Source organism: Hemiscyllium ocellatum, chromosome 1 (assembly GCF_020745735.1).
Source record: "Hemiscyllium ocellatum isolate sHemOce1 chromosome 1, sHemOce1.pat.X.cur, whole genome shotgun sequence".
NCBI lineage: Eukaryota > Metazoa > Chordata > Chondrichthyes > Orectolobiformes > Hemiscylliidae > Hemiscyllium > Hemiscyllium ocellatum.
In genome coordinates, this window is record NC_083401.1 from 3140615 (window position 1) to 3212703 (window position 72089).

Below are 72089 nucleotides of genomic sequence, written 5' to 3' on the forward strand. Positions count from 1 at the left end.
GCTCACTGAGCTCCATGCTACACAACCCCACGGCTCATTGAGCCCCAGGATACACAACCCCACTGCTCACTCAGCTCCCGGCTACACAACCCCACTGCTCACTCAGCTCCAGGCTACACAACCCCACTGCTCACTGAGATCCAGACTACCCAACCCCACTGCTCACTCAGCTCCAGACTACACAACCCCACTGCTCACTCAGCTCCAGGCTACACAACACCACTGCTCACTGAGATCCAGGCTACACAACCCCACTGCTCAATCAGCTCCAGGCGACACAACCCCAGTGCTCACTCAGCTCCAGGCTACACAACCCCACTGCTCACTCAGCTCCAGGCTACACAACACCACTGCTCAGTGAGATCCAGGCTACGCAACCCCACTGGTCACTCAGCTCCAGTCTACACAACCCCACTGCTCAGTCAGCTCCAGGCTACACAACCCCACTGCTCACTGAGCTCCAGGCTACACAACCCCACTGCTCACTGAGCTCCAGGGAGTACAACACCACTGCTCACTGAGCTGCAGGCGACACAACCCCACTGCTGACTGAGCTCCAGGCTGCACAACCCCACTGCTCACTGAGCTCCAGGCTACACAACCCTACTGCTCACTGAGCTCCAGGCTACACAACCCCACTGCTCACTCAGCTCCAGGCTACACAACCCCACTGCTCACTCAGCTCCAGGCTACACAACCCCACTTCTCACTGAGCTCCAGGCTACACAAACCCACAGCTCACTGAGCTCCAGGCTACACAACCCCACTGCTCACTCAGCTCCAGGCGACACAACCCCACTGCTCACTGAGCTGCAGGTTCACAACCCCACTGCTCACTCAGCTCCAGGCTACACAACCACAATGCTCACTGAGATCCAGGCTACATAACCCCCCTGCTCACTCAGCTCCAGGCTACACAACCCCACTGCTCACTGAGCTCCAGGCTACACAATACCACTGCTCACTGAGCTCCAGACTACACAACCCCACTGCTCACTCAGCTCCAGACTACACAACCCCACTGCTCACTCAGCTCCAGGCTACATAATCCCACTGCTCACTGAGCTCCAGGCTACACAAACCCAATGCTCAGTCAGCTCCAGGGGGTACAACACCACTTCTCACTCAGGTCCAGGCTACACAACCCCACTGCTCACTGAACTCCAGTGCGTACATCCCCACTGCTCACTGAACTCCAGGCTACACAACCCCACTGCTCACTCAGCTCCAGGCGACACAACCCCACTGCTCACTGAGCTCCAGGGTAAACAACCCCACTGCTCACTCAGCTCCAGGGTACACAACCCCACTGCTCACTGAGCTCCAGGCTACACAACCCCACTGCTCACTTAGCTCCAGGGTACACAACCCCACTGCTCACTCAGCTCCAGGCTACACAACCCCACTGCTCACTGAGCTCCAGAGTACACAATCCCACTGCTCACTCAGCTCCAGGTTACACAACCCAACTGCTCACTTAGCTCCAGTCTACACAACCGCACTTCTAACTGAGCTCTAGGCTACACAAACCACTGCACAATCAGCTCCAGGCTACACAACCGCACTGCTCACTGAGCTCCAGGCTACACAACCCCACTGCTCACTCAGCTCCAGGCTACACAACCCCACTGCTCACTGAACTCCAGTGCGTACATCCCCACTGCTCACTGAGCTCCAGGCTACACAAACACAAAGCTCACTCAGCTCCAGGGTGTACAACCACACTTCTCACTCAGCTCCAGGCTACACAACCCCACTGCTCACTCAGCTCCAGGCTACACAACCCCACTGCTCACTGAACTCCAGTGCGTACATCCCCACTGCTCACTGAGCTCCAGGCTACACAACCCCACTGCTCAATGAGGTCCAGGGTAAACAACCCCACTGCTCACTCAGCTCCAGGGTACACAACCCCACTGCTCACTGAGCTCCAGGCTACACAACCCCAGTGCTCATTTAGCTCCAGGGTACACAACCCCACTGCTCACTCAGCTCCAGGCTACACAACCCCACTGCTCACTTAGCTCCAGGGTACACAACGCCACTGCTCACTCAGCTCCAGAGTACACAACCCCACTGCTCACTCAGCTCCAGGTTACACAACCCCACTGCTCACTTAGCTCCAGTCTACACAACCGCACTTCTAACTGAGCTCGAGGCTACACAAACCACTGCACAATCAGCTCCAGGCTACACAACCGCACTGCTCACTGAGCTCCAGGCTACACAACCCCACTGCTCACTCAGCTCCAGGCTACACATCCCCACTGCTCACTGAGCTCCAGGCTACACAAACACAATGCTCACTCAGCTCCAGGGTGTACAACCCCACTTCTCACTCAGCTCCAGGCTACACAACCCCACTGCTCACTCAGGTCCTGGCTACACAACACCACTGCTCACTGAGATCCAGGCTACACAACCCCACTGCTCAATCAGCTCCAGGCTACACAACCCCACTGCTCACTCAGCTCCAGGCTACACAACACCACTGCTCACTGAGCTCCAGGCTACACAACCCCACTGCTCACTCAGCTCCAGGCTACACAACCCCACTGCTCACTGAGCTCCAGGGTGTACAACACCACTGCTCACTGAGCTCCAGGCTACACAACCCCACTGCTCACTCAGCTCCCGGCTACACAACCCCACTGCTCACTCAGCTCCAGGCTACACAACCCCACTGCTCACTGAGATCCAGACTACACAACCCCACTGCTCACTCAGCTCCAGACTACACAACCCCACTGCTCACTCAGCTCCAGGCTACACAACACCACTGCTCACTGAGATCCAGGCTACACAACCCCACTGCTCAATCAGCTCCAGGCGACACAACCCCAGTGCTCACTGAGCTCCAGGCTACACAACCCCACTGCTCACTCAGCTCCAGGCGACACAACACCACTGCTCAGTGAGCCCCAGGCTACGCAACCCCACTGGTCACTCAGCTCCAGTCTACACAACCCCACTGCTCACTAAGCCACAGGCTACACAAACCCAATGCTCACTCAACTCCAGGTTACACAACCCCACTGCTCACTGAGGTCAGGCTACACAGTCCCACTGCTCACACAGCTCCAGGCTACACAACCCCACTGCTCACTGAGCTCCAGGCTGCACAACCCCACTGCTCACTGAGCTCCAGGCTACACAATCCCACTGCTCACTGAGCTCCAGGCTACACAACCCCACTGCTCACTCAGCTCCAGGCTACACAACCCCACTGCTCACTCAGCTACAGGCTACACAACCCCACTGCTCACTGAGCTCCATGCTACACAACCCCACTGCTCATTGAGCCCCAGGATACACAACCCCACTGCTCACTCAGCTCCCGGCTACACAACCCCACTGCTCACTCAGCTCCAGGCTACACAACCCCACTGCTCACTGAGATCCAGACTACCCAACCCCACTGCTCACTCAGCTCCAGACTACACAGCCCCACTGCTCACTCAGCTCCAGGCTACACAACACCACTGCTCACTGAGATCCAGGCTACACAACCCCACTGCTCAATCAGCTCCAGGCGACACAACCCCAGTGCTCAGTCAGCTCCAGGCTACACAACCCCACTGCTCACTCAGCTCCAGGCTACACAACACCACTGCTCAGTGAGATCCAGGCTACGCAACCCCACTGCTCACTCAGCTCCAGGCTACACAACCCCACTGCTCACTCAACTCCAGGCTACACAACCCCACTTCTCACTGAGCTCCAGGCTACACAAACCCACTGCTCACTGAGCTCCAGGCTACACAACCCCACTGCTCACTGAGCTCCAGGGTGTACAACACCACTGCTCACAGAGCTGCAGGCGACGCAACCCCACTGCTCACTGAGCTCCAGGCTGCACAACCCCACTGCTCACTGAGCTCCAGGCTACACAACCCTACTGCTCACTGAGCTCCAGGCTACACAACCCCACTGCTCACTCAGCTCCAGGCTACACAACCCCACTGCTCACTCAACTCCAGGCTACACAACCCCACTTCTCACTGAGCTCCAGGCTACACAAACCCACAGCTCACTGAGCTCCAGGCTACACAACCCCACTGCTCACTCAGCTCCAGGCGACACAACCCCACTGCTCACTGAGCTGCAGGTTCACAACCCCACTGCTCACTCAGCTCCAGGCTACACAACCACAATGCTCACTGAGATCCAGGCTACATAACCCCCCTGCTCACTCAGCTCCAGGCTACACAACCCCACTGCTCACTGAGCTCCAGGCTACACAATACCACTGCTCACTGAGCTCCAGACTACACAACCCCACTGCTCACTCAGCTCCAGACTACACAACCCCACTGCTCACTCAGCTCCAGGCTACACATACCCACTGCTCACTGAGCTCCAGGCTACACAAACCCAATGCTCACTCAGCTCCAGGGTGTACAACACCACTTCTCACTCAGCTCCAGGCTACACAACCCCACTGCTCACTGAACTCCAGTGCGTACATCCCCACTGCTCACTGAACTCCAGGCGACACAACCCCACTGCTCACTGAGCTCCAGGGTAAACAACCCCACTGCTCACTCAGCTCCAGGGTACACAACCCCACTGCTCACTGAGCTCCAGGTTACACAACCCCACTGCTCACTTAGCTCCAGGGTACACAACCCCACTGCTCACTCAGCTCCAGGCTACACAACCCCACTGCTCACTGAGCTCCAGAGTACACAACCCCACTGCTCACTCAGCTCCAGGTTACACAACCCCACTGCTCACTTAGCTCCAGTCTACACAACCGCACTTCTAACTGAGCTCTAGGCTACACAAACCACTGCACAATCAGCTCCAGGCTACACAACCGCACTGCTCACTGAGCTCCAGGCTACACAACCCCACTGCTCACTCAGCTCCAGGCTACACAACCCCACTGCTCACTGAACTCCAGTGCGTACATCCCCACTGCTCACTGAGCTCCAGGCTACACAAAAACAATGCTCACTCAGCTCCAGGGTGTACAACCCCACTTCTCACTCAGCTCCAGGCTACACAACCCCAATGCTCACTCAGCTCCAGGCTACACAACCCCACTGCTCACTGAACTCCAGTGCGTACATCCCCACTGCTCACTGAGCTCCAGGCTACACAACCCCACTGCTCAATGAGGTCCAGGGTAAACAACCCCACTGCTCACTCAGCTCCAGGGTACACAACCCCACTGCTCACTGAGCTCCAGGCTACACAACCCCAGTGCTCATTTAGCTCCAGGGTACACAACCCCACTGCTCACTCAGCTCCAGGCTACACAACCCCACTGCTCACTGAGCTCCAGGGTACACAAACCCACTGCTCACTGAGCTCCAGGCTACACAACCCCACTGCTCACTGAGCTCCAGGCTACATAACCCCACTCCTCACTGAGCTCCAGGCTACACAACCTCACTGCTCAATGAGCTCAAGGCTACACAACCGCACTGCTCACAGAGCTCCAGGCTACACAACCCCACTGCTCATTGAGCTCCAGTTTACACAACCCCACTGCTCACTCAGCCACAGGCTACACAAACCCAATGCTCACTCAGCTCCAGGCTACACAACCCCACTGCTCACCGAGGGCAGGCTACACAGCCCCACTGCTCACACAGCTCCAGGCTACACAACCCCACTGCTCACTCAGCTCCAGGCTGCACAACCCCACTGCTCACTGAGGTCCAGGCTACACAATCCCACTGCTCACTGAGCTCCAGGCTACACAACCCCACTGCTCACTCAGCTCCAGGCTACACAACCCCACTGCTCACTCAGCTCCAGGCTACACAACCCCACTGCTCACTGAGCTCCAGACTACACAACCCCACTGCTCACTCAGCTCCAGGCTACACAACACCACTGCTCACTGAGCTCCAGGCTAAACAACCCCACTGCTCACTCAGCTCCAGGCTACACAACCCCACTGCTCACTGAGCTCCAGGCTACACAACCCCACTGCTCACTCAGCTCCAGGCTACACAACCCCACTGCTCACTGAGCTCCAGGGTAAACAACCCCACTGCTCACTCAGCTCCAGGGTACACAACCCCACTGCTCACTGAGCTCCAGGCTACACAACCCCACTGCTCACTTAGCTCCAGGGTACACAACCCCACTGCTCACTAAGCTCCAGGCTACACAACCCCACTGCTCACTGAGCTCCAGAGTACACAACCCCACTGCTCACTGAGCTCCAAGCTACACAACCCCACTGCTCACTGAGCTCCAGGCTACACAAACCCACTGCTCACTGAGCTCCAGGCTACACAACCCCACTGCTCACTGAGCTCCAGGCTACACAACCCCACTGCTCACTCAGCTCCAGGCTACACAATCCCACTGCTCACTGAGCTCCAGGCTACACAAAGCCAATGCTCACTCAGCTCCAGGGTGTACAACCCCACTTCTCACTCAGCTCCAGGCTACACAACCCCACTGCTCACTCAGCTCCAGGCTACACAATCCCACTGCTCACTGAAATCCAGTGCGTACATCCCCACTGCTCAGTGAGCTCCAGGCTACACAACCCCACTGCTCAATGAGCCCCAGGATACACAACCCCACTGCTCACTCAGCTCCCGGCTACACAACCCCACTGCTCACTCAGCTCCAGGCTACACAACCCCACTGCTCACTGAGATCCAGACTACCCAACCCCACTGCTCACTCAGCTCCAGACTACACAACCCCACTGCTCACTCAGCTCCAGGCTACACAACACCACTGCTCACTGAGCTCCAGGCTACACAACCCCACTGCTCAATCAGCTCCAGGCGACACAACCCCAGTGCTCACTCAGCTCCAGGCTACACAACCCCACTGCTCACTCAGCTCCAGGCTACACAACACCACTGCTCAGTGAGATCCAGGCTACGCAACCCCACTGGTCACTCAGCTCCAGTCTACACAACCCCACTGCTCAGTCAGCTCCAGGCTACACAACCCCACTGCTCACTCAGCTCCAGGCTACACAACACCACTGCTCACTGAGCTCCAGGCTACACAACCCCACTGCTCACTCAGCTCCAGTCTACACAACCCCACTGCTCACTCAGCTCCAGGCTACACAACCCCACTGCTCACTGAGCTCCAGGCTACACAACCCCACTGCTCACTGAGCTCCAGAGTACACAACCCCACTGCTCACTCAGCTCCAGGTTACACAACCCCACTGCTCACTTAGCTCCAGTCTACACAACCGCACTTCTAACTGAGCTCCAGGCTACACAAACCACTGCACAATCAGCTCCAGGCTACACAACCGCACTGCTCACTGAGCTCCAGGCTACACAACCCCACTGCTCACTCAGCTCCAGGCTACACAACCCCACTGCTCACTGAACTCCAGTGCGTACATCCCCACTGCTCACTGAGCTCCAGGCTACACAAAAACAATGCTCACTCAGCTCCAGGGTGTACAACCCCACTTCTCACTCAGCTCCAGGCTACACAACCCCAATGCTCACTCAGCTCCAGGCTACACAACCCCACTGCTCACTGAACTCCAGTGCGTACATCCCCACTGCTCACTGAGCTCCAGGCTACACAACCCCACTGCTCACTGAGCTCCAGGGTAAACAACCCCACTGCTCACTCAGCTCCAGGGTACACAACCCCACTGCTCACTGAGCTCCAGGCTACACAACCCCACTGCTCATTTAGCTCCAGGGTACACAACCCCACTGCTCACTCAGCTCCAGGCTACACAACCCCACTGCTCACTGAGCTCCAGGGTACACAAACCCACTGCTCACTGAGCTCCAGGCTACACAACCCCACTGCTCACTGAGCTCCAGGCTACATAACCCCACTCCTCACTGAGCTCCAGGCTACACAACCTCACTGCTCAATGAGCTCAAGGCTACACAACCGCACTGCTCACAGAGCTCCAGGCTACACAACCCCACTGCTCATTGAGCTCCAGTTTACACAACCCCACTGCTCACTCAGCCACAGGCTACACAAACCCAATGCTCACTCAGCTCCAGGCTACACAACCCCACTGCTCACCGAGGGCAGGCTACACAGCCCCACTGCTCACACAGCTCCAGGCTACACAACCCCACTGCTCACTCAGCTCCAGGCTGCACAACCCCACTGCTCACTGAGCTCCAGGCTACACAATCCCACTGCTCACTGAGCTCCAGGCTACACAACCCCACTGCTCACTCAGCTCCAGGCTACACAACCCCACTGCTCACTCAGCTCCAGGCTACACAACCCCACTGCTCACTGAGCTCCAGACTACACAACCCCACTGCTCACTCAGCTCCAGGCTACACAACACCACTGCTCACTGAGCTCCAGACTAAACAACCCCACTGCTCACTCAGCTCCAGGCAACACAACCCCACTGCTCACGGAGCTCCAGGCTACACAACCCCACTGCTCACTCAGCTCCAGGCTACACAACCCCACTGCTCACTGAGCTCCAGGGTAAACAACCCCACTGCTCACTCAGCTCCAGGGTACACAACCCCACTGCTCACTGAGCTCCAGGCTACACAACCCCACCGCTCACTTAGCTCCAGGGTACACAACCCCACTGCTCACTAAGCTCCAGGCTACACAACCCCACTTCTCACTGAGCTCCAGAGTACACAACCCCACTGCTCACTGAGCTCCAAGCTACACAACCCCACTGCTCACTGAGCTCCAGGCTACACAAACTCACTGCTCACTGAGCTCCAGGCTACACAACCCCACTGCTCACTGAGCTCCAGGCTACACAACCCCACTGCTCACTCAGCTCCAGGCTACACAATCCCACTGCTCACTGAGCTCCAGGCTACACAAAGCCAATGCTCACTCAGCTCCAGGGTGTACAACCCCACTTCTCACTCAGCTCCAGGCTGCACAACCCCACTGCTCACTCAGCTCGAGGCTACACAATCCCACTGCTCACTGAAATCCAGTGCGTACATCCCCACTGCTCAGTGAGCTCCAGGCTACACAACCCCACTGCTCAATGAGCCCCAGGATACACAACCCCACTGCTCACTCAGCTCCCGGCTACACAACCCCACTGCTCACTCAGCTCCAGGCTACACAACCCCACTGCTCACTGAGATCCAGACTACCCAACCCCACTGCTCACTCAGCTCCAGACTACACAACCCCACTGCTCACTCAGCTCCAGGCTACACAACACCACTGCTCACTGGGATCCAGGCTACACAACCCCACTGCTCAATCAGCTCCAGGCGACACAACCCCAGTGCTCACTCAGCTCCAGGCTACACAACCCCACTGCTCACTCAGCTCCAGGCTACACAACACCACTGCTCACTGAGCTCCAGGCTACGCAACCCCACTGGTCACTCAGCTCCAGTCTACACAACCCCACTGCTCAGTCAGCTCCAGGCTACACAACCCCACTGCTCACTGAGCTCCAGGCTACACAACACCACTGCTCACTGAGCTCCAGGGTGTACAACACCACTGCTCACTGAGCTGCAGGCGACACAACCCCACTGCTCACTGAGCTCCAGGCTGCACAACCCCCTGCTCACTGAGCTCCAGGCTACACAACCCTACTGCTCACTGAGCTCCAGGCTACACAACCCCACTGCTCACTCAGCTCCAGGCTACACAACCCCACTGCTCACTCAGCTCCAGGCTACACAACCCCACTTCTCACTGAGCTCCAGGCTACACATACCCACAGCTCACTGAGCTCCAGGCTACACAACCCCACAGCTCACTGAGCTCCAGGCGACACAACCCCACTGCTCACTGAGCTGCAGGTTCACAACCCCACTGCTCACTCTCCTCCAGGCTACACAACCCCAATGCTCACTGAGATCCAGGCTACATAACCCCCCTGCTCACTCAGCTCCAGGCTACACAACCCCACTGCTCACTGAGCTCCAGGCTACGCAATACCACTGCTCACTGAGCTCCAGACTACACAACCCCACTGCTCACTCAGCTGCAGACTACACAACCCCACTGCTCACTCAGCTCCAGGCTACATAATCCCACTGCTCACTGAGCTCTAGGCTACACAACGCCACTGCTCACTCAGCTCCAGGCTACACGTACCCACTGCTCACTGAGCTCCAGGCTACACAAACCCAATGCTCACTCAGCTCCAGGGTGTACAACACCACTTCTCACTCAGCTCCAGGCTACACAAGCCCACTGCTCACTGAACTCCAGTGCGTACATCCCCACTGCTCACTGAACTCCAGGCTACACAACCCCACTGCTCACTCAGCTCCAGGCGACACAACCCCACTGCTCACTGAGCTCCAGGGTAAACAACCCCACTGCTCACTCAGCTCCAGGGTACACAACCCCACAGCTCACTGAGCTCCAGGCTACACAACCCCACTGCTCACTTAGCTCCAGGGTACACAACCCCACTGCTCACTCAGCTCGAGGCTACACAACCCCACTGCTCACTGAGCTCCAGAGTACACAACCCCACTGCTCACTCAGCTCCAGGTTACACAACCCCACTGCTCACTTAGCTCCAGTCTACACAACCGCACTTCTAACTGAGCTCGAGGCTACACAAACCACAGCACAATCAGCTCCAGGCTACACAACCGCACTGCTCACTGAGCTCCAGGCTACACAACCCCACTGCTCACTCAGGTCCTGGCTACACAACACCACTGCTCACTGAGATCCAGGCTACACAACCCCACTGCTCAATCAGCTCCAGGCTACACAACCCCACTGCTCACTCAGCTCCAGGCTACACAACACCACTGCTCACTGAGCTCCAGGCTACACAACCCCACTGCTCACTCAGCTCCAGGCTACACAACCCCACAGCTCACTGAGCTCCAGGGTGTACAACACCACTGCTCACTGAGCTCCAGGCTACACAACCCCACTGCTCACTCAGCTCCAGGCTACACAACCCCACTGCTCACTCAGCTCCAGGCTACACAACCCCACTGCTCACTGAGATCCAGACTACACAACCCCAATGCTCACTCAGCTCCAGACTACACAACCCCACTGCTCACTCATCTCCAGGCTACACAACACCACTGCTCACTGAGATCCAGGCTACACAACCCCACTGCTCAATCAGCTCCAGGCGACACAACCCCAGTGCTCACTGAGCTCCAGGCTACACAACCCCACTGCTCACTCAGCTCCAGGCTACACAACACCACTGCTCAGTGAGCTCCAGGCTACGCAACCCCACTGGTCACTCAGCTCCAGTCTACACAACCCCACTGCTCACTAAGCCACAGGCTACACAAACCCAATGCTCACTCAACTCCAGGTTACACAACCCCACTGCTCACTGAGGTCAGGCTACACAGTCCCACTGCTCACACAGCTCCAGGCTACACAACCCCACTGCTCACTGAGCTCCAGGCTGCACAACCCCACTGCTCACTGAGCTCCAGGCTACACAATCCCACTGCTCACTGAGCTCCAGGCTACACAACCCCACTGCTCACTCAGCTCCAGGCTACACAACCCCACTGCTCACTCAGCTACAGTCTACACAACCCCACAGCTCACTGAGCTCCATGCTACACAACCCCACGGCTCATTGAGCCCCAGGATACACAACCCCACTGCTCACTCAGCTCCCGGCTACACAACCCCACTGCTCACTCAGCTCCAGGCTACACAACCCCACTGCTCACTGAGATCCAGACTACCCAACCCCACTGCTCACTCAGCTCCAGACTACACAACCCCACTGCTCACTCAGCTCCAGGCTACACAACACCACTGCTCACTGAGATCCAGGCTACACAACCCCACTGCTCAATCAGCTCCAGGCGACACAACCCCAGTGCTCACTCAGCTCCAGGCTACACAACCCCACTGCTCACTCAGCTCCAGGCTACACAACACCACTGCTCAGTGAGATCCAGGCTACGCAACCCCACTGGTCACTCAGCTCCAGTCTACACAACCCCACTGCTCAGTCAGCTCCAGGCTACACAACCCCACTGCTCACTGAGCTCCAGGCTACACAACCCCACTGCTCACTGAGCTCCAGGGAGTACAACACCACTGCTCACTGAGCTGCAGGCGACACAACCCCACTGCTGACTGAGCTCCAGGCTGCACAACCCCACTGCTCACTGAGCTCCAGGCTACACAACCCTACTGCTCACTGAGCTCCAGGCTACACAACCCCACTGCTCACTCAGCTCCAGGCTACACAACCCCACTGCTCACTCAGCTCCAGGCTACACAACCCCACTTCTCACTGAGCTCCAGGCTACACAAACCCACAGCTCACTGAGCTCCAGGCTACACAACCCCACTGCTCACTCAGCTCCAGGCGACACAACCCCACTGCTCACTGAGCTGCAGGTTCACAACCCCACTGCTCACTCAGCTCCAGGCTACACAACCACAATGCTCACTGAGATCCAGGCTACATAACCCCCCTGCTCACTCAGCTCCAGGCTACACAACCCCACTGCTCACTGAGCTCCAGGCTACACAATACCACTGCTCACTGAGCTCCAGACTACACAACCCCACTGCTCACTCAGCTCCAGACTACACAACCCCACTGCTCACTCAGCTCCAGGCTACATAATCCCACTGCTCACTGAGCTCCAGGCTACACAAACCCAATGCTCAGTCAGCTCCAGGGTGTACAACACCACTTCTCACTCAGGTCCAGGCTACACAACCCCACTGCTCACTGAACTCCAGTGCGTACATCCCCACTGCTCACTGAACTCCAGGCTACACAACCCCACTGCTCACTCAGCTCCAGGCGACACAACCCCACTGCTCACTGAGCTCCAGGGTAAACAACCCCACTGCTCACTCAGCTCCAGGGTACACAACCCCACTGCTCACTGAGCTCCAGGCTACACAACCCCACTGCTCACTTAGCTCCAGGGTACACAACCCCACTGCTCACTCAGCTCCAGGCTACACAACCCCACTGCTCACTGAGCTCCAGAGTACACAATCCCACTGCTCACTCAGCTCCAGGTTACACAACCCAACTGCTCACTTAGCTCCAGTCTACACAACCGCACTTCTAACTGAGCTCTAGGCTACACAAACCACTGCACAATCAGCTCCAGGCTACACAACCGCACTGCTCACTGAGCTCCAGGCTACACAACCCCACTGCTCACTCAGCTCCAGGCTACACAACCCCACTGCTCACTGAACTCCAGTGCGTACATCCCCACTGCTCACTGAGCTCCAGGCTACACAAACACAAAGCTCACTCAGCTCCAGGGTGTACAACCCCACTTCTCACTCAGCTCCAGGCTACACAACCCCACTGCTCACTCAGCTCCAGGCTACACAACCCCACTGCTCACTGAACTCCAGTGCGTACATCCCCACTGCTCACTGAGCTCCAGGCTACACAACCCCACTGCTCAATGAGGTCCAGGGTAAACAACCCCACTGCTCACTCAGCTCCAGGGTACACAACCCCACTGCTCACTGAGCTCCAGGCTACACAACCCCAGTGCTCATTTAGCTCCAGGGTACACAACCCCACTGCTCACTCAGCTCCAGGCTACACAACCCCACTGCTCACTTAGCTCCAGGGTACACAACGCCACTGCTCACTCAGCTCCAGGCTACACAACCCCACTGCTCACTGAGCTCCAGAGTACACAACCCCACTGCTCACTCAGCTCCAGGTTACACAACCCCACTGCTCACTTAGCTCCAATCTACACAACCGCACTTCTAACTGAGCTCGAGGCTACACAAACCACTGCACAATCAGCTCCAGGCTACACAACCGCACTGCTCACTGAGCTCCAGGCTACACAACCCCACTGCTCACTCAGCTCCAGGCTACACATCCCCACTGCTCACTGAGCTCCAGGCTACACAAACACAATGCTCACTCAGCTCCAGGGTGTACAACCCCACTTCTCACTCAGCTCCAGGCTACACAACCCCACTGCTCACTCAGGTCCTGGCTACACAACACCACTGCTCACTGAGATCCAGGCTACACAACCCCACTGCTCAATCAGCTCCAGGCTACACAACCCCACTGCTCACTCAGCTCCAGGCTACACAACACCACTGCTCACTGAGCTCCAGGCTACACAACCCCACTGCTCACTCAGCTCCAGGCTACACAACCCCACTGCTCACTGAGCTCCAGGGTGTACAACACCACTGCTCACTGAGCTCCAGGCTACACAACCCCACTGCTCACTCAGCTCCCGGCTACACAACCCCACTGCTCACTCAGCTCCAGGCTACACAACCCCACTGCTCACTGAGATCCAGACTACACAACCCCACTGCTCACTCAGCTCCAGACTACACAACCCCACTGCTCACTCAGCTCCAGGCTACACAACACCACTGCTCACTGAGATCCAGGCTACACAACCCCACTGCTCAATCAGCTCCAGGCGACACAACCCCAGTGCTCACTGAGCTCCAGGCTACACAACCCCACTGCTCACTCAGCTCCAGGCGACACAACACCACTGCTCAGTGAGCTCCAGGCTACGCAACCCCACTGGTCACTCAGCTCCAGTCTACACAACCCCACTGCTCACTAAGCCACAGGCTACACAAACCCAATGCTCACTCAACTCCAGGTTACACAACCCCACTGCTCACTGAGGTCAGGCTACACAGTCCCACTGCTCACACAGCTCCAGGCTACACAACCCCACTGCTCACTGAGCTCCAGGCTGCACAACCCCACTGCTCACTGAGCTCCAGGCTACACAATCCCACTGCTCACTGAGCTCCAGGCTACACAACCCCACTGCTCACTCAGCTCCAGGCTACACAACCCCACTGCTCACTCAGCTACAGGCTACACAACCCCACTGCTCACTGAGCTCCATGCTACACAACCCCACTGCTCATTGAGCCCCAGGATACACAACCCCACTGCTCACTCAGCTCCCGGCTACACAACCCCACTGCTCACTCAGCTCCAGGCTACACAACCCCACTGCTCACTGAGATCCAGACTACCCAACCCCACTGCTCACTCAGCTCCAGACTACACAGCCCCACTGCTCACTCAGCTCCAGGCTACACAACACCACTGCTCACTGAGATCCAGGCTACACAACCCCACTGCTCAATCAGCTCCAGGCGACACAACCCCAGTGCTCAGTCAGCTCCAGGCTACACAACCCCACTGCTCACTCAGCTCCAGGCTACACAACACCACTGCTCAGTGAGATCCAGGCTACGCAACCCCACTGGTCACTCAGCTCCAGTCTACACAACCCCACTGCTCAGTCAGCTCCAGGCTACACAACCCCACTGCTCACTGAGCTCCAGGCTACACAACCCCACTGCTCACTGAGCTCCAGGGTGTACAACACCACTGCTCACAGAGCTGCAGGCGACGCAACCCCACTGCTCACTGAGCTCCAGGCTGCACAACCCCACTGCTCACTGAGCTCCAGGCTACACAACCCTACTGCTCACTGAGCTCCAGGCTACACAACCCCACTGCTCACTCAGCTCCAGGCTACACAACCCCACTGCTCACTCAACTCCAGGCTACACAACCCCACTTCTCACTGAGCTCCAGGCTACACAAACCCACAGCTCACTGAGCTCCAGGCTACACAACCCCACTGCTCACTCAGCTCCAGGCGACACAACCCCACTGCTCACTGAGCTGCAGGTTCACAACCCCACTGCTCACTCAGCTCCAGGCTACACAACCACAATGCTCACTGAGATCCAGGCTACATAACCCCCCTGCTCACTCAGCTCCAGGCTACACAACCCCACTGCTCACTGAGCTCCAGGCTACACAATACCACTGCTCACTGAGCTCCAGACTACACAACCCCACTGCTCACTCAGCTCCAGACTACACAACCCCACTGCTCACTCAGCTCCAGGCTACACATACCCACTGCTCACTGAGCTCCAGGCTACACAAACCCAATGCTCACTCAGCTCCAGGGTGTACAACACCACTTCTCACTCAGCTCCAGGCTACACAACCCCACTGCTCACTGAACTCCAGTGCGTACATCCCCACTGCTCACTGAACTCCAGGCGACACAACCCCACTGCTCACTGAGCTCCAGGGTAAACAACCCCACTGCTCACTCAGCTCCAGGGTACACAACCCCACTGCTCACTGAGCTCCAGGTTACACAACCCCACTGCTCACTTAGCTCCAGGGTACACAACCCCACTGCTCACTCAGCTCCAGGCTACACAACACCACTGCTCACTGAGATCCAGGCTACACAACCCCACTGCTCAATCAGCTCCAGGCGACACAACCTCAGTGCTCACTCAGCTCCAGGCTACACAACCCCACTGCTCACTCAGCTCCAGGCTACACAACACCACTGCTCACTGAGCTCCAGGCTACGCAACCCCACTGTTCACTCAGCTCCAGTCTACACAACCCCACTGCTCACTCAGCTCCAGGCTACACAACCCCACTGCTCACTGAGCTCCAGGGTGTACAACACCACTGCTCACTGAGCTACAGGATACACAACCCCACTGCTCACTGAGCTCCAGGCTACACAACCCCACTGCTCACTGAGCTCCAGGCTACACAACCCTACTGCTCACTGAGCTCCAGGCTACACAACCCCACTGCTCACTCAGCTCCAGGCTACACAACCTCACTGCTCACTGAGCTCCAGGCTACACAACCCCACTGCTCACTGAGCTCCAGACTACACAACCCCACTGCTCACTCAGCTAAAGGGTACACAACCCCACTGCTCACTGAGCTCCAGGCTACACAACCTCACTGCTCACTGAGCTCGAGGCTACACAACCGCACTGCTCACAGAGCTCCAGGCTACACAACCCCACTGCTCACTGAGCTCCAGGGTACACAACCCCACTGCTCACTCAGCTAAAGGGTACACAACCCCACTGATCACTGAGCTCTAAGCTACACAACCTCACTGCTCACTGAGCTCGGGGCTACACAACCGCTCTGCTCACAGAGCTCCAGGCTACACAACCCCACTGCTCACTGAGCTCCAGGCTACACAACCCCACTGCTCACTGAGCTTCTGGCTACACAACCTCACTGCTCACTGAGCTCAAGGCTACACAACCGCACTGCTCACAGAGCTCCAGGCTACACAACCCCACTGCTCATTGAGCTCCAGTTTGCACAACCCCCCTGCTCACTAAGCCACAGTCTACACAAACCCAATGCTCAATCAGCTCCAGGCTACACAACCCCAGTGCTCACTGAGGTCAGGCTACACAGCCCCACTGCTCACACAGCTCCAGGCTACACAACCCCACTGCTCACTGAGCTCCAGGCTGCACAACCCCACTGCTGACTGAGCTCCAGGCTACACAAACCCACTGCTCACTCAGCTCCAGGCTACACAACCCCACTGCTCACTCAGCTCCAGGCTACACAACCCCACTGCTCACTCAGCTCCAGGCTAAACAACCCACTGCTCACTGAGCCCCAGGATACACAAACCCACTGCTCACTCAGCTCCAGGCTACACAACCCCACTGCTCACTCAGCTCCAGGCTACACAACCCCACTGCTCACTGAGCTCCAGGCTACACAACCCCACTGCTCACTCAGCTCCAGGCTACACAACACCACTGCTCACTGAGATCCAGGCTACACAACCCCACTGGTCACTCAGCTCCAGGCTACACAACTCCACTGCTCACTGAGCTCCAGGCTACACAACCCCACTGCTCACTGAGCCCCAGGATACACAACCCCACTGCTCACTGAGATCCAGGCTACACAACCCCACTGCTCAATCAGCTCCAGGCGACACAACCCCAGTGCTCACTCAGCTCCAAGCTACACAACCCCACTGCTCACTCAGCTCCAGGCTGCACAACCCCACTGCTCATTGAGCTCCAGGCTACACAATGCCATTGCTCACTGACCTCCAGGCTACACAACCCCACTGCTCACTCAGCTCCAGGCTACACAACCCCACAGCTCACTCAGCTCCAGGCTACACAACCCCACTGCTCACTCAGCTCCAGGCTACACAAGCCCACTGCTCACTCAGCTCCAGGCTTCGCAACCCCACTGCTCACTGAGCTCCAGACTACATAACACCACTGCTCTCTCAGCTCCAGACTACACAACCCCACTGCTCACTCAGCTCCAGGCTACACAACACCACTGCTCACTGAGATCCAGGCTACACAACCCCACTGCTCAATCAGCTCCAGGCGACACAACCTCAGTGCTCACTCAGCTCCAGGCTACACAACCCCACTGCTCACTCAGCTCCAGGCTACACAACACCACTGCTCACTGAGCTCCAGGCTACGCAACCCCACTGTTCACTCAGCTCCAGGCTACACAACCCCACTGCTCACTGAGCTCCAGGGTGTACAACACCACTGCTCACTGAGCTCCAGGATACACAACCCCACTGCTCACTGAGCTCCAGGCTACACAACCCCACTGCCCACTGAGCTCCAGGCTACACAACCCTACTGCTCACTGAGCTCCAGGCTACACAACCCCACTGCTCACTCAGCTCCAGGCTACACAAACCCACTGCTCAGTCAGCTCCAGGCTACACAACCCCACTTCTAACTGAGCTCCAGGCTACACAACCCCACATCTCACTGAGCTCCAGGCTACACAACCCCACAGCTCACTGAGCTCCAGGCGACACAACCCCAATGCTCACTGAGCTGCAGGTTCACTACCCCACTGCTCACTCAGCTCCAGGCTACACAACCCCAATGCTCAATGAGATCCAGGGTACATAACCCCACTGCTCACTCAGCTCCAGGCTACACAACCCCACTGCTCACTCAGCTCCAGGCTACACAATCCCACTGCTCACTGAGCTCCAGACTACACAACCCCACTGCTCACTCAGCTCCAGGCTACACAACCCCACTGCTCACTCAGCTCCAGGCTACATAATCCCACTGCTCACTGAGCTCTAGGCTACACAACCCCGCTGCTCACTCAGCTCCAGGCTACACATCCCCACTGCTCACTGAGCTCCAGGCTACACAAACCCAATGCTCACTCAGCTCCAGGGTGTACAACCCCACTTCTCACTCAGCTCCAGGCTGCACAACCCCACTGCTCACTCAGCTCCAGGTGACACAACCCCACCGCTCACTGAGCTCCAGGCTACACAACCCCACTGCTCACTTAGCACCAGGGTACACAACCCCACTGCTCACTCAGCTCCAGGCTACACAACCCCACTGCTCACTGAGCTCCAGAGTACACAACCCCACTGCTCACTCAGCTCCAGGGTACACAACCCCACTGCTCACTTAGCTCCATTCTACACAACCGCACTTCTAACTGAGCTCTAGGCTGCACAAACCACTGCACACTCAGCTCCAGGCTACACAACCCCACTGCTCACTGAGCACCAGGCTACAGAACCCCACTGCTCACTGAGCTCCAGGCTACACAATCCCACTGCTCACTGAGCTCCAGGCTACACAACCGCACTGCTCACAGAGCTCCAGGCTACACAACCCCACTGCTCATTGAGCTCCAGGTTACACAACCCCACTGCTCACTAAGCCACAGGCTACACAAACCCAATGCTCACTCAGCTCCAGGCTACACAACCCCACTGCTCACGGAGGTCAGGCTACATAGCCCCACTGCTGACACAGCTCCAGGCTACACAACCGCACTGCTCACTGAGCTCCAGGCTGCACAACCCCACTGCTCACTTAGCTCCAGGCTACACAATCCCACTGCTCACTGAGTTCCAGGCTACACAACCCCACTGCTCACTCAGCTCCAGGCTACACAACCCCACTGCTCACTCAGCTACAGGCTACACAACCTCACTGCTCACTCAGCTCCAGGCTACACAACCCCACTGCTCACTCAGCTAAAGGGTACACAACCGCACTGCTCACAGAGCTTCAGGCTACACAACCCCACTGCTCTCTGAGCTCCAGGCTACACAACCCCACTGCTCACTCAGCTCCAGGCTACACAACCCCACTGCTCTCTGAGCTCAAGGCTACAAAACCGCACTGCTCACAGAGCTCCAGGCTACACAACCTCACTGCTCACTGAGCTCCAGGCTACACAACCGCACTGCTCACAGAGCTCCAGGCTACACAACCCCACTGCTCATTGAGCTCAAGTTTACACAACCCCACTGCTCACTGAGCTCCAGGCTACACAATCCCACTGCTCACTGAGCTCCAGGCTACACAACCCCACTGATCACTCAGCTCCAGGCTACACAACCCCACTGCTCACGGAGGTCAGGCTACACAGCCCCACTGCTCACACAGCTCCAGGCTACACACCCCCACTGCTCACTGAGCTCCAGGCTGCACAACCCCTCTGCTCACTGAGCTCCAGGCTACACAATCCCACTGCTCACTCAGCACCAGGCTACACAACCCCACTGCTCACTCAGCTCCAGGCTACACAACCCCACTGCTCACTCAGCTCCAGGCTACACAACCCCACTGCTCACTGAGAGCCAGGATACACAACCCCACTGCTCACTCAGCTCCAGGCTACACAACCCCATTGCTCACTAAGCTCCAGACAACACAACCCCACTGCTCACTCAGATCCAGGCTACACAACCCCACTGCTCAATCCGCTCCAGGCGACTCAACCCCAGTGCTCACTCAGCTCCAGGCTACACAACCCCACTGCTCACTGAGATCCAGGCTACAAAACCCCACTGCTCAATCAGCTCCAGGCGACACAACCCCAGTGCTCACTCAGCTCCAGGCTACACAACTCCACTGCTCACTCAGCTCCAGGCTACATAATCCCACTGCTCACTCAGCTCCAGGCTACACAACCCCACTTCTCACTGAGCTCCAGGCTACACAACCCCACAGCTCACTGAACTCCAGGCTACACAACCCCACTGCTCACTGAGCTCCAGGCTTCACAACACCACTGCTCACTGAGATCCAGGCTACACAACCCCACTGCTCAATCAGCTCCAGGCGACACAACCCCAGTGCTCACTCAGCTCCAGGCTACACAACCCCACTGCTCACTCAGCTCCAGGCTACACAACACCACATCTCACTGAGCTCCAGGCTACACAACCCCACTGGTCACTCAGCTCCAGTCTACACAACCCCACTGCTCACTCAGCTCCAGGCTACACAACCCCACTGCTCACTCAGCTCCAGGCTACACAACCCCACTGGTCACGGAGCTCCAGGGTACACAACCCCACGCCTCACTCAGCTAAAGGGTACACAACCCCACTGCTCACTGAGCTCCAGGCTACACAACCTCACTGCTCACTGAGCTCGAGGCTACACAACCGCACTGCTCACAGAGCTTCAGGCTACACAACCACACTGTTCACTGAGCTCCAGGCTACACAACCCCACTGCTCACTGAGCTCCAGGCTACACAACCTCACTGCTCACTGAGCTCAAGGCTACACAACCGCACTGCTCACAGAGCTCCAGGCTACACAACCCCACTGCTCATTGAGCTCCAGTTTACACAACCCCACTGCTCACTAAGCCACAGGCTACACAAACCCAATGCTCACTCAGCTCCAGGCTACACAACCCCACTGCTCATTGAGCTCCAGTTTACACAACCCCACTGCTCACTAAGCCACAGGCTACACAAACCCAATGCTCACTCAGCTCCAGGCTTCACAACACCACTGCTCACTGAGATCCAGGCTACACCACCCCACTGCTCAATCAGCTCCAGGCGACACAAACCCAGTGCTCACTCAGCTCCAGGCTACACAACCCCACTGCTCACTCAGCTCCAGGCTACACAACCCCACTTCTCACTGAGCTCCAGGCTACACAACCCCACTGCTCACTGAGATCCAGGCTACACAACCCCACTGCTCAATCAGCTCCAGGCGACACAAGCCCAGTGCTCACTCAGCTCCAGGCTACACAACCCCACTGCTCACTGAGCTCCAGGCTACACAACCCCACTGGTCACTCAGCTCCAGTCTACACAACCCCACTGCTCACTCAGCTCCAGGCTACACAACCCCACTGCTCACTGAGCTCCAGGGTGTACAACACCACTGCTCACTGAGCTCCAGGCTGCACAACCCCACGGCTCACTGAGCTCCAGGCTACACAACCCTACTGCTCACTGAGCTCCAGGCTACACAACCCCACTGCTCACTCAGCTCCAGGCTACACAAACCCACTGCTCACTGAGCTCCAGGCTATACAACCCAACTGCTCACTCAGCTCCAGGCTATACAATCCCACTGCTCACTCAGCTCCAGGCTACATAATCCCACTGCTCACTGAGCTCCAGGCTACACAACCCCACTGCTCACTCAGCTCCAGGCTACACATCCCCACTGCTCACTGAGCTCCAGGCTACACAAACCCAATGCTCACTCAGCTCCAGGGTGTACAACCCCACTGCTCACTCAGCTCCAGGCTACACAACCCCCCTGATCACTCAGCTCCAGGCTACACAACCCCACTGCTCACTGAACTCCAGTGCGTACATCCCCACTGCTCACTGAGCTCCAGGCTACACAACCCCACTGCTCACTGAGCTCCAGGGTAAACAACCCCACTGCTCACTCAGCTCCAGGGTACACAACCCCACTGCTCACTGAGCTCCAGGCTACACAACCCCACTGCTCACTTAGCTCCAGGGTACACAACCCCACTGCACACTCAACTCCAGTCTACACAACCCCACTGCTCACTGAGCTCCAGGGTACACAACCCCACTTCTCACTCAGCTAAAGGGTACACAACCCCACTGCTCACTGAGCTCCAGGCTACACAACCTCACTGCTGACTGAGCTCGAGGCTACACAACCGCACTGCTCACAGAGCTCCAGGCTACACAACCCCACTGCTCACTGAGCTCCAGGCTACACAACCCCACTGCTCACTGAGCTCCAGGCTACACAACCTCACTGCTCACTGAGCTCCATGCTACACAACCCCACTGCTCACTGAGCTCCAGACGACACAACCCCACTGCTCACTCAGCTCCAGGCTACACAACCCCACTGCTCACTCAGCTCCAGGCTACATAATCCCACTGCTCACTGAGCTCCAGGCTACACAACCCCAGTGTTCACTCAGCTCCAGGGTGTACAACCCCACTTCTCACTCAGCTCCAGGCTACACAACCCCACTGCTCACTCAGCTCCAGGCTACACAACCCCACTGCTCACTGAACTCCAGTGCGTACATCCCCAGTGCTGACTGAGCTCCAGGCTACACAACCCCACTGCTCAATGAGCTCCAGGGTAAACAACCCCGCTGCTCACTCAGCTCCAGGGTACAGAACCCCACTGCTCACTGAGCTCCAGGCTACACAACCCCACTGCTCACTCAGCTCCAGGGTACACAACCCCACTGCTCACTCAGCTCCAGGCTACACAACCCCACTGCTTACTGAGCTCCAGGGTACACAACCCCACTGCTCACTCAGCTAAAGAGTACACAACCCCACTGCTCACTGAGCTCCAGGCTACACAACCTCACTGCTCACTGAGCTCGAGGTTACACAACCGCACTACTCACAGAGCTTCAGGCTACACAACCCCACTGCTCACTGAGCTCCAGGCTACACAACCCCACTGGTCACTCAGCTCCAGTCTACACAACCCCACTGCTCACTCAGCTCCAGGCTACACAACCCCACTGCTCACTGAGCTCCAGGGTGTACAACACCACTGCTCACTGAGCTCCAGGCTGCACAACCCCACGGCTCACTGAGCTCCAGGCTACACAACCCTACTGCTCACTGAGCTCCAGGCTACACAACCCCACTGCTCACTCAGCTCCAGGCTACACAAACCCACTGCTCACTGAGCTCCAGGCTATACAACCCAACTGCTCACTCAGCTCCAGGCTATACAACCCCACTGCTCACTCAGCTCCAGGCTACATAATCCCACTGCTCACTGAGCTCCAGGCTACACAACCCCACTGCTCACTCAGCTCCAGGCTACACATCCCCACTGCTCACTGAGCTCCAGGCTACACAAACCCAATGCTCACTCAGCTCCAGGGTGTACAACCCCACTGCTCACTCAGCTCCAGGCTACACAACCCCCCTGATCACTCAGCTCCAGGCTACACAACCCCACTGCTCACTGAACTCCAGTGCGTACATCCCCACTGCTCACTGAGCTCCAGGCTACACAACCCCACTGCTCACTGAGCTCCAGGGTAAACAACCCCACTGCTCACTCAGCTCCAGGGCACACAACCCCACTGCTCACTGAGCTCCAGGCTACACAACCCCACTGCTCACTTAGCTCCAGGGTACACAACCCCACTGCACACTCAACTCCAGTCTACACAACCCCACTGCTCACTGAGCTCCAGGGTACACAACCCCACTTCTCACTCAGCTAAAGGGTACACAACCCCACTGCTCACTGAGCTCCAGGCTACACAACCTCACTGCTGACTGAGCTCGAGGCTACACAACCGCACTGCTCACAGAGCTCCAGGCTACACAACCCCACTGCTCACTGAGCTCCAGGCTACACAACCCCACTGCTCACTGAGCTCCAGGCTACACAACCTCACTGCTCACTGAGCTCCATGCTACACAACCCCACTGCTCACTGAGCTCCAGACGACACAACCCCACTGCTCACTCAGCTCCAGGCTACACAACCCCACTGCTCACTCAGCTCCAGGCTACATAATCCCACTGCTCACTGAGCTCCAGGCTACACAACCCCAGTGTTCACTCAGCTCCAGGGTGTACAACCCCACTTCTCACTCAGCTCCAGGCTACACAACCCCACTGCTCACTCAGCTCCAGGCTACACAACCCCACTGCTCACTGAACTCCAGTGCGTACATCCCCAGTGCTGACTGAGCTCCAGGCTACACAACCCCACTGCTCAATGAGCTCCAGGGTAAACAACCCCGCTGCTCACTCAGCTCCAGGGTACAGAACCCCACTGCTCACTGAGCTCCAGGCTACACAACCCCACTGCTCACTCAGCTCCAGGGTACACAACCCCACTGCTCACTCAGCTCCAGGCTACACAACCCCACTGCTTACTGAGCTCCAGGGTACACAACCCCACTGCTCACTCAGCTAAAGAGTACACAACCCCACTGCTCACTGAGCTCCAGGCTACACAACCTCACTGCTCACTGAGCTCGAGGTTACACAACCGCACTACTCACAGAGCTTCAGGCTACACAACCCCACTGCTCACTGAGCTCCAGGCTACACAACCGCACTGCTCACAGAGCTCCAGGCTACACAACCCCACTGCTCACTTAGCTCCAGGGTACACAACCCTACTGCTCACTCAGCTCCAGGCTACACAACCCCACTGCTCACTGAGCTCCAGGGTACACAACCCCACTGGTCACTCAGCTCCAGTCTACACAACCTCACTGCTCTCTCAGCTCCAGGCTACACAACCCCACTGCTCACTGAGCTCCAGGGTGTACAACACCACTGCTCACTGAGCTCCAGGCTACACAACCCTACTGCTCACTGAGCTCCAGACTACACAACCCCACTGCTCACTGAGCTCCAGGCTACACAACCTCACTGCTCACTGAGCTCCATGCTACACAACCCCACTGCTCACTGAGCTCCAGACGACACAACCCCACTGCTCACTCAGCTCCAGGCTACACAACCCCACTGCTCACTGAACTCCAGTGCGTACATCCCCAGTGCTGACTGAGCTCCAGGCTACACAACCCCACTGCTCAATGAGCTCCAGGGTAAACAACCCCGCTGCTCACTCAGCTCCAGGGTACAGAACCCCACTGCTCACTGAGCTCCAGGCTACACAACCCCACTGCTCACTCAGCTCCAGGGTACACAACCCCACTGCTCACTCAGCTCCAGGCTACACAACCCCACTGCTTACTGAGCTCCAGGGTACACAACCCCACTGCTCACTCAGCTAAAGAGTACACAACCCCACTGCTCACTGAGCTCCAGGCTACACAACCTCACTGCTCACTGAGCTCGAGGTTACACAACCGCACTACTCACAGAGCTTCAGGCTACACAACCCCACTGCTCACTTAGCTCCAGGGTACACAACCCCACTGTTCACTCAGCTCCAGGCTACACAACCCCACTGCTCATTGAGCTCCAGGCTACACAACCCCACTGCTCACTCAGCTCCAGGCTACACAACCTCACTGGTCACTGAGCTCCAGGCTACACAACCCCACTGGTCACTGAGCTCCAGACTACACAACCCCACTGCTCACTCAGCTCCAGGCTACAGAACCCCACTGTTCACTGAGCTCCAGGCTACACAACCCCAGTGCTCACTCAGCTCCAGGGTGTACAACCCCACTTCTCATTCAGCTCCAGGCGACACAACCCCACTGCTCACTCAGCTCCAGGCTACACAACCCCACTGCTCACTGAACTCCAGTGCGTACATCCCCACTGCTCACTGAGCTCCAGGCTACACAACCCCACTGCTCAATGAGCTCCAGGGTAAACAACCCCACTGCTCACTCAGCTCCAGGGTACAAAACCCCACTGCTCACTGAGCTCCAGGCTACACAACCCCACTGCTCACTTAGCTCCAGGGTACACAACCCTACTGCTCACTCAGGTCCAGGCTACACAACCCCACTGCTCACTGAGCTCCAGGGTACACAACCCCACTGGTCACTCAGCTCCAGTCTACACAACCTCACTGCTCTCTCAGCTCCAGGCTACACAACCCAACTGCTCACTGAGCTCCAGGGTGTACAACACCACTGCTCACTGAGCTCCAGGCTACACAACCCTACTGCTCACTGAGCTCCAGGCTACACAACCCCACTGCTCACTGAGCTCCAGGCTACAAAACCCCACTGCTCTCTGAGCCCCAGGCTACACAATCCCACTGCTCACTGAGCTCCAGGCTACACAACCCCACTGCTCACTCAGCTCCAAGGTACACAACCCCACTGCTCACTGAGCTCCAGGCTACACAACCCCACTGCTCACTTAGCTCCAGGGTACACAACCCGACTGCTCACTCAGCTCCAGGCTACACAACCCCACTGCTCACTGAGCTCCAGGGTACACAACCCCACTGGTCACTCAGCTCCAGTCTACACAACCTCACTGCTCTCTCAGCTCCAGGCTACACAACCCAACTGCTCACTGAGCTCCAGGGTGTACAACACCACTGCTCACTGAGCTCCAGGCTACACAACCCTACTGCTCACTGAGCTCCAGGCTACACAACCCCACTGCTCACTCAGCTCCAAGGTACACAACCCCACTGCTCACTCAGCTCCAGGCTACACAACCCCAGTGCTCACTTATCTCCAGTCTACACAACCCCACTCCTCACTCAGCTCCAGGCTACACAACACCACTGCTCACTCAGCTCCAGGGTGTACAACCCACTACTCACTCAGCTCCAGGCTACACAACCCCACTGCTCACTGAACTCCAGGCTACTCAACCCCACTGCTCACTGAGCTCCAGGCTACACAACCCCACTGCTCACTGAGCTCCAGGCTACACAACCCTACTGCTCACTGAGCTCCAGGCTACACAACCCCACTGCTCACTCAGCTCCAGGCTACACAACCCCACTGCTCACTCAGCTCCAGGCTACACAACCCCACTGCTCACTGAGTTCCAGGCTACACAACCCCACTGCTCACTGAGCTCCAGACTACACAACCCCACTGCTCACTGAGCTGCAGGCTACACAATCACACTGCTCACTGAGCTCCAGGCTACACAACCCCACAGCTCTCTGAGCTCCAAGGTACACAACCCCACTGCTCACTCAGCTCCAGGCTACACAACCCCAGTGCTCACTTATCTCCAGTCTACACAACCCCACTTCTCACTCAGCTCCAGGCTACACAACACCACTGCTCACTCAGCTCCAGGCTGTACAACCCCACTACTCACTCAGCTCCAGGCTACACAACCCCACTGCTCACTTAACTCCAGGCTACACAACCCCACTGCTCACTGAGCTGCAGGCTACACAACCACACTGCTCACTGAGCTCCAGGCTACACAACCCCACAGCTCACTGAGCTCCAGGGTGGACAACCCCACTGCTCACTCAGCTCCAGGCTAGACAACCCCAATGCTCACTGAGCTCCAGGTTGTACAACCCCACTGTTCACTGAGATCCAGGCTACACAACCCCACTGCTCACTCAGCTCCAGGCTACACAACCCCACTGCTCACTCAGCTCCAGGGTACACAACCCCACTGCTCACTCAGCTCCAGGCTACACAACCCCACTGCTCACTCAGCTCCAGGCTACACAACCCCACTGCTCACTGAGCTCCAGGCTATACAACCCCACTGCTCACTCAGCTCCAGGCTACACAACCCCACTGCTCACTCAGCTCCAGGCTACACAACACCACTGCTCACTAAGCTCCAGGCTACACAACCGCACTGCTCACTGAGCTCCAGACTACAAAACCCCACTGCTCACTGAGCTCCAGGCTACACAACCCCAATGCTCACTGAGCTCCAGGCAACACAACCCCACTGCTCAATGAGCTCCAGGCTACACAACCCCAATGCTCACTGAGCTCCAGGGTGTACAACACCACTGCTCACTCAGCTCCAGGCTACACAACCCCACTGCTCACTGAACTCCAGGCTACACAACCCCACTGCTCACTGAGCTGCAGGCTACACAACCACACTGCTCACTGAGCTCCAGGCTACACAACCTCACAGCTCACTGAGCTCCAGGGTGGAAAACCCCACTGCTCACTCAGCTCCAGGCTACACAACCCCAATGCCACTGAGCTCCAGGGTGTTCAAACCCACTGCTCACTGAGCTCCAGGCGACACAACCACACAGCTCACTGAGCTCCAGGCTATACAACCCCAGTGTTCGCTGAGCTCCAGGCTACACATCCCCACTGCTCACTGAGCTCCAGGCTACACAAACCCAATGCTCACTCAGCTCCAGGGTGTACAACCCCACTTCTCACTCAGCTCCAGGCTACACAACCCCACTGCTCACTCAGCTCCAGGGTGTACAACCCGACTTCTCACTCAGCTGCAGGCTACACAACCCCACTGCTCACTGAGCTCCAGGCTACACAACCCCACTGCTCACTGAGCTCCAGTCTACACAACCGCACTGCTCAATGAGCTCCAGGCTGCACAAACTCACTGCTCACTGAGCTCCAGGCTACACAACCCGACTGCTCACTCAGCTCCAGGCTACACAACCCCACTGCTCACTGAGCTCCAGGGTGTACAACCCCACTGCTCACTGAGCTCCAGGCTACACAACCCCACTGCTCACTGAGCTCCAGGCTACACAACCCGACTGCTCACTCAGCTCCAGGCTACACAACCCCACTGCTCACTGAGCTCCAGGGTGTACAACCCCACTGCTCACTGAGCTCCAGGCTACACAACCCCACTGCTCACTCAGCTCCAGTCTACACAACCCCACTGCTCACTCAGCTCCAGGCTACACAACCCCACTGCTCACTGAGCTCCAGGCTGCACAACCCCACTGCTCACTGAGCTCCAGGCTACACAACCCCACTGCTCACTGAGCTCCAGGGTGTACAACCCCACTGCTCACTGAGCTCCAGGCTACACAACCCCACTGCTCACTCAGCTCCAGTCTACACAACCCCACTGCTCACTCAGCTCCAGGCTACACAACCCCACTGCTCACTGAGCTCCAGGCTGCACAACCCCACTGCTCACTGAGCTCCAGGTTACACAACCCCACTGCCAGCTCAGCTCTAGGCTACACAATCCCACTGCTCACTGAGCTCCAGGCTACACAAACCCACTGCTCACTCAGCTCCAGGCTACACAACCCCACTGCTCACTCAGCTCCAGGCTACACAACCCCACTACTCACTTAGCTCCAGGCTACACAACCCCACTGCTCACTGAGCTCCAGGCTACACAACCCCAATGCTCACTGAGCTCCAGGGTGTACAACCCCACTGCTCAATCAGCTCCAGGCTACACAACCACACTGCTCACTCAGCTCCAGGCTACACAACCCCACTGCTCACTGAACCCCAGGCTAAACAACCACACTGCTCATTGAGCTCCAGGCTACACAACCCCACTGCTCACTGAGCTCCAGGCTACACAACCCCACTGCTCACTGAGCTCCTGTCTACACAACCCCACTGCTCACTGAGCTCCAGGCTACACAACCCCACTGCTCACTGAGCTCCAGGCTATACAACCCCACTGCTCACTCAGCTCCAGGCTACACAACCCCACTGCTCACTCAGCTCCAGGCTACACAACCCCACTTCTCACTGAGCTCCAGGGTGCACAACCCCACTGCTCACTGAGATCCAGGCTACACAACCCCACTGCTCACTGAGCTCCAGGCTACACAACCCCACTGCTCACTCAGCTCCAGGTTACACAACCCACTGCTCACTAAGCTCCAGGCTACACAACCGCACTGCTCACTGAGCTCCAGACTACAAAACCCCACTGCTCACTGAGCTCCAGGCTACACAACCCCACTGCTCACTGAGCTCCAGCGTGTACAACCCCACTGCTCACTCAGCTCCAGGCGACACAACCACACAGCTCACTGAGCTGCAGGCTATACAACCCCAGTGTTCGCTGAGCTCCAGTCTACACAACCCCACTGCTTACTGAGCTCCAGGCTACACAACCCCAGTGCTCACTCAGCTCCAGGATACACAACCCCAGTGCTCACTGAGCTCCAGGGCGTACAACCCCACTGCTCACTGAGCTCCAGGCTACACAACCCCACTGCTCACTCAGCTCCAGGCTACACAACCCCACTGCTCACTGAGCTCCAGCGTGTACAACCCCACTGCTCACTCAGCTCCAGGCGACACAACCACACAGCTCACTGAGCTGCAGGCTATACAACCCCAGTGTTTGCTGAGCTCCAGTCTACACAACCCCACTGATCACTGAGCTCCAGGCTACACAACCCCAGTGCTCACTCAGCTCCAGGATACACAACCCCAGTGCTCACTGAGCTCCAGGGCGTACAACCCCACTGCTCACTGAGCTCCAGGCTACACAACCCCACTGCTCACTCAGCTCCAGGCTACACAACCCCACTGCTCACTGAGCTCCAGCGTGTACAACCCCACTGCTCACTCAGCTCCAGGCGACACAACCACACAGCTCACTGAGCTGCAGGCTATACAACCCCAGTGTTTGCTGAGCTCCAGTCTACACAACCCCACTGATCACTGAGCTCCAGGCTACACAACCCCACTGCTCACTCAGCTCCAGGATACACAACCCCAGTGCTCACTGAGCTCCAGGCTACACAACCCCACTGCTCACTCAGCTCCAGGCTACACAACCCCACTGCTCACTCAGCTCCAGGCTACACAACCCCACTGCTCACTCAGCTCCAAGGTACACAACCCCACTGCTCACTCAGCTCCAGGCTACACAACCCCACTGCTGAAAATGTGTTGCTGGTTAAAGCACAGCAGGTCAGGCAACATCCAAGGAACAGGAAATTCGATGTTTCGGGCACAAGCCCTTCATCAGGAATGAGGAGAATGTGCCAGGCAGGCTAAGATAAAAGGTAGGGAGGAGGGACTTGGGGGAGGGGCGATGGACATGTGATAGGTGGAAGGAGGTCATGGTGAGGGTGATAGGCCGGAGTGGGGTGGGGGCGGAGAGGTCAGGAAGAGGATTGCAGGTTAGGAGGGCGGTGCTGAGTTGAGGGAACCGACTGAGACAAGGTGGGGGGAGGGGAAATGAGGAAACTAGAGAAATCTGAGTTCATTCCTTGTGGTTGGAGGGTTCCCAGGCAGAAGATGAGGCGCTCCTCCTCCAGCCATCGTGTTGTTGTGTTCTGCCGGTGGAGGACTCCAAGGACCTGCATGTCCTTGGTGGAGTGGGAGGGAGAGTTAAAGTGTTGAGCCACGGGGTGATTGGGTTGGTTGGTTCGGGCGGCCCAGAGGTGTTCCCTGAAGCGTTCCGCAAGTATGCGGCCTGTCTCCCCAATTTAGAGGAGGCCACATCGGGTGCAGCGGATGCAATAGATGATGTGTGTGGCAGTGCAGGTGAATTTGTGGTGAATATGGAAGGATCCCTTGGGGCCTTGGAGAGAAGTAAGGGAGGAGGTGTGGGCGCAAGTTTTACATTTCCTGCGGTTGCAGGGGAAAGTGCCGGGAGTGGAGGTTGGGTTGGTGGGGGGTGTGGACCTGACGAGGGAGTCACGAAGGGAGTGGTCTTTGCAGAACGCTGATAGGGGAGGGGAGGGAAATATATCCCTGGTGGTGGGGTCCGTTTGGAGGTGGTGGAAATGACGGCGGATGATACGCTGTATATGGAGGTTGGTGGGGTGGTAGGTGAGAACCAGTGGGGTTCTGTCCTGGTGGCGGTTGGAGGAGCGGGGCTCAAGGGCGGAGGAGCGGGAAGTGGAGGAGATGCGGTGGAGGGCATCGTCGATCACGTCTGGGGGGAATCTGCGGTCCTTGAAGAAGGAGGCCATCTGGGTTGTACGGTATTGGAACTGGTCCTCCTGGGAGCAGATGCGGCGGAGACGAAGGAATTGGGAATATGGGATGGAGTTTTTACAGGGGGCAGGGTGGGAGGAGGTGTAGTCCAGGTAGCTGTGGGAGTCAGTCGGTTTATAATAAATGTCTGTGTTGATTCGGTCGCCCGAGATAGAAATGGAAAGATCTGGGAAGGGGAGGGAGGAGTCTGAGACAGTCCAGGTGAATTTGAGGTCGGGATGGAAGGTGTTGGTGAAGTTGATGAAATGTTCAACCTCCTCATGGGAGCACGAGGCAGCGCTGATAAACCCCACTGCCCACACATATCTTTACCTTCTTCAAGTGCCTTGGGAATGTGTTTCTGAAACCTTCCAAAAGCTTCCTTTTCCTTCCCAGCCACATGTCAGATGTGCACTGCCCCTTGAACAGTCACCCCAATCTAATTTCTCCAATTTAGGCCTGATGTTGTTGTGATTATCCTTCCTGCAATTTCACACTGTCACCTGAGGATCAGTCTTATCCTGAAACGTCGATTATATCCAAAACGTCGATTCTACTGCACCTCGGATGCTGCCATGCCTGCTGTGTGGTTCCAGCACCACATTTTTCAACTCTGGTACTCCAGCATCTGCAGTCCTCACTTTCTCCAAGCCCATCACAGTGACTGCACCTTTGTTGTCCCTAATCCACCCCGTTTGGCCTTGCTGGGTAAACCCCTCCTCCCTTAGTATGGCTGTGACATTCTCCTTAATCAGTCATGTAATTCCCCACCCCTTTTACACCCCTCTGTACCTCACTTCAAACATCTAAACCCTGGAACACTGAGGTGCCAAGTTTCTGTAATAGCCACTGCATTGTAATCCCATCTACTCATCCAGGCTCTCGGCTTCTCTGTTTTACCTGTTATAAAATAAATCCACCTCAGACCGCCAGACCTATTGTGTTCATTAGCCTGGCCCTGCCTGTCCCTCCCATTAGACCTACTTGAGTTAACTCCATGTGCTGAGCTATTGGTCAGATTCCCACCCCCTGACTTACTGGTTTAAACCTTCCCAAGTCACAAAGACAAACTGCTCTGCCAGGATATTGGTGTCCCTGCTATTGAGGTGCAACCTGTCCTTCTTGTACATTACATATGAAAGCTCAGTTCCAGGAACTCCATCAGCTGCCTTCATTAGCCGTGAGCTTTTTTATTCACTTGTGGGACATGGGGATTGCTGACTGGGCCCAGTATTTATTGCCTGTCCCTAGTTGCCCCATGAAAAGGTGGGGGTGAGCTGCCTCCTTGAATTGTTGCTGTCCATGTGCTGTAGGCAGACCCACAATGCCCTAAGGGAGGCAACTCCAGGATTTTGATTCAGTGACAGTGAAGGAATGGCACTATATTTCCAAGTCAGGATGGTGAGGGGCTTAGAGAGGAATTTACAGGTGATGATGTTCCCATGTACCTGCTGTCTTTGTGCTTCTCGATGGAAGTGGGTTTGGAAAGTGCTGTCTGAGGATTTTTGGTGAATTCCTTGTAGATAGTACACACTGTGGCTCCTGAGACTCTGTGGTGGAGGGACTGGATGTTTCTGGATGTGGTGCCAATCAAACAGGCTGTTTTGTCCTGGATGGTGTCAAGCTTCTTGAGTGTTGCTGGTGGTGCACTCATCCAGGCAAGTGGCGAGTATTCCAACACGCTCCTGACTCGTGCCATGCCTGTAGTTGACAGGCTTTGGGGCGTCAGGGAGGTGAGTTCCTCATTGCAAGACTCTTCACCTCTGAACTGCTCTTGTAGCCACTGTGTTTACTGTTTGTAATTTTTATCAATGACTTGGATGAGGGGATTGAAGGATGGGTCAGCAAGTTTGCAGATGACACAAAGGTTGGAGGTGTCGTTGACAGTATAGAGGGCTGTTGTAGGCTGCAGCAGGACATTGACAGGATGCAGAGATGGGCTGAGAGGTGAACTCTCTGTGTAAAGAACCCGCCTCTGACATCCCCTCTATACTTTCCTCCAACCAGCTTAAAACTATGACCCCACGTGTTAGCCATTCCCGCCCTGGGAAATAGTCTCTGGCTATCGACTCTATCTATGCTTCCATTTATCTTGTATACCTCAATTAGGTCCCCTCTTCTCCTCCTTTTCTCTAATGAAAAAAGTCCGAACTCAGTCAACCTCTCCTCATAAGATAAGCCCTCCAGTCCAGGCAGCATCCTGGTAAACCTCCTCTGAATCCTCTCCAAAGCATCCACATCTTTCCTATAATAGGGCGACCAGAACTGGATGCAGTATTCCAAGTGCGGTCTAACCAAAGTGTTATAGAGCTGCAACAAGATCTCACGACTCTTAAACTCAATCCCCCGTTAATGAAAGCCAAAACACCATGTGCTTTCTTAACAACCCTGTCCACTTGGGTGGCCATTTTAAGGGATCTATGTACCTGCACACCAAGATCCCTCTGTTCCTCCACACTGTCAAGAATCCATTTCTTAATCCTGTACTCAGCTTTCAAATTCGACCTTCCAAAATGCATCACCTCGTATTTATCCAGGTTGAACTCCATCTGCCACCTCTCAGCCCATCTCTGCATCCTGTCAATGTCCCGCTGCAGCCTACAACAGCCATCTATACTGTCAACTACACCTCCAACCTTTGTGTGGTCTGCAAACTTGCTGACCCATCCTTCAAACCCCTTATCCAAGTCATTGATAAAAATTACAAACAGTAAAGACCCAAGGACACAGCCCTGTGGAACACCACGCACCACAGACTTCCAGGCAGAATATTTTCCTTCTACTACCACTCACTGTCTTCTGTTGGCCAGCCAATTCTGTATCCAGACAGCTATGTTCCCCTGAATCCCATTCCTCCTGACCTTCTGAATGAGCCTACCATGGGGAACCTTATCAAATGCCTCACGGAGGTCCATATACACCACATCCACAGTTCGACCCTCATCAACCTTTCTAGTCACATCCTCAAAGAACTTGATAAGGTTTGTGAGGCATGACCTGTCCCTCATAAAGTCGTGTTGACTGCATTTAATCAAGCCATGCTCTTCCAGATGGTCATAAATCCTATCCCTCGGAATCCTTTCTAACACCTTGCAGACGACAGACGTGAGACTGACTGGTCTGTAATTGCCGGGGATTTCCCTATTTCCTTTCTTGAAGAGAGGAATTACGACTCCAGTGGAGAGCGAGGATGCAAAGAACTTCGCAAGTGGCAAAGCAATTGCATTTCTCGTTTCCCAAAGCAGCTGAGGACAAATCTGGACCAGGCCTGGCGACTTGTCAATCTTAATGTTTGACAAAATTTTCAGCACATCAGCTTTCTCTATCTCTATCCATTCCAGCATGCACACCTGCTCCTCAAAGGTTTCATTCACTACAAAGTTCGTTTCTTTCATAAAGACGGAAGCAAACTGTTCTTCACTAATGTTCTTGGGATCCGGCCTTGAATCCTGCCATGGTAGGTGGTGGAATTTAAATTCAATAAAAATCATGAATCAATTGTTGAGGAAAAGCCCATCAGGGTGACGAATGTCCTGGAGGGAAGGAAACTGCCATCCTGCCCTGGTCTGGCCAACATGTGACTCCAGACCTCTTCATTGGGCAATTAGGGATGGTCAATCAATGCTGACCCAGTCAGCGAGACCCTCATCCCATGAATGGAAGACAAACAGAACGTGGAAATGTGTGACAAACAGATCATAGATATGACGGTGATGATATGTATATATCGACAGACATGATGGTGATAATATATACATATATATTATGGACATACTACAGTACATGAATGAATCATTTCAGCAATGAAAGTTCAATGACTTGGTGAAGTACATTGTGGGTATCTGGGAAAAGAGAAGCAGCAAGTGTTTGATAATTCTCATTGGAACTGTGAGGAATGGAAAGAAGTCACAGGGAATGCATGGGATCATGTTCCAATATCATTTGGAGCTGGGGTAGGGAAAACACACAAGGTCTTTACCCTGGGCTGAGGGAATCTGAACCAGAGGGTTTACAGTGAGTGGGGACAAATCAAAAAAGGATCTGAGGGGCAGCTTTTTCACACAGAGGTTGGTGTGAGGGTGGAATGAGCTGCCAGGGGAGGTAGTGGAAGTGAGTACGATTACAAGATTTAAAGGCCACCTGCATAGGTACATTAACGGAAAGGTTAAGAGCACTTTCGGGGCAAGGTGCTGGCAAATGGAACTAGATCACTGAACAATACAGCCGTGTACTCTCTGTAAACCCTGAACAACACAGCCCTGTACACTCTCTGTAAACCCTGAACAATACAGCCCTGTACACTCTGTAATCCCCAAACAACATAGCTCTGTACCCTCACTGTAATCCCTGAACAATACAGCTGTGTACACTCTCTGTAAACGCTGAACAATACAGCCCTGTACACTCTGTAAACCCTGAACAATACAGTCCTGTACACTCTCTGTAAACGCTGAACAACACAGCCCTGTACACTCTCTGTAAACCCTGAACAATACAGCCCTGTACACTCCCTCTAAACCCTGAACAATACAGCCCTAGACAATCCCTGTAAACCCTGGAGAATACAGCCCTGCACACTCTCTGTAAACTGGATTAGAGTGGTGCCGGAAAAGCACAGCAGTTCAGGCAGTGCTGGCAAATGGAACAAGGTACACTCTCTGTAAACCTGAACAACTCGGACCTGTACATTCTCTGTATACCCTGAAAAATACAGCCCTGTACACTCTCTGTATACCCTGAACAATACAGCCCTGTACACTCTCTGTAAACCCTGAACAATACAGACCTGTACACTCATTGTAAACCCTGAACAATACAGCCCTGTACACTCTCTGCAAACCCTGAGCAATACAGCACTGCACACTCTCAGTCAACACTGAACAACACAGCCCTGTACACTCTCAGTAAACCGTGAACAATACAGCCCTGTATACTGTCTGTAAACCCTGAACAATACAGCCCTATACACTCTCTGTACATCCTGAACAATTCAGCCCTGTACACTCACTGTAAACCCTGAACAACACAGCCCTGCACACTCTGTAAACCCCAAACAATACAGCCCTGTACTCTCACTATAAACCCTTAACAACTCAGCCCTGTACACTCTATAATCCCTGAATAATACAGCCTTGTACAGTCTCGGTATACCCTGAACAGTGCAGCCCAGTACACTCTCTGTAATCCCTGAACAATACAGCCCTGTACACTCACTGTAAACCCTCCTCAATACAGCCCCATACACTCTCTGTACACCCTGAACAATACAGTCCTGTAAGCTCTGTGTACACAATGACCAATACAGCCCTGTACACTCACTGTAAACCATGAACAATACAGGCCTTTACACTCTCAGTCAACTCTGAACAACACAGCTCTGTACACTCTCTGTAATAACTGAACAATACAGCCTTGTTTCTTTACTGTAAACCTTGAATAATACAGCCCTGTACACTCTCAGTCCACTCTGAACAATACAGCCCTGTACACTCTCTGTAAACCCTGAACAACTCGGCCCTGTACACTCTCTGTAAACCCTGAACAACACAGCCCTGTACACTCAGTGTAAACCCTGAACAGTACAGCCCTGTACACTCTCTGTAAACCCTGAACAATACAGCCCTGTACACTCTCTGTAAACTCTGAACAACACAGCCCTGTACACTCACTGTAAACCCTGAACAGTACAGCCCTGTACACTCTCTGTAAACTCCGAACAATACAGTCCTGAACACTCTCTGTAAACCCTGAACAACTCGGCCCTGCACACTCTGTAAACCCTGAACAACACAGCCCTGTACCCTCACTGTAAACCCTGAACCATACAGCCCTACATACTCTCTGTAAACGATGTACAATACAGCACTGTAAGCTCTGTGTACACACTGAACAATACAGCAATGTACACTCTGTAAACCCTGAACAAGTAGCCCTGTACACCCTGTAATCCCCGAACAATACAGCCCAGTACCCTCACTGTAAACCCTGATCAACCCGGCCCTGTACACTCTCGTAAGCCTTGAGCAATACAGCCCTGTACACTCTCTGTATACCCTGAACAATACAGCCCTGTACACTCTCTGTAAACCATGAACAACACAGCCCTGTACACTCTCTGTAAACCCTGAACAACACAGCCCTGTACACTTTCTGTAAACCCTGAAACAATACAGCCCTACATACACTCTGTAAACCATGAACAATACAGCCATGTACACTCTCTGTAAACCCTGAACAATTAAGCCGTATACATTTGCTGTAATCGCTGTACAATACAGCCATGTTCACTGTGTAAACCACGAACAATACAGCAGTGCACACTCTCTGTAAACCCTGAACAACCAGGCCCTGTACACACTCTGTAAACCCTGAGCAATTCAGCCCTGTACACTCACTGTAAACCCTGAGCAATATAGCCCTGCACACTCACAGTAAACCCTGAACAACTCGGCCCTGCACCCTCTCAGGAAATCCTGAACAATGCAGCACTGTACACTCTCAGTAAACCCCGAACAACTCGGCCCTGCACACTCTGTAAACCCTGAACAACACAGCCCTGTACCCTCACTGGAAACCCTGAACCATACAGCCGTACATACTCTCTGTAAACGATGAACAATACAGCCCTGTACACTCTCTGTGTACACACTGAAGAATAAAGCCTCTGTACACTCCCTGTATACCCTGAACAATACAGCCCTGTCCCCTCACTGTAAACCCTGATCAACCCGGCCCTGTACACTCTCGTAAACCTTGAACAATACAGCCTCTGTACACTCTCTGTATACCCTGAACAGTACAGCCATGTACACTCTCTGTAAACCCTGAACAATTAAGCTGTGTACACTCGCTGTAATCGCTGTACAATACAGCCATGTTCACTCTGTAAACCACGAACAATACAGCAGTGCACACTCTCTGTAAACCGTGAACAACCAGGCCCTGTACACTCTCGGTTAACCCTGAACAATACAGCACTGTAAACTCAATGTAAACCCTGTGCAATTCAGCCCTGTACACTCTCTGTAAACACCGAACAATATAGCCCTGTACACTCACTGTAAACCCTGAACAATACAGCCCTGTACACTCTCAGGAAACCCTGAACAATGCAGCCCTGTACACTCTCAGTAAACGCTGAACAATACAGCCCTGTACACTCTCTGTACACCCTGAATAATACAGCCCTGTACACTCTCTGTATACCCTGAACAATACAGCCCTGTACACTCTCTGTAAACCCTGAACAATACAGCCCTGTACACTCACTGTAAACCCTGAACAATACAGCCCTTTACACTCTCTGTAAATCCTGAACAATACAGCCCTGTACACTCTCTGTAAACCTTGAACAATACAGCCCTGTACACTCACTGTAAACCCTGAACAATACAGCCCTGTACACTCTCTGTAAACCCTGAGCAATACAGCCCTGTACACTCTCATTAAATCCTGTACAATACAGTCCGGTTCACTCTCTATACACCCTGAACAATACAGCCCTGTATACTCTCTGTAAAACCTGAACAATACAGCCCTGTGCACTCTATGTGTACCCTGAACAGGACAGACCTGTACACTCTCAATAAACCCTGAACAATTAAGCCGTGTACGCTCGCTGTAATAACTGTACAATACAGCCATGTACACTCTGTAAACCCTGAACAATACAAGCACTGTACACTCTCTGTAAACCATGAACAAGACAGCACTGTAAGCTCTGTGTACACACTGAAAAATACAGCCTCTGGTAACTCTCTGTATTCCCTGAACAGTACAGCCCTGTACACTCTCTGTAACCGAAAAACAATTAAGTCGTGTACACTCGCTGTAATCGCTGTATATTACACCCATGTACACTCTGTTACCCCCGAACAATACAGCCCTGTACACTCTCTGTAAACCCTGAACAATACAGCCCTGGACACTCTCTGTAAACCCTGAACAACACAGCCCTGTACACTCTCTGTAAACCCTGAACAATACAGCCCTGTACACTCTCTGTAAACCATGAACAATACAGGCCTGTACACTCTCTGTAAACCATGAACAAGACAGCACTGTAAGCTCTGTGTACACACTGAAAAATACAGCCTCTGGTAACTCTCTGTATTCCCTGAACAGTACAGCCCTGTACACTCTCTGTAACCGAAAAACAATTAAGTCGTGTACACTCGCTGTAATCGCTGTATATTACACCCATGTACACTCTGTAAACCCCGAACAATACAGCCCTGTACACTCTCTGTAAACCCTGAACAATACAGCCCTGGACACTCTCTGTAAACCCTGAACAACACAGCCCTGTACACTCTCTGTAAATCCTGAACAATACAGCCCTGTACCCTCTCTGTAAACCATGAACAATACAGTCCTGTACACTCTCTGTAAACCATGAACAATACAGCACAGTAAGCTCTGTGTACACACTGAAGAATCCAGCCTCTGTACACTCTCTGTATACCCTAAACAGTACAGCCATGTACACTCTCTGTAAACCCTGAACAATTAAGCCGTATACATTCGCTGTAATCGCTGTACAATACAGCTATGTTCACTGTGTAAACCACGAACAATACAGCAGTGCACACTCTCCGTAAACCCTGAACAACCAGGCCCTGTACACTCTCTGTAAACCCTGAACAATACAGCCCTACCTACTCACTGTAAACCATGAACAAGACAGAACTGTAAGCTCTGTGTACACACTGAAAAATACAGCCTCTATACAATCTCTGGATACCCTGAACAGTACAGCCCTGTACACTCTCTGTAAACGAAAAACAATTAAGTCGTGTACACTCTCTGTAATCGCTGTACAATACAGCCATGTACACTCTGTAAACCCCGAACAATACAGCCCTGTACACTCACTGTAATCACTGAACAATACAGCACTGTACACTGACAGTACACCGTGAACAATACAGCCCGGTACACTCACAGCAAACCCTGAACAGTACAGCCCTGTACACTCTCTGTAAACTCTGAACAATACAGCCCTGTACACTCACTGTAATCACTGAACAATACAGCACTGTACACTGACAGTACACCCTGAACAATACAGCCCGGTACACTCACAGCAAACCCTGAACAGTACAGCCATGTACACTCTCCGTAAACACTGAACAATACAGCCCTGTACACTCACAGTAAAGCCTGAACAATACAGCCGAGTACACTCTCTGTGCACCCTGAACAATACAGCCCTTTACACTCTCTGTAAACCTTGAACAATACAGCCCTGTACATTCTCTGTACACTCTAACAATACAGCCCTGTACACTCTCTGTATACCCTGAACAATACAGCCCTATACACTCTCTGTAAACCCAGAACAATTAAGCCCTGTACACTCTTTGTAAACTCCGAACAATACAGCACTGTACACTCTCTGTAAACCCTGAACAACACGGCCCTGTACACTCTCTGTAAACCTTGAACAATACAGCCCTGCACACATTCCGTAAACCCCGAGCAATACAGCCCTGTACACTCACAGTAAACCCTGAACAATACAGCCCTACATACTCTCTGTAAACCATGAACAATACAGACCTGCACACTCTCTGTAAATCCTGAACAACACAGCCCTGTACACTCTCAGTAAATCCTGAACAATAGAGTCCTGTACACTCTCTGTAAACCCTGAACAATACAGCCCTGTACACTCACAGTAAACCCTGAACAATACAGCCCTGTACACTGTCTGTGCACCCGAACTGTACAGCCCTGTACACTCTCTGTATACCCTGAACAATACAGCCCTGTAAGCTCTCTGTACACCCTGAACAATACAACCCTGTGCACTCTGTGTACACCATGAACAATACAGCCCTGTATACTCACTGTAAACCCTGAACAATACAGCCCCGTACACTCTCTGTATAACCTGAACAATACAGCACTGTACACTCTCTGTATACCCTGAACAATACAGCCCTATACACTCACAGTAAACCCTGAACAATACAGCTGTGTACACTCTCTGTACACCCTGAACAATACAGCCCTGTACACTCTCTGTACACCCAGAATAATACAGCCCCATACACTCTCTGTATACCCTGAACAATACAGCCCTGTACACTCACATGAAACGCTGAACAATACAGCCCTGTACACTCTCTGTAAACCCTGAACGATACAGCCCTGTACACTCTCTGTATACCCTGAACAATACAGCCCTGTTCACTCACAGTAAACCCTGAACAATACAGACCTGTACACTCTCTGTAAACCCTGAACAACACAGCCCTGTACACTCACAGTAAACCCTGAACAATACAGCCCTGTACACTCTCTGTACACCCCAACAATACAGCCCTGTACACTCTCTGTATACCCTGAACAATACAGCCCTGTAAACTCTCTGTAAACCCTGAACAATACAGCCCTGTGCACTCTGTGTACACCCTGAACAATACAGCCGTGTACACTCAGAGTAAACCCTGAACAATACAGCCCTAATCACTCTCTGTACACCCTGAACAATACAACCCTGTACACTCTCTGTATACCCTGAACAATACGGCCACGTACACTCAGAGTAAACCCTGAACAATACAGCCCGGTACACTCTCTGTATAACCTGAACAATACAGCCCTGTACACTCACAGTCAACCCTGAACAATACAGCCATGTACACTCTCTGTACACCCTGAACAATACAGTCCTGTACACTCTCTGTAAACCCTGAACAATACAGCCCTGTACACTCACAGCAAACCCTGAACAATACAGCCCTGTACGCTCTCTGTACACCCTAACAATACAGCCCTGTACACTCTCTGCATACCATGATCAATACAGCCCTGTAAACTCTCTGTAAACCCTGAACAATACAGCCCTGTGCACTCTGTGTACACCCTGAACAATACAGCCCTGTATACTGTCTGTAAACCCTGAACAATACAGCCCTATACACTCTCTGTACATCCTGAACAATTCAGCCCTGTACACTCACTGTAAACCCTGAACAACACAGCCCTGCACACTCTGTAAACCCCAAACAATACAGCCCTGTACTCTCACTATAAACCCTTAACAACTCAGCCCTGTACACTCTATAATCCCTGAATAATACAGCCTTGTACAGTCTCGGTATACCCTGAACAGTGCAGCCCAGTACACTCTCTGTAATCCCTGAACAATACAGCCCTGTACACTCACTGTAAACCCTCCTCAATACAGCCCCATACACTCTCTGTACACCCTGAACAATACAGTCCTGTAAGCTCTGTGTACACAATGACCAATACAGCCCTGTACACTCACTGTAAACCATGAACAATACAGGCCTTTACACTCTCAGTCAACTCTGAACAACACAGCTCTGTACACTCTCTGTAATAACTGAACAATACAGCCTTGTTTCTTTACTGTAAACCTTGAATAATACAGCCCTGTACACTCTCAGTCCACTCTGAACAATACAGCCCTGTACACTCTCTGTAAACCCTGAACAACTCGGCCCTGTACACTCTCTGTAAACCCTGAACAACACAGCCCTGTACACTCAGTGTAAACCCTGAACAGTACAGCCCTGTACACTCTCTGTAAACCCTGAACAATACAGCCCTGTACACTCTCTGTAAACTCTGAACAACACAGCCCTGTACACTCACTGTAAACCCTGAACAGTACAGCCCTGTACACTCTCTGTAAACTCCGAACAATACAGTCCTGAACACTCTCTGTAAACCCTGAACAACTCGGCCCTGCACACTCTGTAAACCCTGAACAACACAGCCCTGTACCCTCACTGTAAACCCTGAACCATACAGCCCTACATACTCTCTGTAAACGATGAACAATACAGCACTGTAAGCTCTGTGTACACACTGAACAATACAGCAATGTACACTCTGTAAACCCTGAACAAGTAGCCCTGTACACCCTGTAATCCCCGAACAATACAGCCCAGTACCCTCACTGTAAACCCTGATCAACCCGGCCCTGTACACTCTCGTAAGCCTTGAGCAATACAGCCCTGTACACTCTCTGTATACCCTGAACAATACAGCCCTGTACACTCTCTGTAAACCATGAACAACACAGCCCTGTACACTCTCTGTAAACCCTGAACAACACAGCCCTGTACACTTTCTGTAAACCCTGAAACAATACAGCCCTACATACACTCTGTAAACCATGAACAATACAGCCATGTACACTCTCTGTAAACCCTGAACAATTAAGCCGTATACATTTGCTGTAATCGCTGTACAATACAGCCATGTTCACTGTGTAAACCACGAACAATACAGCAGTGCACACTCTCTGTAAACCCTGAACAACCAGGCCCTGTACACACTCTGTAAACCCTGAGCAATTCAGCCCTGTACACTCACTGTAAACCCTGAGCAATATAGCCCTGCACACTCACAGTAAACCCTGAACAACTCGGCCCTGCACCCTCTCAGGAAATCCTGAACAATGCAGCACTGTACACTCTCAGTAAACCCCGAACAACTCGGCCCTGCACACTCTGTAAACCCTGAACAACACAGCCCTGTACCCTCACTGGAAACCCTGAACCATACAGCCGTACATACTCTCTGTAAACGATGAACAATACAGCCCTGTACACTCTCTGTGTACACACTGAAGAATAAAGCCTCTGTACACTCCCTGTATACCCTGAACAATACAGCCCTGTCCCCTCACTGTAAACCCTGATCAACCCGGCCCTGTACACTCTCGTAAACCTTGAACAATACAGCCTCTGTACACTCTCTGTATACCCTGAACAGTACAGCCATGTACACTCTCTGTAAACCCTGAACAATTAAGCTGTGTACACTCGCTGTAATCGCTGTACAATACAGCCATGTTCACTCTGTAAACCACGAACAATACAGCAGTGCACACTCTCTGTAAACCGTGAACAACCAGGCCCTGTACACTCTCGGTTAACCCTGAACAATACAGCACTGTAAACTCAATGTAAACCCTGTGCAATTCAGCCCTGTACACTCTCTGTAAACGCCGAACAATATAGCCCTGTACACTCACTGTAAACCCTGAACAATACAGCCCTGTACACTCTCAGGAAACCCTGAACAATGCAGCCCTGTACACTCTCAGTAAACGCTGAACAATACAGCCCTGTACACTCTCTGTACACCCTGAATAATACAGCCCTGTACACTCTCTGTATACCCTGAACAATACAGCCCTGTACACTCTCTGTAAACCCTGAACAATACAGCCCTGTACACTCACTGTAAACCCTGAACAATACAGCCCTTTACACTCTCTGTAAATCCTGAACAATACAGCCCTGTACACTCTCTGTAAACCTTGAACAATACAGCCCTGTACACTCACTGTAAACCCTGAACAATACAGCCCTGTACACTCTCTGTAAACCCTGAGCAATACAGCCCTGTACACTCTCATTAAATCCTGTACAATACAGTCCGGTTCACTCTCTATACACCCTGAACAATACAGCCCTGTATACTCTCTGTAAAACCTGAACAATACAGCCCTGTGCACTCTATGTGTACCCTGAACAGGACAGACCTGTACACTCTCAATAAACCCTGAACAATTAAGCCGTGTACGCTCGCTGTAATAACTGTACAATACAGCCATGTACACTCTGTAAACCCTGAACAATACAAGCACTGTACACTCTCTGTAAACCATGAACAAGACAGCACTGTAAGCTCTGTGTACACACTGAAAAATACAGCCTCTGGTAACTCTCTGTATTCCCTGAACAGTACAGCCCTGTACACTCTCTGTAACCGAAAAACAATTAAGTCGTGTACACTCGCTGTAATCGCTGTATATTACACCCATGTACACTCTGTTACCCCCGAACAATACAGCCCTGTACACTCTCTGTAAACCCTGAACAATACAGCCCTGGACACTCTCTGTAAACCTTGAACAACACAGCCCTGTACACTCTCTGTAAACCCTGAACAATACAGCCCTGTACACTCTCTGTAAACCATGAACAATACAGGCCTGTACACTCTCTGTAAACCATGAACAAGACAGCACTGTAAGCTCTGTGTACACACTGAAAAATACAGCCTCTGGTAACTCTCTGTATTCCCTGAACAGTACAGCCCTGTACACTCTCTGTAACCGAAAAACAATTAAGTCGTGTACACTCGCTGTAATCGCTGTATATTACACCCATGTACACTCTGTAAACCCCGAACAATACAGCCCTGTACACTCTCTGTAAACCCTGAACAATACAGCCCTGGACACTCTCTGTAAACCCTGAACAACACAGCCCTGTACACTCTCTGTAAATCCTGAACAATACAGCCCTGTACCCTCTCTGTAAACCATGAACAATACAGTCCTGTACACTCTCTGTAAACCATGAACAATACAGCACAGTAAGCTCTGTGTACACACTGAAGAATCCAGCCTCTGTACACTCTCTGTATACCCTAAACAGTACAGCCATGTACACTCTCTGTAAACCCTGAACAATTAAGCCGTATACATTCGCTGTAATCGCTGTACAATACAGCTATGTTCACTGTGTAAACCACGAACAATACAGCAGTGCACACTCTCCGTAAACCCTGAACAACCAGGCCCTGTACACTCTCTGTAAACCCTGAACAATACAGCCCTACCTACTCACTGTAAACCATGAACAAGACAGAACTGTAAGCTCTGTGTACACACTGAAAAATACAGCCTCTATACAATCTCTGGATACCCTGAACAGTACAGCCCTGTACACTCTCTGTAAACGAAAAACAATTAAGTCGTGTACACTCTCTGTAATCGCTGTACAATACAGCCATGTACACTCTGTAAACCCCGAACAATACAGCCCTGTACACTCACTGTAATCACTGAACAATACAGCACTGTACACTGACAGTACACCGTGAACAATACAGCCCGGTACACTCACAGCAAACCCTGAACAGTACAGCCCTGTACACTCTCTGTAAACTCTGAACAATACAGCCCTGTACACTCACTGTAATCACTGAACAATACAGCACTGTACACTGACAGTACACCCTGAACAATACAGCCCGGTACACTCACAGCAAACCCTGAACAGTACAGCCATGTACACTCTCCGTAAACACTGAACAATACAGCCCTGTACACTCACAGTAAAGCCTGAACAATACAGCCGAGTACACTCTCTGTGCACCCTGAACAATACAGCCCTTTACACTCTCTGTAAACCTTGAACAATACAGCCCTGTACATTCTCTGTACACTCTAACAATACAGCCCTGTACACTCTCTGTATACCCTGAACAATACAGCCCTATACACTCTCTGTAAACCCAGAACAATTAAGCCCTGTACACTCTTTGTAAACTCCGAACAATACAGCACTGTACACTCTCTGTAAACCCTGAACAACACGGCCCTGTACACTCTCTGTAAACCTTGAACAATACAGCCCTGCACACATTCCGTAAACCCCGAGCAATACAGCCCTGTACACTCACAGTAAACCCTGAACAATACAGCCCTACATACTCTCTGTAAACCATGAACAATACAGACCTGCACACTCTCTGTAAATCCTGAACAACACAGCCCTGTACACTCTCAGTAAATCCTGAACAATAGAGTCCTGTACACTCTCTGTAAACCCTGAACAATACAGCCCTGTACACTCACAGTAAACCCTGAACAATACAGCCCTGTACACTGTCTGTGCACCCGAACTGTACAGCCCTGTACACTCTCTGTATACCCTGAACAATACAGCCCTGTAAGCTCTCTGTACACCCTGAACAATACAACCCTGTGCACTCTGTGTACACCATGAACAATACAGCCCTGTATACTCACTGTAAACCCTGAACAATACAGCCCCGTACACTCTCTGTATAACCTGAACAATACAGCACTGTACACTCTCTGTATACCCTGAACAATACAGCCCTATACACTCACAGTAAACCCTGAACAATACAGCTGTGTACACTCTCTGTACACCCTGAACAATACAGCCCTGTACACTCTCTGTACACCCAGAATAATACAGCCCCATACACTCTCTGTATACCCTGAACAATACAGCCCTGTACACTCACATGAAACGCTGAACAATACAGCCCTGTACACTCTCTGTAAACCCTGAACGATACAGCCCTGTACACTCTCTGTATACCCTGAACAATACAGCCCTGTGCGCTCACAGTAAACCCTGAACAATACAGACCTGTACACTCTCTGTAAACCCTGAACAACACAGCCCTGTACACTCACAGTAAACCCTGAACAATACAGCCCTGTACACTCTCTGTACACCCCAACAATACAGCCCTGTACACTCTCTGTATACCATGAACAATACAGCCCTTTAAACTCTCTGTAAACCCTGAACAATACAGCCCTGTGCACTCTGTGTACACCCTGAACAATACAGCCGTGTACACTCAGAGTAAACCCTGAACAATACAGCCCTAATCACTCTCTGTACACCCTGAACAATACAACCCTGTACACTCTCTGTATACCCTGAACAATACGGCCACGTACACTCAGAGTAAACCCTGAACAATACAGCCCGGTACACTCTCTGTATAACCTGAACAATACAGCCCTGTACACTCACAGTCAACCCTGAACAATACAGCCATGTACACTCTCTGTACACCCTGAACAATACAGTCCTGTACACTCTCTGTAAACCCTGAACAATACAGCCCTGTACACTCACAGCAAACCCTGAACAATACAGCCCTGTACGCTCTCTGTACACCCTAACAATACAGCCCTGTACACTCTCTGCATACCATGATCAATACAGCCCTGTAAACTCTCTGTAAACCCTGAACAATACAGCCCTGTGCACTCTGTGTACACCCTGAACAATACAGCCCTGTATACTGTCTGTAAACCCTGAACAATACAGCCCTATACACTCTCTGTACATCCTGAACAATTCAGCCCTGTACACTCACTGTAAACCCTGAACAACACAGCCCTGCACACTCTGTAAACCCCAAACAATACAGCCCTGTACTCTCACTATAAACCCTTAACAACTCAGCCCTGTACACTCTATAATCCCTGAATAATACAGCCTTGTACAGTCTCGGTATACCCTGAACAGTGCAGCCCAGTACACTCTCTGTAATCCCTGAACAATACAGCCCTGTACACTCACTGTAAACCCTCCTCAATACAGCCCCATACACTCTCTGTACACCCTGAACAATACAGTCCTGTAAGCTCTGTGTACACAATGACCAATACAGCCCTGTACACTCACTGTAAACCATGAACAATACAGGCCTTTACACTCTCAGTCAACTCTGAACAACACAGCTCTGTACACTCTCTGTAATAACTGAACAATACAGCCTTGTTTCTTTACTGTAAACCTTGAATAATACAGCCCTGTACACTCTCAGTCCACTCTGAACAATACAGCCCTGTACACTCTCTGTAAACCCTGAACAACTCGGCCCTGTACACTCTCTGTAAACCCTGAACAACACAGCCCTGTACACTCAGTGTAAACCCTGAACAGTACAGCCCTGTACACTCTCTGTAAACCCTGAACAATACAGCCCTGTACACTCTCTGTAAACTCTGAACAACACAGCCCTGTACACTCACTGTAAACCCTGAACAGTACAGCCCTGTACACTCTCTGTAAACTCCGAACAATACAGTCCTGAACACTCTCTGTAAACCCTGAACAACTCGGCCCTGCACACTCTGTAAACCCTGAACAACACAGCCCTGTACACTCACTGTAAACCCTGAACCATACAGCCCTACATACTCTCTGTAAACGATGAACAATACAGCACTGTAAGCTCTGTGTACACACTGAACAATACAGCAATGTACACTCTGTAAACCCTGAACAAGTAGCCCTGTACACCCTGTAATCCCCGAACAATACAGCCCAGTACCCTCACTGTAAACCCTGATCAACCCGGCCCTGTACACTCTCGTAAGCCTTGAGCAATACAGCCCTGTACACTCTCTGTATACCCTGAACAATACAGCCCTGTACACTCTCTGTAAACCATGAACAACACAGCCCTGTACACTCTCTGTAAACCCTGAACAACACAGCCCTGTACACTTTCTGTAAACCCTGAAACAATACAGCCCTACATACACTCTGTAAACCATGAACAATACAGCCATGTACACTCTCTGTAAACCCTGAACAATTAAGCCGTATACATTTGCTGTAATCGCTGTACAATACAGCCATGTTCACTGTGTAAACCACGAACAATACAGCAGTGCACACTCTCTGTAAACCCTGAACAACCAGGCCCTGTACACACTCTGTAAACCCTGAGCAATTCAGCCCTGTACACTCACTGTAAACCCTGAGCAATATAGCCCTGCACACTCACAGTAAACCCTGAACAACTCGGCCCTGCACCCTCTCAGGAAATCCTGAACAATGCAGCACTGTACACTCTCAGTAAACCCCGAACAACTCGGCCCTGCACACTCTGTAAACCCTGAACAACACAGCCCTGTACCCTCACTGGAAACCCTGAACCATACAGCCGTACATACTCTCTGTAAACGATGAACAATACAGCCCTGTACACTCTCTGTGTACACACTGAAGAATAAAGCCTCTGTACACTCCCTGTATACCCTGAACAATACAGCCCTGTCCCCTCACTGTAAACCCTGATCAACCCGGCCCTGTACACTCTCGTAAACCTTGAACAATACAGCCTCTGTACACTCTCTGTATACCCTGAACAGTACAGCCATGTACACTCTCTGTAAACCCTGAACAATTAAGCTGTGTACACTCGCTGTAATCGCTGTACAATACAGCCATGTTCACTCTGTAAACCACGAACAATACAGCAGTGCACACTCTCTGTAAACCGTGAACAACCAGGCCCTGTACACTCTCGGTTAACCCTGAACAATACAGCACTGTAAACTCAATGTAAACCCTGTGCAATTCAGCCCTGTACACTCTCTGTAAACGCCGAACAATATAGCCCTGTACACTCACTGTAAACCCTGAACAATACAGCCCTGTACACTCTCAGGAAACCCTGAACAATGCAGCCCTGTACACTCTCAGTAAACGCTGAACAATACAGCCCTGTACACTCTCTGTACACCCTGAATAATACAGCCCTGTACACTCTCTGTATACCCTGAACAATACAGCCCTGTACACTCTCTGTAAACCCTGAACAATACAGCCCTGTACACTCACTGTAAACCCTGAACAATACAGCCCTTTACACTCTCTGTAAATCCTGAACAATACAGCCCTGTACACTCTCTGTAAACCTTGAACAATACAGCCCTGTACACTCACTGTAAACCCTGAACAATACAGCCCTGTACACTCTCTGTAAACCCTGAGCAATACAGCCCTGTACACTCTCATTAAATCCTGTACAATACAGTCCGGTTCACTCTCTATACACCCTGAACAATACAGCCCTGTATACTCTCTGTAAAACCTGAACAATACAGCCCTGTGCACTCTATGTGTACCCTGAACAGGACAGACCTGTACACTCTCAATAAACCCTGAACAATTAAGCCGTGTACGCTCGCTGTAATAACTGTACAATACAGCCATGTACACTCTGTAAACCCTGAACAATACAAGCACTGTACACTCTCTGTAAACCATGAACAAGACAGCACTGTAAGCTCTGTGTACACACTGAAAAATACAGCCTCTGGTAACTCTCTGTATTCCCTGAACAGTACAGCCCTGTACACTCTCTGTAACCGAAAAACAATTAAGTCGTGTACACTCGCTGTAATCGCTGTATATTACACCCATGTACACTCTGTTACCCCCGAACAATACAGCCCTGTACACTCTCTGTAAACCCTGAACAATACAGCCCTGGACACTCTCTGTAAACCTTGAACAACACAGCCCTGTACACTCTCTGTAAACCCTGAACAATACAGCCCTGTACACTCTCTGTAAACCATGAACAATACAGGCCTGTACACTCTCTGTAAACCATGAACAAGACAGCACTGTAAGCTCTGTGTACACACTGAAAAATACAGCCTCTGGTAACTCTCTGTATTCCCTGAACAGTACAGCCCTGTACACTCTCTGTAACCGAAAAACAATTAAGTCGTGTACACTCGCTGTAATCGCTGTATATTACACCCATGTACACTCTGTAAACCCCGAACAATACAGCCCTGTACACTCTCTGTAAACCCTGAACAATACAGCCCTGGACACTCTCTGTAAACCCTGAACAACACAGCCCTGTACACTCTCTGTAAATCCTGAACAATACAGCCCTGTACCCTCTCTGTAAACCATGAACAATACAGTCCTGTACACTCTCTGTAAACCATGAACAATACAGCACAGTAAGCTCTGTGTACACACTGAAGAATCCAGCCTCTGTACACTCTCTGTATACCCTAAACAGTACAGCCATGTACACTCTCTGTAAACCCTGAACAATTAAGCCGTATACATTCGCTGTAATCGCTGTACAATACAGCTATGTTCACTGTGTAAACCACGAACAATACAGCAGTGCACACTCTCCGTAAACCCTGAACAACCAGGCCCTGTACACTCTCTGTAAACCCTGAACAATACAGCCCTACCTACTCACTGTAAACCATGAACAAGACAGAACTGTAAGCTCTGTGTACACACTGAAAAATACAGCCTCTATACAATCTCTGGATACCCTGAACAGTACAGCCCTGTACACTCTCTGTAAACGAAAAACAATTAAGTCGTGTACACTCTCTGTAATCGCTGTACAATACAGCCATGTACACTCTGTAAACCCCGAACAATACAGCCCTGTACACTCACTGTAATCACTGAACAATACAGCACTGTACACTGACAGTACACCGTGAACAATACAGCCCGGTACACTCACAGCAAACCCTGAACAGTACAGCCCTGTACACTCTCTGTAAACTCTGAACAATACAGCCCTGTACACTCACTGTAATCACTGAACAATACAGCACTGTACACTGACAGTACACCCTGAACAATACAGCCCGGTACACTCACAGCAAACCCTGAACAGTACAGCCATGTACACTCTCCGTAAACACTGAACAATACAGCCCTGTACACTCACAGTAAAGCCTGAACAATACAGCCGAGTACACTCTCTGTGCACCCTGAACAATACAGCCCTTTACACTCTCTGTAAACCTTGAACAATACAGCCCTGTACATTCTCTGTACACTCTAACAATACAGCCCTGTACACTCTCTGTATACCCTGAACAATACAGCCCTATACACTCTCTGTAAACCCAGAACAATTAAGCCCTGTACACTCTTTGTAAACTCCGAACAATACAGCACTGTACACTCTCTGTAAACCCTGAACAACACGGCCCTGTACACTCTCTGTAAACCTTGAACAATACAGCCCTGCACACATTCCGTAAACCCCGAGCAATACAGCCCTGTACACTCACAGTAAACCCTGAACAATACAGCCCTACATACTCTCTGTAAACCATGAACAATACAGACCTGCACACTCTCTGTAAATCCTGAACAACACAGCCCTGTACACTCTCAGTAAATCCTGAACAATAGAGTCCTGTACACTCTCTGTAAACCCTGAACAATACAGCCCTGTACACTCACAGTAAACCCTGAACAATACAGCCCTGTACACTGTCTGTGCACCCGAACTGTACAGCCCTGTACACTCTCTGTATACCCTGAACAATACAGCCCTGTAAGCTCTCTGTACACCCTGAACAATACAACCCTGTGCACTCTGTGTACACCATGAACAATACAGCCCTGTATACTCACTGTAAACCCTGAACAATACAGCCCCGTACACTCTCTGTATAACCTGAACAATACAGCACTGTACACTCTCTGTATACCCTGAACAATACAGCCCTATACACTCACAGTAAACCCTGAACAATACAGCTGTGTACACTCTCTGTACACCCTGAACAATACAGCCCTGTACACTCTCTGTACACCCAGAATAATACAGCCCCATACACTCTCTGTATACCCTGAACAATACAGCCCTGTACACTCACATGAAACGCTGAACAATACAGCCCTGTACACTCTCTGTAAACCCTGAACGATACAGCCCTGTACACTCTCTGTATACCCTGAACAATACAGCCCTGTGCGCTCACAGTAAACCCTGAACAATACAGACCTGTACACTCTCTGTAAACCCTGAACAACACAGCCCTGTACACTCACAGTAAACCCTGAACAATACAGCCCTGTACACTCTCTGTACACCCCAACAATACAGCCCTGTACACTCTCTGTATACCCTGAACAATACAGCCCTGTAAACTCTCTGTAAACCCTGAACAATACAGCCCTGTGCACTCTGTGTACACCCTGAACAATACAGCCGTGTACACTCAGAGTAAACCCTGAACAATACAGCCCTAATCACTCTCTGTACACCCTGAACAATACAACCCTGTACACTCTCTGTATACCCTGAACAATACGGCCACGTACACTCAGAGTAAACCCTGAACAATACAGCCCGGTACACTCTCTGTATAACCTGAACAATACAGCCCTGTACACTCACAGTCAACCCTGAACAATACAGCCATGTACACTCTCTGTACACCCTGAACAATACAGTCCTGTACACTCTCTGTAAACCCTGAACAATACAGCCCTGTACACTCACAGCAAACCCTGAACAATACAGCCCTGTACGCTCTCTGTACACCCTAACAATACAGCCCTGTACACTCTCTGCATACCATGATCAATACAGCCCTGTAAACTCTCTGTAAACCCTGAACAATACAGCCCTGTGCACTCTGTGTACACCCTGAACAATACAGCCCTGTATACTGTCTGTAAACCCTGAACAATACAGCCCTATACACTCTCTGTACATCCTGAACAATTCAGCCCTGTACACTCACTGTAAACCCTGAACAACACAGCCCTGCACACTCTGTAAACCCCAAACAATACAGCCCTGTACTCTCACTATAAACCCTTAACAACTCAGCCCTGTACACTCTATAATCCCTGAATAATACAGCCTTGTACAGTCTCGGTATACCCTGAACAGTGCAGCCCAGTACACTCTCTGTAATCCCTGAACAATACAGCCCTGTACACTCACTGTAAACCCTCCTCAATACAGCCCCATACACTCTCTGTACACCCTGAACAATACAGTCCTGTAAGCTCTGTGTACACAATGACCAATACAGCCCTGTACACTCACTGTAAACCATGAACAATACAGGCCTTTACACTCTCAGTCAACTCTGAACAACACAGCTCTGTACACTCTCTGTAATAACTGAACAATACAGCCTTGTTTCTTTACTGTAAACCTTGAATAATACAGCCCTGTACACTCTCAGTCCACTCTGAACAATACAGCCCTGTACACTCTCTGTAAACCCTGAACAACTCGGCCCTGTACACTCTCTGTAAACCCTGAACAACACAGCCCTGTACACTCAGTGTAAACCCTGAACAGTACAGCCCTGTACACTCTCTGTAAACCCTGAACAATACAGCCCTGTACACTCTCTGTAAACTCTGAACAACACAGCCCTGTACACTCACTGTAAACCCTGAACAGTACAGCCCTGTACACTCTCTGTAAACTCCGAACAATACAGTCCTGAACACTCTCTGTAAACCCTGAACAACTCGGCCCTGCACACTCTGTAAACCCTGAACAACACAGCCCTGTACACTCACTGTAAACCCTGAACCATACAGCCCTACATACTCTCTGTAAACGATGAACAATACAGCACTGTAAGCTCTGTGTACACACTGAACAATACAGCAATGTACACTCTGTAAACCCTGAACAAGTAGCCCTGTACACCCTGTAATCCCCGAACAATACAGCCCAGTACCCTCACTGTAAACCCTGATCAACCCGGCCCTGTACACTCTCGTAAGCCTTGAGCAATACAGCCCTGTACACTCTCTGTATACCCTGAACAATACAGCCCTGTACACTCTCTGTAAACCATGAACAACACAGCCCTGTACACTCTCTGTAAACCCTGAACAACACAGCCCTGTACACTTTCTGTAAACCCTGAAACAATACAGCCCTACATACACTCTGTAAACCATGAACAATACAGCCATGTACACTCTCTGTAAACCCTGAACAATTAAGCCGTATACATTTGCTGTAATCGCTGTACAATACAGCCATGTTCACTGTGTAAACCACGAACAATACAGCAGTGCACACTCTCTGTAAACCCTGAACAACCAGGCCCTGTACACACTCTGTAAACCCTGAGCAATTCAGCCCTGTACACTCACTGTAAACCCTGAGCAATATAGCCCTGCACACTCACAGTAAACCCTGAACAACTCGGCCCTGCACCCTCTCAGGAAATCCTGAACAATGCAGCACTGTACACTCTCAGTAAACCCCGAACAACTCGGCCCTGCACACTCTGTAAACCCTGAACAACACAGCCCTGTACCCTCACTGGAAACCCTGAACCATACAGCCGTACATACTCTCTGTAAACGATGAACAATACAGCCCTGTACACTCTCTGTGTACACACTGAAGAATAAAGCCTCTGTACACTCCCTGTATACCCTGAACAATACAGCCCTGTCCCCTCACTGTAAACCCTGATCAACCCGGCCCTGTACACTCTCGTAAACCTTGAACAATACAGCCTCTGTACACTCTCTGTATACCCTGAACAGTACAGCCATGTACACTCTCTGTAAACCCTGAACAATTAAGCTGTGTACACTCGCTGTAATCGCTGTACAATACAGCCATGTTCACTCTGTAAACCACGAACAATACAGCAGTGCACACTCTCTGTAAACCGTGAACAACCAGGCCCTGTACACTCTCGGTTAACCCTGAACAATACAGCACTGTAAACTCAATGTAAACCCTGTGCAATTCAGCCCTGTACACTCTCTGTAAACGCCGAACAATATAGCCCTGTACACTCACTGTAAACCCTGAACAATACAGCCCTGTACACTCTCAGGAAACCCTGAACAATGCAGCCCTGTACACTCTCAGTAAACGCTGAACAATACAGCCCTGTACACTCTCTGTACACCCTGAATAATACAGCCCTGTACACTCTCTGTATACCCTGAACAATACAGCCCTGTACACTCTCTGTAAACCCTGAACAATACAGCCCTGTACACTCACTGTAAACCCTGAACAATACAGCCCTTTACACTCTCTGTAAATCCTGAACAATACAGCCCTGTACACTCTCTGTAAACCTTGAACAATACAGCCCTGTACACTCACTGTAAACCCTGAACAATACAGCCCTGTACACTCTCTGTAAACCCTGAGCAATACAGCCCTGTACACTCTCATTAAATCCTGTACAATACAGTCCGGTTCACTCTCTATACACCCTGAACAATACAGCCCTGTATACTCTCTGTAAAACCTGAACAATACAGCCCTGTGCACTCTATGTGTACCCTGAACAGGACAGACCTGTACACTCTCAATAAACCCTGAACAATTAAGCCGTGTACGCTCGCTGTAATAACTGTACAATACAGCCATGTACACTCTGTAAACCCTGAACAATACAAGCACTGTACACTCTCTGTAAACCATGAACAAGACAGCACTGTAAGCTCTGTGTACACACTGAAAAATACAGCCTCTGTATTCCCTGAACAGTACAGCCCTGTACACTCTCTGTAACCGAAAAACAATTAAGTCGTGTACACTCGCTGTAATCGCTGTATATTACACCCATGTACACTCTGTTACCCCCGAACAATACAGCCCTGTACACTCTCTGTAAACCCTGAACAATACAGCCCTGGACACTCTCTGTAAACCCTGAACAACACAGCCCTGTACACTCTCTGTAAACCCTGAACAATACAGCCCTGTACACTCTCTGTAAACCATGAACAATACAGGCCTGTACACTCTCTGTAAACCATGAACAAGACAGCACTGTAAGCTCTGTGTACACACTGAAAAATACAGCCTCTGGTAACTCTCTGTATTCCCTGAACAGTACAGCCCTGTACACTCTCTGTAACCGAAAAACAATTAAGTCGTGTACACTCGCTGTAATCGCTGTATATTACACCCATGTACACTCTGTAAACCCCGAACAATACAGCCCTGTACACTCTCTGTAAACCCTGAACAATACAGCCCTGGACACTCTCTGTAAACCCTGAACAACACAGCCCTGTACACTCTCTGTAAATCCTGAACAATACAGCCCTGTACCCTCTCTGTAAACCATGAACAATACAGTCCTGTACACTCTCTGTAAACCATGAACAATACAGCACAGTAAGCTCTGTGTACACACTGAAGAATCCAGCCTCTGTACACTCTCTGTATACCCTAAACAGTACAGCCATGTACACTCTCTGTAAACCCTGAACAATTAAGCCGTATACATTCGCTGTAATCGCTGTACAATACAGCTATGTTCACTGTGTAAACCACGAACAATACAGCAGTGCACACTCTCCGTAAACCCTGAACAACCAGGCCCTGTACACTCTCTGTAAACCCTGAACAATACAGCCCTACCTACTCACTGTAAACCATGAACAAGACAGAACTGTAAGCTCTGTGTACACACTGAAAAATACAGCCTCTATACAATCTCTGGATACCCTGAACAGTACAGCCCTGTACACTCTCTGTAAACGAAAAACAATTAAGTCGTGTACACTCTCTGTAATCGCTGTACAATACAGCCATGTACACTCTGTAAACCCCGAACAATACAGCCCTGTACACTCACTGTAATCACTGAACAATACAGCACTGTACACTGACAGTACACCGTGAACAATACAGCCCGGTACACTCACAGCAAACCCTGAACAGTACAGCCCTGTACACTCTCTGTAAACTCTGAACAATACAGCCCTGTACACTCACTGTAATCACTGAACAATACAGCACTGTACACTGACAGTACACCCTGAACAATACAGCCCGGTACACTCACAGCAAACCCTGAACAGTACAGCCATGTACACTCTCCGTAAACACTGAACAATACAGCCCTGTACACTCACAGTAAAGCCTGAACAATACAGCCGAGTACACTCTCTGTGCACCCTGAACAATACAGCCCTTTACACTCTCTGTAAACCTTGAACAATACAGCCCTGTACATTCTCTGTACACTCTAACAATACAGCCCTGTACACTCTCTGTATACCCTGAACAATACAGCCCTATACACTCTCTGTAAACCCAGAACAATTAAGCCCTGTACACTCTTTGTAAACTCCGAACAATACAGCACTGTACACTCTCTGTAAACCCTGAACAACTCGGCCCTGCACACTCTGTAAACCCTGAACAACACAGCCCTGTACCCTCACTGTAAACCCTGAACCATACAGCCCTACATACTCTTTGTAAACGATGAACAATACAGCACTGTAAGCTCTGTGTACACACTGAACAATACAGCAATGTACACTCTGAAAACCCTGAACAATACAGCCCTGTACACTCATTGTAAACCCTGAACAAGTAGCCCTGTACACTCTCTGTAATCCCTGAACAGTACAGCAGTGTACACTCTCTGTAATCCCCGAACAATACATCCCTGCACACTCTCTGTAAACCCTGAACAACACGGCCCTGTACACTCTCTGTAAACCTTGAACAATACAGCCCTGCACACATTCCGTAAACCCCGAGCAATACAGCCCTGTACACTCACAGTAAACCCTGAACAATACAGCCCTACATACTCTCTGTAAACCATGAACAATACAGACCTGCACACTCTCTGTAAATCCTGAACAACACAGCCCTGTACACTCTCAGTAAATCCTGAACAATAGAGTCCTGTACACTCTCTGTAAACCCTGAACAATACAGCCCTGTACACTCACAGTAAACCCTGAACAATACAGCCCTGTACACTGTCTGTGCACCCGAACTGTACAGCCCTGTACACTCTCTGTATACCCTGAACAATACAGCCCTGTAAGCTCTCTGTACACCCTGAACAATACAACCCTGTGCACTCTCTGTATAACCTGAACAATACAGCACTGTACACTCTCTGTATACCCTGAACAATACAGCCCTATACACTCACAGTAAACCCTGAACAATACAGCTGTGTACACTCTCTGTACACCCTGAACAATACAGCCCTGTACACTCTCTGTACACCCAGAATAATACAGCCCCATACACTCTCTGTATACCCTGAACAATACAGCCCTGTACACTCACATGAAACGCTGAACAATACAGCCCTGTACACTCTCTGTACACCCTGAACGATACAGCCCTGTACACTCTCTGTACACCCTGAACAATACAGCCCTATCCACTCACAGTAAACCTTGAACAATACAGCCGTGAACACTCTCTGTACACCCTGAACAATACAGCCCTGTACACTCTCTGTAAACCCTCAACAATACAGCCATGTACACTCTCTGTGTACCCTGAACAATACAGCCCTGTACGCTCACAGAAAACCCTGAACAATACAGACCTGTACACTCTCTGTATACCCTGAACAATACAGCCCTGTACACTCACAGTAAACCCTGAACAATACAACCCTTTAAACTCTCTGTAAACCCTGAACAATACAGCCCTGTGCACTCTGTGTACACCCTGAACAATACAGCCCTGTACACTCTCTGTATATCCTGTACAATACAGCCCTGTACGCTCACTGTAAACCCTGAACAATACAGCCCTGCACACTCTCTGTAAACCCTGAACAATACAGCCCTGTATACTCTCTGTATACCCTGAACAATACAGCCCTGTATATTCTCTGTAAACCCTGAACAATACAGCCCTATACACTCTCTGTACACCCTGAACAACACAGCCCTGTCCACTCTCTGCATACCCTGAACAATACAGCCGTGTACACTCAGAGTAAACCCTGAACAATACAGCCCTGTACACTCTCTGTATACCCTGAACAAAACAGTCCTGTACAGTCTCTGTGAACCCTGAACAATACAGCCCTGTACACTCCCGGTACACCCTAACAATACAGCCCAGTACACTCTCTGTATACCCTGAACAATAGAGCCCTGTAAACTCTCTGTAAACCCTGAACAATACAGCCCTGAACACTCTCTGTATACCCTGAACAATACAGCCCTGTAAACTCTCTGTAAACCCTGAACAATACAGCCCTGTGCACTCTGTGTACACCCTGAACAATAAAGCCCTATACACTCTCTGTAAACCATGAACAATACAGCCCTGTACACTCTCTGTAAACCTTGAACAAGACAGCCCTGTACACACTCCGTAAACCCTGAGCAATACAGTCCAGTACACTCTCTGTTAAATCCGAGCAGTGCAGCCCTGTACACTCACACTAAACCCTGAACAATACAGCCCTACATACTCTCTGTAAACCATGAACAATACAGACCTGCACACTCTCTGTAAATCCTGAACAACCCAGCCCTGTACACTCTCAGTAAATCCTGAACAATACAGTCCTGTACACTCTCTGTAAACCCTGAACAATACAGCCCTGTACACTTTCTGTAAACCCTGAACAATACAGACCTGTACACTCTCTGTAAACCCTGAACAATACAGCCCTGTACACTCTCTGTATACCCTGAACAATGCAGCCCTGTACACTCACAGAAAACCCTGAACAATACAGCCCTGTACACTGACAGTACACCCTGAACAATACAGCCCTGTACACTCTCTGTAAACCCTGAACAATACAGCCCTGTACACTCTCTGTACACCCGAACAATACAGCCCTGTACACTCTCTGTACACCCTGAACAATACAGCCCTATCCACTCACAGTAAACCCTGAACAATACAGCCGTGAACACTCTCTGTACACCCTGAACAATACAGCCCTGTACACTCTCTGTAAACCCTCAACAATACAGCCATGTACACTCTCTGTGTACCCTGAACAATACAGCCATGTACGCTCACAGTAAACCCTGAACAATACAGACCTGTACACTCTCTGTATACCCTGAACAATACAGCCATGTACACTCACAGTAAACCCTGAACAATACAACCCTTTAAACTCTCTGTAAACCCTGAACAATACAGCCCTGTGCACTCTGTGTACACCCTGAACAATACAGCCCTGTACACTCTCTGTATATCCTGTACAATACAGCCCTGTATGCTCACTGTAAACCCTGAACAATACAGCCCTGTACACTCTCTGTAAACCCTGAACAATACAGCACTGTACACTCACAGTAAACCCTGAACAATACAGCCCTGTACACTCATTGTAAACCCTGAACAAGTAGCCCTGTACACTCTCTGTAATCCCTGAACAGTACAGCCGTGTACACTCTCTGTAATCCCCAAACAATACAGCCCTGCACACTCTCTGTAAAACCTGAACAACCCGGCCCTGTACACTCTCTGTAAACCTTGAACAAGACAGCCCTGTACACACTCCGTAAACCCTGAGCAATACAGTCCAGTACACTCTCTGTAAACCCCGAGCAATACAGCCCTGTACACTCACAGTAAACCCTGAACAATACAGCCCTACATACTCTCTGTAAACCATGAACAATACAGAACTGCACACTCTCTGTAAATCCTGAACAACCCAGCCCTGTACACTCTCAGTAAATCCTGAACACTACAACCCTGTACACTTTCTGTAAACCCTGAACAATACAGCCCTGAACACTCTCTGTATAACCTGAACAATACAGCCTGTACGCTCACAGTAAACCCTGAACAATACAGACCGGTACACTCTCTGTATACCCTGAACAATACAGCCCTGTACACTCACAGTAAACCCTGAACAATACAGCCCTTTAAACTCTCTGTATATCCTGAACAATACAGCCCTGTACACTCACTGTAATCACTGAACAATACAGCACTGTACACTGACAGTACACCCTGAACAATACAGCCCTGTACACTCACAGTAAACCCTGAACAATACAGCCCTTTAAACTCTCTGTAAACCCTCAACAATACAGCCCTGCGCACTCTGTGAACACCCTGAACAATACAGCCCTGTACACTCTCTGTATATCCTGAACAATACAGCCCTGTACACTCACTGTAATCACTGAACAATACAGCACTGTACACTGACAGTACACCCTGAACAATACAGCCCGGTACACTCACAGCAAACCCTGAACAGTACAGCCATGTACACTCTCCGTAAACACTGAACAATACAGCCCTGTACACTCACAGTAAAGCCTGAACAATACAGCCGAGTACACTCTCTGTGCACCCTGAACAATACAGCCCTTTACACTCTCTGTAAACCTTGAACAATACAGCCCTGTACATTCTCTGTACACTCTAACAATACAGCCCTGTACACTCTCTGTATACCCTGAACAATACAGCCCTATACACTCTCTGTAAACCCAGAACAATTAAGCCCTGTACACTCTTTGTAAACTCCGAACAATACAGCACTGTACACTCTCTGTAAACCCTGAACAACTCGGCCCTGCACACTCTGTAAACCCTGAACAACACAGCCCTGTATCCTCACTGTAAACCCTGAACCATACAGCCCTACATACTCTTTGTAAACGATGAACAATACAGCACTGTAAGCTCTGTGTACACACTGAACAATACAGCAATGTACACTCTGTAAACCCTGAACAACCCGGCCCTGTACACTCTCTGTAAACCTTGAACAAGACAGCCCTGTACACACTCCGTAAACCCTGAGCAATACAGTCCAGTACACTCTCTGTAAACCCCGAGCAATACAGCCCTGTACACTCACAGTAAACCCTGAACAATACAGCCCTACATACTCTCTGTAAACCATGAACAATACAGAACTGCACACTCTCTGTAAATCCTGAACAACCCAGCCCTGTACACTCTCAGTAAATCCTGAACACTACAACCCTGTACACTTTCTGTAAACCCTGAAAAATACAGCCCTGAACAGTCTCTGTAAACCCTGAACAATACAGTCCTGTACACTCTCTGTAAACCCTGAACAATACAGCCCTGTACACTCTCTGTATAACCTGAACAATACAGCCTGTACGCTCACAGTAAACCCTGAACAATACAGACCGGTACACTCTCTGTATACCCTGAACAATACAGCCCTGTACACTCACAGTAAACCCTGAACAATACAACCCTTTAAACTCTCTGTCAACCCTGAACAATACAGCCCTGTGCACTCTGTGTACACCCTGAACAATACAGCCCTGTACACTCTCAGTATATCCTGTACAATACAGCCCTGTACGCTCACTGTAAACCCTGAACAATACAGCCCTGTAAACTCTCTGTAAACCCTGAACAATACAGCACTGTACACTCACAGTAAACCCTGAACAATACAGCCCTGTACACTCATTGTAAACCCTGAACAAGTAGCCCTGTACACTCTCTGTAATCCCTGAACAGTACAGCCGTGTACACTCTCTGTAATCCCCAAACAATACAGCCCTGTACACTCTCTGTAAACCCTGAACAACCCGGCCCTGTACACTCTCTGTAGACCTTGAACAAGACAGCCCTGTACACTCTCTGTAAACCCCGAGCAATACAGCCCTGTACACTCACAGTAAACCCTGAACAATACAGCCCTACATACTCTCTGTAAACCATGAACAATACATACCTGCACACTCTCTGTAAATCCTGAACAACCCAGCCCTGTACACTCTCAGTAAATCCTGAACACCACCACCCTGTACACTTTCTGTAAACCCTGAACAATACAGCCCTGAACACTCTCTGTAAACCCTGAACAATACAGTCCTGTACACTCTCTGTAAACCCTGAACAATACAGCCCTGTACACTCTCTGTATACCCTGAACAATACAGCCCTGTACACTCACAGAAAACCCTGAACAATACAGCCCTGTACACTGACAGAACACACTGAACAATACAGCCCTGCACACTCTCTGTAAACCCTGAACAATACAGCCCTGTACACTTTCTGTAAACCCTGAACAATACAGCACTGTACACTCTCTGTACACCCGAACAATACAGCCCTGTACACTCTCTGTATACCCTGAACAATACAGCCCTGTACGCTCACAGTAAACCCTGAACAATACAGCCCTGTAAACACTCTGTAAATCCTGAACAATACAGCCCTGTATACTCTCTGTAAACCCTGAACAATACAGCCCTGTACACTCTCTGTAAACGCTGAACAATACAGCCCTATACACTCTCTGTACACCCTGAACAACACAGCCCTGTACACTCTCTGTATACCCTGAACAGTACAGCCCTGTACGCTCACAGTACACCCTGAACAATACAGCCCTGCACACTCTCTGTAAACCCTGAACAATACAGCCCTGTACACTTTCTGTAAACCCTGAACAATACAGCACTGTACACTCTCTGTACACCCGAACAATACAGCCCTGTACACTCTCTGTATACCCTGAACAATACAGCCCTGTACGCTCACAGTAAACCCTGAACAATACAGCCCTGTAAACACTCTGTAAATCCTGAACAATACAGCCCTGTATACTCTCTGTAAACCCTGAACAATACAGCCCTGTACACTCTCTGTAAACCCTGAACAATACAGCCCTATACACTCTCTGTACACCCTGAACAACACAGCCCTGTCCACTCTCTGTATACCCTGAACAATACAGCCGTGTACACTCAGAGTAAACCCTGAACAATACAGCTCTGTACACTCTCTGTATACCCTGACCAAACAGCCCTGTACACTCTCTGTATACCCTGAACAATACAGCCCTGTAAACTCTCTGTAAACCCTGAAAAATACAGCCCTGTGCACTCTGTGTACACCCTGAACAATACAGCCCTATACACTCTCTGTAAACCCTGAACGATACAGCCCTGTACACTCTCTGTAAACCCTGAACAATACAGTCCTGTACACTCTCTGTAAACCCTGAACAATACAGCCCTGTACACTCTCTGTATACCCTGAACAATACAGCCCTGTACACTCTCTGTAAACTCTGAACAATACAGCCCTGTAACCTCTCCGTACACCCTAACAATACAGCCCAGTACACTCTCTGTATACCCTGAACAATACAGCCCTGTAAACTCTCTGTAAACCCTGAACAATACAGCCCTGTGCACTCTGTGTACACCCTGAACAATACAGCCCTATACACTCTCTGTAAACCATGAACAATACAGCCCTGTACACTCTCTGTAAACCTTGAACAAGACAGCCCTGTACACACTCCGTGAACCCTGAGCAATACAGTCCAGTACACTCTCTGTTAAAACCGAGCAATACAGCCCTGTACACTCACAGTAAACCCTGAACAATACAGCCCTACATACTCTCTGTATACCATGAACAATACAGACCTGCACACTCTCTGTAAATCCTGAAAAACCCAGCCCTGTACACTCTCAGTAAATCCTGAACAATACAGTCCTGTACACTCTCTGTAAACCCTGAACAATACAGCCCTGTACACTTTCTGTAAACCCTGAACAATACAGCCCTGTACACTCTCTGTAAACCCTGAACAATACAGCCCTGTACACTCTCTGTATACCCTGAACAATACAGCCCTGTACACTCACAGAAAACCCTGAACAATACAGCCCTGTACACTGACAGTACACCCTGAACAATACAGCCCTGTACACTCTCTGTAAACCCTGAACAATACAGCCCTGTACACTCTCTGTACACCCGAACAATACAGCCCTGTACACTCTCTGTATACCCTGAACAATACAGCCCTGTACACTCTCTGTACACCCTGAACAATACAGCCCTATCCACTCACAGTAAACCCTGAACAATACAGCCGTGAACACTCTCTGTACACCCTGAACAATACAGCCCTGTACACTCTCTGTAAACCCTCAACAATACAGCTATGTACACTCTCTGTGTACCCTGAACAATACAGCCCTGTACGCTCACAGTAAACCCTGAACAATACAGACCTGTACGCTCACTGTAAACCCTGAACAATACAACCCTTTAAACTCTCTGTAAACCCTGAACAATACAGCCCTGTGCACTCTGTGTACACCCTGAACAATACAGCCCTGTACACTCTCAGTATATCCTGTACAATACAGCCCTGTACGCTCACTGTAAACCCTGAACAATACAGCCCTGTAAACTCTCTGTAAACCCTGAACAATACAGCACTGTACACTCACAGTAAACCCTGAACAATACAGCCCTGTACACTCATTATAAACCCTGAACAAGTAGCCCTGTACACTCTCTGTAATCCCTGAACAGTACAGCCGTGTACACTCTCTGTAATCCCCAAACAATACAGCCCTGCACACTCTCTGTAAACCCTGAACAACCCGGGCCTGGAGACTCTCTGTAAACCCCGAGCAATACAGCCCTGTACACTCACAGTAAACCCTGAGCAATACAGTCCAGTACACTCTCTGTAAACCCCGAGCAATACAGCCCTGTACACTCACAGTAAACCCTGAACAATACAGCCCTACATACTCTCTGTAAACCATGAACAATACAGACCTGCACACTCTCTGTAAATCCTGAACAACCCAGCCCTGTACACTCTCAGTAAATCCTGAACACTACAACCCTGTACACTTTCTGTAAACCCTGAACAATACAGTCCTGTACACTCTCTGTAAACCCTGAACAATACAGCCCTGTACACTCTCTGTATACCCTGAACAATACAGCCCTGTACACTCACCGAAAACCCTGAACAATACAGCCCTGTACACTGACAGAACACACTGAACAATACAGCCCTGCACACTCTCTGTAAACCCTGAACAATACAGCCCTGTACACTTTCTGTAAACCCTGAACAATACAGCCCTGTACACTCTCTGTACACCCGAACAATACAGCCCTGTACACTCTCTGCATACCCTGAACAATACAGCCCTATACACTCACAGTAAACCCTGAACAATACAGCCCTGTACACTCTCTGTATACCCTGAACAATACAGCCCTGTACACTCACAGAAAACCCTGAACAATACAGCCCTGTACACTGACAGAACACACTGAACAATACAGCCCTGCACACTCTCTGTAAACCCTGAACAATACAGCCCTGTACACTTTCTGTAAACCCTGAACAATACAGCACTGTACACTCTCTGTACACCCGAACAATACAGCCCTGTACACTCTCTGTATACCCTGAACAATACAGCCCTGTACGCTCACAGTAAACCCTGAACAATACAGCCCTGTAAACACTCTGTAAATCCTGAACAATACAGCCCTGTATACTCTCTGTAAACCCTGAACAATACAGCCCTGTACACTCTCTGTAAACCCTGAACAATACAGCCCTATACACTCTCTGTACACCCTGAACAACACAGCCCTGTCCACTCTCTGTATACCCTGAACAATACAGCCGTGTACACTCAGAGTAAACCCTGAACAATACAGCTCTGTACACTCTCTGTATACCCTGACCAAACAGCCCTGTACACTCTCTGTATACCCTGAACAATACAGCCCTGTAAACTCTCTGTAAACCCTGAAAAATACAGCCCTGTGCACTCTGTGTACACCCTGAACAATACAGCCCTATACACTCTCTGTAAACCCTGAACGATACAGCCCTGTACACTCTCTGTAAACCCTGAACAATACAGTCCTGTACACTCTCTGTAAACCCTGAACAATACAGCCCTGTACACTCTCTGTATACCCTGAACAATACAGCCCTGTACACTCTCTGTAAACTCTGAACAATACAGCCCTGTAACCTCTCCGTACACCCTAACAATACAGCCCAGTACACTCTCTGTATACCCTGAACAATACAGCCCTGTAAACTCTCTGTAAACCCTGAACAATACAGCCCTGTGCACTCTGTGTACACCCTGAACAATACAGCCCTATACACTCTCTGTAAACCATGAACAATACAGCCCTGTACACTCTCTGTAAACCTTGAACAAGACAGCCCTGTACACACTCCGTGAACCCTGAGCAATACAGTCCAGTACACTCTCTGTTAAAACCGAGCAATACAGCCCTGTACACTCACAGTAAACCCTGAACAATACAGCCCTACATACTCTCTGTATACCATGAACAATACAGACCTGCACACTCTCTGTAAATCCTGAAAAACCCAGCCCTGTACACTCTCAGTAAATCCTGAACAATACAGTCCTGTACACTCTCTGTAAACCCTGAACAATACAGCCCTGTACACTTTCTGTAAACCCTGAACAATACAGCCCTGTACACTCTCTGTAAACCCTGAACAATACAGCCCTGTACACTCTCTGTATACCCTGAACAATACAGCCCTGTGCACTCACAGAAAACCCTGAACAATACAGCCCTGTACACTGACAGTACACCCTGAACAATACAGCCCTGTACACTCTCTGTAAACCCTGAACAATACAGCCCTGTACACTCTCTGTACACCCGAACAATACAGCCCTGTACACTCTCTGTATACCCTGAACAATACAGCCCTGTACACTCTCTGTACACCCTGAACAATACAGCCCTATCCACTCACAGTAAACCCTGAACAATACAGCCGTGAACACTCTCTGTACACCCTGAACAATACAGCCCTGTACACTCTCTGTAAACCCTCAACAATACAGCTATGTACACTCTCTGTGTACCCTGAACAATACAGCCCTGTACGCTCACAGTAAACCCTGAACAATACAGACCTGTACGCTCACTGTAAACCCTGAACAATACAACCCTTTAAACTCTCTGTAAACCCTGAACAATACAGCCCTGTGCACTCTGTGTACACCCTGAACAATACAGCCCTGTACACTCTCAGTATATCCTGTACAATACAGCCCTGTACGCTCACTGTAAACCCTGAACAATACAGCCCTGTAAACTCTCTGTAAACCCTGAACAATACAGGACTGTACACTCACAGTAAACCCTGAACAATACAGCCCTGTACACTCATTGTAAACCCTGAACAAGTAGCCCTGTACACTCTCTGTAATCCCTGAACAGTACAGCCGTGTACACTCTCTGTAATCCCCAAACAATACAGCCCTGCACACTCTCTGTAAACCCTGAACAACCCGGGCCTGGAGACTCTCTGTAAACCTTGAACAAGATAGCCCTGTACACACTCCGTAAACCCTGAGCAATACAGTCCAGTACACTCTCTGTAAACCCCGAGCAATACAGCCCTGTACACTCACAGTAAACCCTGAACAATACAGCCCTACATACTCTCTGTAAACCATGAACAATACAGACCTGCACACTCTCTGTAAATCCTGAACAACCCAGCCCTGTACACTCTCAGTAAATCCTGAACACTACAACCCTGTACACTTTCTGTAAACCCTGAACAATACAGCCCTGAACACTCTCTGTAAACCCTGAACAATACAGTCCTGTACACTCTCTGTAAACCCTGAACAATACAGTCCTGTACACTCTCTGTAAACCCTGAACAATACAGCCCTGTACACTCTCTGTATACCCTGAACAATACAGCCCTGTACACTCACCGAAAACCCTGAACAATACAGCCCTGTACACTGACAGAACACACTGAACAATACAGCCCTGCACACTCTCTGTAAACCCTGAACAATACAGCCCTGTACACTTTCTGTAAACCCTGAACAATACAGCCCTGTACACTCTCTGTACACCCGAACAATACAGCCCTGTACACTCTCTGCATACCCTGAACAATACAGCCCTATACACTCACAGTAAACCCTGAACAATACAGCCCTGTACACTCTCTGTAAACCCTGAACGATACAGCCCTGTACACTCTCTGTAAACCCTGAACAATACAGCCCTGAACACTCTCTGTAAACCCTGAACAATACAGTCCTGTACACTCTCTGTAAAACCTGAACAATACAGCCCTGTACACTCTCTGTATACCCTGAACAATACAGCCCTGTAAACTCTCTGTAAACCCTGAACAATACAGCCCTGTGCACTCTGCGTACACCCTGAACAGTACAGCCCTATACACTCTCTGTAAACCATGAACAATACAGCCCTGTACACTCTCTGTAAAACTTGAACAAGACAGCCCTGTACACACTCCGTAAACCCTGAGCAATACAGTCCAGTACACTCTCTGTTAAAACCGAGCAATACAGCCCTGTACACTCACAGTAAACCCTGAACAATACAGCCCTACATACTCTCTGTATACCATGAACAATACAGACCTGCACACACTCTGTAAATCCTGAAAAACCCAGCCCTGTACACTCTCAGTAAATCCTGAACAATACAGTCCTGTACACTCTCTGTAAACCCTGAACAATACAGCCCTGTACACTCTCTGTAACCCTGAACAATACAGCCCTGTACACTCTCTGTATACCCTGAACAATACAGCCCTGTGCACTCACAGAAAACCCTGAACAATACAGCCCTGTACACTCTCTGTAAACCCTGAACAATACAGCCCTGTACACTCTCTGTACACCCGAACAATACAGCCCTGTACACTCTCTGTATACCCTGAACAATACAGCCCTGTACACTCTCTGTACACCCTGAACAATACAGCCCTATCCACTCACAGTAAACCCTGAACAATACAGCCGTGAACACTCTCTGTACACCCTGAACAATACAGCCCTGTACACTCTCTGTAAACCCTCAACAATACAGCCATGTACACTCTCTGTGTACCCTGAACAATACAGCCCTGTACGCTCACAGTAAACCCTGAACAATACAGACCTGTACACTCTCTGTATACCCTGAACAATACAGCCCTGTACACTCACAGTAAACCCTGAACAATACAACCCTTTAAACTCTCTGTAAACCCTGAACAATACAGCCCTGTGCACTCTGTG